This window comes from Primulina huaijiensis, chromosome 3 (assembly GCF_012295235.1).
Source record: "Primulina huaijiensis isolate GDHJ02 chromosome 3, ASM1229523v2, whole genome shotgun sequence".
In the NCBI taxonomy this organism is placed as follows: domain Eukaryota; kingdom Viridiplantae; phylum Streptophyta; class Magnoliopsida; order Lamiales; family Gesneriaceae; genus Primulina; species Primulina huaijiensis.
This window is the reverse complement of record NC_133308.1, coordinates 71,447-123,594: the sequence shown is the minus strand read 5'-3', so window position 1 is coordinate 123,594 and position 52,148 is coordinate 71,447. Positions and strand designations below refer to the sequence as shown.

Sequence of the window (52,148 nt, the reverse complement as noted above, 5' to 3'; positions counted from 1 at the left end):
CACAATTAAAAAATAATTCATTAAAAAAGTAATTTGAGAAAAGTATTGCAAAATTGCAATCACAGAATAATTTTACGTTAAAAAAATATTCTTACAAATAATCTTTAACATATTTCAATATCTACAAAATATACGATGCTTCTTAGTTCATATTTTAAAATCAATTTGTTATAAAAGTGACTTATTTATATGTAAAATAAAAGAAAAGATAAGATATAAATATTAAATATTCATTAGCAACCATGAAGAAATACACTAATTTTAGTAACAAATTTTAGTAGCAACAAAGAAAAATATTGGGTAAATTGATAAATTCAATATGCATTAATATCCAAAGACATTTAAGATAGACAATAAATTATAAAAGAATCCATTAAAAAATTATTATTTTAAAATCAATTTGTTATAAAAGTGACTTATTTATATGTAAAATAAAAGAAAATATAAGATATAAATATGAAATATTCATTAGCAATTATGAAGAAATACACTAATTTTAGTAACAAATTTTAGCAGCAACAAAAAAAAAATCATGGGTAAATTGATAAATTCAACATGCATTAATATCCAAAGACATTTAAGATAGACAATAAATTATAAAAGAATCCATTAAAAATTTATTGATTTAATTTGCTAAATTAAATCAATAATGGTATATTAAAACATTCACAATTAGAAGTGATATATTTATATGTATGTTAGATGCTAGATTTTACTAAGAAATGTAAATAAATAATTTTTCTGGCCTAAAATTTAAAAAAGAAATAGGAATGTGTATTAATGTCCAAATCCATTTAAGATGGACAATGAATTACAAAAAACTCCTAAAAAAACATATTAATTTAATTTGCTAATTTAAATTAACAAGAAAATTTAATTAAATAAATTTTTTTGGCATAGAAGTTAGGAAAGAAAGAGGAATGTGTATTAATGTTCAAATTCATTTAAGATGGACAATGAATTGCAAAAAAAACCTTTAAGATAACCTATTAATTTGTTTGCTAACTTAAATTAAATTAAATAAAATAAATGAACAAGGACAAATAAGAAAATTCACAAATGAAAGTGGTATATTTATATGTATGTTAGATTACTAATGATCCCCTTTGACATAAAAATGTTTGATTTTTTAATTGAAAAATGGTGGCTACCGAGGACTCGAAAGACAATTATCTGATCTGTCAAGTACAAGAATATGACGTTTATTCGGTGAGTCTATGTTATATTGGAGTAAATCTCTAGGTATGTTCGTACGAGTGATCAGTCGATTATCTCATTGAAAAATTAAAAAAAAAATGAGATGTTCGGTCGATCATCTTATACAAAACAAAAACCAGAATACCTACTCTCGACATAGCATATGTTCACCTCCATTTATTAATCTCCAAACATATTAAGTCCGATAATAATTAATATTAAAAAAACAATTGATATTGTTTGGTTAAACATACATGGGTGAGAGTAGTACTGAGATGAATGACCTACTGGAAAGTTATTGTACGTCAAAAAACTGACATTTTCACTTGATCTTGTTAGTTAGATGGACCATAAAAAAGTGAAGTCAGATCTTAACGGATAATACAATCTCTATTGGGAACATGGTCGACGATAGGAAAAAGATAAGACTGATATATAATGGATATAAAACAACACCAATAAATACACACACATATCTCCGAACTCATGTATCTATCAGCTCGATTCATTAACATTGAAATATGTATGTTACGTGCTTTCACAAATATAATAAAATAAATTTACGGTTTAACTAATAACTATAGATTTTGACTTCATAATAAGCCATCTCGCCTAACATATGTACATATACATGTGTGTGTGTTTTGCTACTTTTCCATACGCGTTGAATTTTTATAAGAAAAATGACGCGAACCCGTTAGCATAATTTGACATCGATTTGAAGGTTAATGACACTAATCGAAATTCAATTGAAATAATAAATATTTTGGGCCAATTCACAGTCTTTCTAATTTATTTATTCGTAACATCAACTTGTCTTTTCATAACTGTTCTCTGAACATGGACAGAGCTTTTATGAGCGAGTTGGAACTTCAATATTAATAATAACAACAACATGGACATATGAGCGAGTTGAAATAATAATAATAATAATAATAATAATAATAATAATAATAATAATAATAATAATAAACCTCTCATTTTCATTTGCATTACATATACTTTAATTAAAACGTCATCAGCTAACCACTTTATTACAAAAAAAATTTGAAACATTAAATCAATCTTAATGTTTTTAAAATCAATTAAATCATCATATAATTTTTTTTATTGAAAATAAAATCAATTTTTACCGAATTGACATTAGAAATTTACAATATAATAGTAATAGGAAATACCACCCACCAGCATTACGTCTAAGAATACATTTAACAATACATATGAGTCTACACTTTTTTTCCGTAGATCTCACCTATCAAGTTTTTTTTTTTTTAAAAAATCATTCTTTAAAAAGTAATGTTTGGTCGGACGATGAGATTGGACGATTTATGTCACGTCTCGAGTTCAGATCCGAGCTTGCGTGATTTCACAATGAACTCTTATAACAACTAATTCGTATTCGTCGTCCTCACGTTACGAAAATGATTAACTCAAGTTGTTATAAAAGTCTATTGTAATATATTATAAACTCATTTTAAATATTTAAATTTTATCACATAGAACAAGGTGGATCACAATTTTAATTCAGTGTCATCAAATTTTTTATTACAATTTTATGCTTTGATATTCCATCGTAAATTTCCATCCAATGCAAACAACGTGTTGGAAATGTTTAACCAAGTTACGTCCATTTCATGCCGACAAAAGTAGGCGATATTGATGTGCAGAAGACGATAAATATCACAATAATAAACAAATTTAATTCCAAGGCCATTGTTTTTATTTTCTGAGTATTTTATCACAATTATGTTTTTATTTTATTCTTCATTATGTATTTTATCACAATTATGTTTTTATTTTATCTGTTTCTGCTTAAACTTCTATAATTTTTAGCTAGAAGTTAGATGTAAAATTGAAATCCCTTTTTCTTCTACTATTTTGTTAATTGTTTAAAATTATGATTTGATATTAATTTATAACTAAAAAATATTTTGTAGTTTATATAATTTTCATTTCTAGTTTTTTTATATACATATTTTGTGCATTTGTACATATTTTATAATTTGTTTTTCCATTTTTATTAATCTGATATAAATTTTCAAACATTCGTAATATAACAAGATACATTAATTTTAATACAAAATATTAAAAATATAATAATAATTATATAAGTACATTGTTGATGATATCTATATCCAAATTTAGATAAGCGGAATAGATAAATGTTATATATGTTAATGATATTATCGTCATTTTACAAAAAATTAAGTTTGTGATTAATTTTTCTGCTAACACTCAAAGTTTTAAACTTTAGCTTATATTAACTTTTGAAATTTTATTTTCAAATATTCCATACTTCTGCTTCTCATTTTCACTCCTTGAGATACCACATGCATCCTTATCTATATTCCAAAATATCCATAGCAAGTTTACAAACTCATATCCAAATTCCAAAATATCATGCAAGTTTGTAACAAAAGATTCCTTCTCAAGTTAGAATTATATATGGGGAAGTTTTGATTCGGTTCATGATGTCAAATTTAATCCAGGAGTTAGTTTGTGTCAGAAAACTTAGTTAGAGCTATCTGAACTCACATATTTTTATCATTTATTTTTTTAAGTCCAAATAGATACATAAAGTTGAAATTGTGACATAAATCAATGAGATTCATATATTAATGAATTTTAGTTGGATGTATCATTTATGTCACATATAAGAGAAGAAAAGTTAAACAATAAATATATGTACACATCATTAAAATTATATCACAAATGTACAAATTTTAAGTATTAACTGAATCAAATTATGTATATAATTATAATTTTTAGATGTGCAATGTTAACAATTATTGGGACTATAAGATACATATTGTTGAAAATAAGGTACAAATGTATGCATTTTAGATATCAAGTGACTTAAATTGAGTATCAATAAACTTAAATTAGGTATATGTAATATAATGTTTGGATTTTTAAGTTCAGGGAGTTGAAATGAAAAAAAATGTCAGATCAAATAGTTAAAACTAAATTTTTTGACACTTAGACTTAATCATAACTTATGTTTGGACTTAGAGCCTGAATATCATGATTTAATCATAGAATTAATTAAGAATTCAGAGATGCACACATAGCACAACAGGAAATCCATTTGTCAATTGGTCACTCTTTATTTATATCATTCCAAATAATCTAAAAATAATAATTTGGATATTCAATCTCGAAATTAAAATTAACTGAAAAATAGGAGGATCGTGAAATTTGAAATTGAGAAGTTAATTTTAGCATGCTCGGTCAAAAATAAGTCTATATATATTAAGGAAAATTGAATATTTTGCGATCTATATTTGACGTTTTTACGATTTTGGTATGCTATATTATCAAAATTGAGTTTCAGGCTCCGTCTTTCATTTTTTTTGGGACAATTTTGGCATTTTCTTTTATGTCTATAATATTATTGCTTACGGTTATTTGTTAGTTGGGTTATATTGTTAGTTAAATCTAATCGGTAAATGCTATAATGACGAAAATAAATAAATAAATAAATAAAATTTTATTTCCGTTGTTTTGTTTTGCATACTTCAGGTGCTTGCCAAAAAAAAAAAAACCAATTATGTGGTAGAAAGATAACATTCAATCAAAATTATATAAGATAATTCATAAATAATGAATAGAGAAATATATTAAAAATCTTTCAAAAAAAAAAATAAATATATTAAAAATATTAATTAATAATAAGATCAGTCAAAAATAATAATTTATAAAAAAAGAATGTAATTAATTTTTAATCAAAGAGTTCAAACAATAGATTGGAGGTTTGGGAATTGGAAATAACTTAGCGTGTAATTTTATTTTATTTGCTTATTTATATAGTGATTATAAATATTTGGAGATTATGATTTCAAGGGAATTTTTTTTTAAAAAAATATTTATATTGGTTGATAGTATTGATGATCCAGAACGGTCTAATAATTTTACACCTTTCGTAATCATACCGAGGAAAGAAAATGAATTATTATTTTAACGAAGACTCTTCAGTTCAAAACTCCATAGACATGCTGAAGAGAAATGCGCTATATATCCTCATTCGGACCAAGACAGAACTTTGATGTCATGTTTATTATCATTTATCAGATAATATGTAACTAAACACTAACTTTAAAACAACGATTATATTATATATTGGAACACATTTAGTTTTGGTGGTGTGATTATAAAATAGAACAGAAGAAACACATTTGTAACAATCAAAGTCTTCTAGTAATACATTCTGAAAATAGAAGAAGACGGGACTTATGTCCTTCGATTTTTCAAAAAAATCTTCATGTGTCTACTCTTTGGAACTTAATTACATTCTTGCTATTGTTTCACTGATTTCATAAAATACTTTGATTCATCGAGTTTCTATAAGACTAGCTATTTTCCCACTCATTTTATTAGTTGTCTTTTGCACTCTGAAGATCGATATTATAGCTCATCGTTGTTAACATTATTGTTGAGCATCAAATAGTTTTCAAAAAAGAAAATTTTAATATGTTTATTCACCCTTTCTAAAAAATGTATTCGATTCTAACACTATAATTTTTTGAATAATTAAAATTTTATATTACTGATTTTATAAATTAAAACAATCAAAAGCTCTTTGCGATTTTAGTTATCTATATCTTCACATTTCAATTTTTGCCACGTGCATCCTTCAATTTTTTACATAATTTGAGTATATATTTTTTCTTTAAGAAAATACTAACTCGACACTAATCGCAATGAAAAAAATATCGGTTTTTCCCACAGAGGTTACTAAAACAAAAATTGTACGCAGATTGGTCACCCACAGGCCAGTATGCTCCCTCAGTCCTTAGCTTTAAATTAAGGATACTGTCCAGTCCGCTTAGTCTCTCATAAGTTAATCAATGGTGAGGGTCGGTTTGATTGTAAAATTGAACCAATTATGTACTATGAATTTAAGTGACGGTACCAACACATTAATTTAAAAGCTTTTGTTACTATCCAAAGCTACAACACCTCCACCTAATTCCGCTGAATATATATATTAGCGATGGTCGATGGTTTTTAACACCCATTTGTAAATTTTACGATAATTTGAGGAAACCGTCGCTCAGAATTTGAATAAATCATCGCTAAAATTAGCGACGTTTTTATAAATTTCAGATCTAATTGAGCGTTTTTTTTTTATTTTGTTTGAAAACATAGATGATCAAAATTACAAAGCAAAAAATATATGATTAAAAATGAATATTTTCTAGTATCAAGTATTCAATATTCATAACCTGTGAATTGGAGCATTTGTTGGGAAAAACATCATATTTTGAAATAATATATAGTTGCACTGGTTATTCTCCACGGATTATCGACATATTGATCGGAATTTACATCGAAAATATTATTGTTCTGTTTAGATAAGTATTTTAAAATTATTTAGTGTTTTATTAGTTAAAAAAAATTAAAGTACATCTTTGAATAAGATCTTTAGAAAAGTGTTCTCTAATTATTTTTGACTAAAAAATCGTTTTTTTAATAGCTGTTCAAACTTGTTTTCAACTATAAAAATATTTTTATAGAATAGTTTTCCAAACACATATTTATTTTTAAAATAATTTTTGAAACATTTTATAAAAAAAATTGTAAAATATTCTTTTATAGAAACGTTTAATAAGTACTTGTTCAAATAGAATCTATATGATTTAGAAAACCCTAATTTCACTAAACAGAACTACAGAAGGGATCAACCAATTACTCAAATGGGAACAAAGAAAATTTATACTTTAACAATTTCATAATTAAACTCGAATCATGCATACAAATATTTATTCAATAAAATTTAATGTTTAAGTTCGAATAAAAGAAATCAAGTTTAAATTCGACCTTTAATTAATCTATGTCCAAGCGAGCTTGCTTGAACCTGCAAATTCAAACATAATTTAAAGTATAGTAATATTAATTAATCAACTCAATATTCCATCGTCGCCAATGCATGCTAACCAGAAAGTAGTTTAAATTCTTGTGATATCCCAGCTTTGCTACTCTTGATCATGAAAACATCGTTGTTTTTCTTTTTCATCAACCAATACCTCTCAATCTCTTCGGGTTTTCGACCCGGAACTCTCCCAGCAATCAATGCCCATCTGGAATATGGATCGTTGAACAGTTAATGTCAGAGAAAAGAATCCTAGGTCCATCATAATAAACCCCAGAAATAAGATTTATTTTTATCTGAAGATTATATACATACGTGTCTATGTCTGGTTTATGCCAAAGCAAAAGGACTTAAATCTTTGAATTTCAGAAAGAAGTAGTTGTTTTCTAAATTTACCGGCCGGCCGCATGCTCAAGTCTTGTTTTTTCAATCATGCATGTTCATTTTATAAATTAATAACAGTAACGTTGTCTCATAAGAAACATGCAGTACTTGGGTTCTTACTTGTCTCCCACAAGCCTGTGCATTCTTGAAATGATATCTTCTTCTTGCTCATTCATGTCTATGGATTCATATTCGATACTGCTCACCTCTGCACCAAAAATAGTTCAACAAATAACTCAACACCACTTAAAATTAATGCACCTAAATTTTTAACAGTAGATCTGAAAGATGACCTTCACACCACGCATCATCTTGAATCTTGGGTTGATTTTGCCGACACCTGTCCATATAGGAAGATCAAAGCAAAAAATTAGCTGTAGAAAAAATGGAATCTTCAAGTTGGGAAATTTTCGGTAGATAGGAAGACATTAAACGGGAAATTTTGTTTTATAAAGGCTTCGTGATTTAAAACAATGTACAATTTACATACATATATTTGCTTGTGGGAGGTCCAAGAAATTTAATCGGAGTAAATATGATTGCTATATCTCATAATGATATTTATATTTTAGAAAAACTTTCGAAAAAAATCAATTTGAAGGGACAATTGTAAAGACCCTAAAAATCCACGTACATATATTTATATAGTGGTGCAAAAACGGGGTTTAGTGGCTAATTAAACATGACTTTATGACAAAAAAAGAACGCAGCTTAGTGGCTGAATAAGCATAGAGTAATGACTTATGACATGAGATCATGACATACAGTGGAATGTCATACCAATTCTCTATAAAAACGTACCAATTGCTATACATAAATCACATTTCACAAGCCCGAAATCTCTCATATTCGTGAAACAATATTTCAATAACAAAACACTCGAGCAACATTCTACTCATTTTCAAGCAAAAGTTTCGTCCAAGAAACAAGCCAAGCATCACTGAATTCCGAACAACACTCGACACTTGTTTGAGCCAATTTCTAGGATCAAGGGAATATCATTTCGAGTAGCAATTCATTCACACTTTATTTCGAGAAAAGAACATGTAAATGAGCTTATAAATATGTTTTAAATAATGGTGTTATTGTTTTTTAAAACTCGATCGTACACTACACGTTTCATGACTTTCGATTACGTATATGTTTCGTTCCACATGATCTCTTTGTTATACTATGAAATCTTGAAAATACACTGTTAGGATTCGAATTAAAAGTGGTAAGGAATTTCTGAAACATGACAAGATAAGATAAGACTCTGATGCGGTAATTTATAATCCATGGCTTATTGTTTTACGATTTTAATTGTTAAATAACGTCGATGACGCATCTCGATTTCAGGGCGTGATAACAATTGATTTCGCTGGTCACTAAACTTGAGCAGGTTTATCTTAAATTTTTTTTTATTTAGATTTTATAGAATATTTTAGTAGTTGATTTAGTATCTTATCTATACTTGTCTATCCAGACTTCAGGGACATGATAAAAAATTTTGATAGATAAAAAAATTACTCATATACTTCTTCATTTGATTAAAAAATATAGCATAAAAATCAATTTTTGTTAATTTGTAGTTTATTTATAACTATTATATATCACCAAAATATTCATTTTTCTTTATCAATAATTTTGAATATTAAAATGATCAAATTTTTTAAAAAACTTATCTATTTTAATGTAATATCTAAATGTGTAATACATAAGTATGTCTCTTGTGAGACGATCTCACAAATCTATTTTCATTAGACGGATCAATCCGATTCATACTTAAAATGAAAATTATACTTTTATCATAAAAAAACAATATTTTTCATTAATTATATCAGGGCGGATATTCGTTTGACAAAATTAACCCGTGGAAGCGTATCATAAGAGTTTGTTGTGTTTATACAAATGTTATTTAAACATAAAAAAATTTCAATTTACATGCACGAATTGTGTACCAAGACTCAAGAGTAGCAGGTTTTAATTAAATTTGAGATTTAAAATAGTTGTAAAAATTAACTATCAAAAAGGGAAAAAAAATTGGAAAGAAAAGCAAACCAATTGAGACAAGCAAAAAAAATCAGTTATTTCGATCATTTTAAAAGTTTAAAAATAATTTAAAGATATCTTATAAGGCATTAAAAGCTTCTGATATTCTAAAATTTAATTTTATAAAAGAAAAAAATAGCAAATTTTATAAATTCCAAAATTTATTTTGGGTTAATCGAAATCAAGAGTGACTAAATCGAGAAAATGCCTAAACAACATGGACCGAGTGTTACCCTCAATTGCTACAGGATTTAGCTTCAAGGTTTAAGGTACAATTTAATAGATCACATGAAATTCAAGATTTATTTGCAATGGTTGATCACCGTCGTGTGGTTGCCTGTTAAATCAAATGGGCCAATCCATGCGTTTATTTAGTTGCATTTAAATCATATTGCAGATGATTGCTACGGAGAACATTAATGTATTTGCAGATTTTTGCAAGATTGTTTGGTGAGAAATTATTTACATTCAAGAAATGTGTCGCCTCAAGTTTAGGAAGCGTGTACGTACAGAAAACAGAGTGATGAGAAAATCAGAATTAAAGAAGGAATCACTTTCACGAGCTACATTATCTTTAATTTTTGTTGTATAAGATGCCTCTCATGACCCACTCATTGCAATAATACATGAAAAGCCAAAAAGAATTCTCTTGTCAACGACGTAAAAGCTAACTGTGCATGACATTGCTAATGGTTAGACGCAATTCTACATTGCTTACAAATTTTCAAATAAGCGGGTTATTAGTCAAATCTTGCACAGTAATGTGGTGACATGCTTTCACCATGGCTGCCCTTTACCTCCAATTCGCCGCGCCAACTCAAAATCCTTCTTCACTGAGCAATTCAAAAATGGAAATGAATTGGAGTACTGAGTAAAGAATGATTCAACACGATTCATGCGATGATAAGTTCTTTGAAAAACATCAAACAGTAGAAGATCAATTTATTCAAGCGCTTGAATCTATTAATAGCCTTGAGATTTTGTATGTTGATTTCAGGCAAACTAATTTAGGCCGAATATCAGTGTAAAGTATTTATAACAAGTAAAAGGATGATAACCTACTTATAGTCACACGCTTTGCATGAATTGTACACAACATTGCCTCTTCAAACAGTTGAACCATGTAATCCTCTGCGGCCTACAAGAGCAAGCTAAAAAGGATCACACAATAGCCATGCTAAAAAATACGTAGAAATCAAAAGGTCAAAATTATGCTTGGGCTTTAAAATAGTTTCTGTATCATGACAGAAAATTCTATTCTACACTCTTAAATGTCTGAAATAATGTAGATAAGAGTAAATTTCAAATTCACCATCTTTCAGTTTGTGCTTTTGCATCAATAAATATATACATCCAAATTGGTGAGCCATCTGAAATTCAAACTTCAAATCCTTCTCCAAATCATATCGCACCCACTCTTATCCTTGATCTCAATCCCTACTCAATCAACATCAGGAATGAAGGAGGTAATTTACCAGGAATCAAAATCAAAACCAAAATTATTATTAACAAGTTGCTCTGAGAAGTGAACACATTTTCAGAAGAGCATTTTCGCCTCTTTCTTACTATGTCTACCTGTGCTTGATTTGATTCTGTTGGCTGGATTACTAGAACACTCTCTTAGAATAAATGAAATAGCCTAACAAATTGGACAAAGTCTATGTTATAGAGATTGGTGCCACAAGATGAGTCATCCAAAGAAGCTGTTTTTATTTCTAAAAAGTAAAAACCTGAGTATATCACAAGGATTCAAGCTAGAACGTCTTAAATCAAGTTGCAACACATTACAAGTATTAGTACCTCCTGAAGGGCCACTAACGCTTCTGCTTGCCAGCGAGAGACTTGTGGAGCAAAGAAGGAGGTAATCTCTCTCACCTGTTACACGATGGTCATTTCGGCATTCCAGGATTATTTAAAAAGAAAAAACCAACACACAGGAAATGAAGCTTCAAATCTTGCATTAACATTCCGAATTTCGAGCCAAAACTTGATTTTCAATAATTTTACAAACATTGTCATGAAAACTCATGCTAGTAATGTCATATAATAAAGGCACATATATATGAATAATCCCACAAGTCTGTGTTTATGTGATATATATCTACTGGTTCTATATTATCACAATAAGAAGAATTTCGTTCATAGAAGCAGGGGGGGAAACAAATACGAACATATGTTTCAGTGGAATGTGAATTAACATTGTACAGGACACCAAATTGAGGGAGAAAAAGCTACACCTGAGATATTAAGTCAATCACAAGGCAAGTAAGTTTGAACTTTTTCCATCTGACAAATATAGGACAAATTTCCACAAAAGTCCTGTGGGTCGATTTCAAATCTCATGAAAAACAAATAAAGCTTGCAAAATCATGATTCTTTCGGTGCTTCAGTGCCAAGTAAGCTTACAGTTCAATGTTTTGCTTGATCGACAGAGCCAAATAATCATTACTTTCTGTAGTTAAGTGGTTATCTATACTGTTGTATACCTTCTTGGTACAATATTGCTAACCTCATGACATCCAAAAGAAAAAAAAAAGCATTCCAAATGCTAGTTACTCTGACAAAGTGGTTATCTATCAGATTCAATTTGGGAGTGATTCAATAAAGTGAATATATCTATTGAGTTCCAAAAGCACTCCCATCGGGTCCTCTGTACTAGTTACTCAAAAAAAGACAAGTGTCCTTGAGTATGCTCATTCCAATCACTAGATGCCATATACTCATAAACACCCAGATAAGACCCTAAAAACAAACTCTAACAAAGCAAACCATGCATATTATAGACATCCTGTAGTCCATTTTTTTATCTACCCGGCTGCAAACCAGCCTTCGAAAGAACAGACTTGGAATGATACTACTTATATCATGGCATCAAAAAGATATAAAAAATAGCCAATATAAAATTCAATGAATGAATGTTATGCACGGGTGGCACAAACGGCCCAATCAAATCCATATTGACTATTTTATCTAACACCAGTATCCTCGAGCACTCCTGTTCCGATTCTAACCACATATCCTAAAGAACCACAAGATAAAACTGAAAACATATTATAAGGAAGCATTCACATGATGTTGGATATTACAGTTCTGATGAATGGAGCAGCAGGTATTAGAAGGTTCCAGGACTTCTGATATTTCCGTATCTCTCGCAGAGCCACAGTCCCGGGCTTGTTCCGCCGCTTCTTTTGTGCAGGCCCAGCTCTACTAGCTGAAAAAAGTAAAGAAATCGTATCACACCACAACCCATAAAAATTAAACTAAGACATAAGTTATCCTAGACACCCCCCAGCAACAGCAACACCAAAAAATTAAACTACAAAATAAATTGTACTCAACCTGCCAGCAACGCTATTAAACTTACACAAAAGTAACACGAGTAAAGAAAAACAGACATGCGAACAGAGAGAAACTCACTTGTTGGAGCACTTCCATGACCCCTTGTTCTAGAGGAACGCTAAGGAAATTAAAACCACAGAATTCAATAACATTCAACATAGTTAAAAATCACATTTCTGAAAAATAAGAAGGTCGAATAGAACGAGATTTTCACCAAACCTGAGGAGTTGAAGTTGAAGTACCTCCTGCAGCTGCAGAGAAACCAATAATTAAAAAATTAAAGATGAATAAGGGTTCCTAAAAGTCGCTAGAAATGAAAAGGACAACATTGGAAACGTTTCGCACATAATGATGCTCACCGGCGGGTTTACGGCGGACGGTTCGGCGGACAGCAGGGTGTTTCGTTCTGGCCATGTGTTTTCCCTTTCCTCCAAAATCTAATTAAAAATAAACATAAAATGATTTCTTTTGCTAAATTTTGGATATGCCGTCTAAGTTACCGTTTGAAAGTTCGAACTGAGAGAAAAGAAAAGACGGGGGAATGCCTTCTTTTACCAATATTTTTAATCCAAAATAATACGGATATTGTTTTCAAATTATGTTATTTTTGTGTTATTCGTATCCAATATATTAAAAACTCTACTTTCTCATAAGATATTTTTCACCGTTGCACATTATAAAATTATCATATGAATTCATTTCGACTTCTATTTTTGACTACTTTTGTCATATATCCGAATATCAGATATTAACTCCATCGTTATTTTTTAAATTCTATTGTTGAAGAAAAAAACTCCACACCATTCAAAAGATTACAAACCCGAAATTCAGATATACTAGAAATAAGATACATTCTGGCTGTAACAAAATATATATTGTTAATTAGATCATGAAAAGGATTAAATGTTCTACAACTACAAGAAATCCGACCACAATTAAGTATTTCTACTCTATGGCTGCGAAGGCATAGGAGGAGAAGATGGAGGCTTGTAATCAGGATACTGCATACATCAACAAGAATAGTAAGAATAAGATATTAAAAATATATCGAATTAAAATAATCGAAAAGAACTAGTAAAAACATTTTGTATATTAACTTTCTTACATTAGGATAGAGCCGGAGGAGACACATCTTCAGCTTCTGCTTGTGGGATAGAATTGACCTCTGGAGTTGCTTCTACTTTTGCTGATGCGCTGTTCCCCTCGAGTACGGGCTCAGCTGTCTGGATGGCACTTTCAACAGGAGCAGGCAGAGCCTTGCTAGTCACAGACGAGGGTAGAAGGGCCTTCCCTATTTGCTAAACGATTTCGATATCAAAATCATGTAAGAAATTAATCTCACGATGTGAATTCGAGTTTTTTTTTTTTTTTTTTCTGTGACAACTTGAACCTTCGTCAACAATGTCACATTCATTATGGCAGATACCTGTATGTCACCCACAAGTTCTTTTGGAGCGACTTTTGAGTTCAAAATATCTTCAATTTGCCGTATAGTCTGCTTTCTATCCTGTCGATGAAAATGATCAAACTTTGTTTCAGTATGATAATGTCGAGAAACATCCGATTGATTCACTTATAAACAGTATGATATTTCAGTAACGTATGCTGCTGTATTTGCTTGTCATTGATAAAGTTTTTAATAATCAGATAAATTCACAAGAACTAACATTCAAATATTAACGTTAGAAATAAAAAATCCGCAAGAAGAATCAAGAAACTAATCGACAAACGGACCTCTGCAAAGAGGAGTTTCTTGCTTATAAACTGAATAAGAGCAGCAGAACCCAAAACTTGGAGAAGTACTTCCACCTGTACAATAAATTGAAAAGATGAGTCAATAGTCCCTTAATATCACAAAAATATCAAAATCCCTCCCTCGATGCCGAACCTCTGTAAAAGACAAAATCCCAATACCAGATGCAGCCGCAACACCAAGAATTAGAGGCAAAGCATTAGAAGTATCCTGCAAAAACACTAATTACAGTCTTAGCATTTCTTTGGATAAAATTAAGAACATGGTACATTTGAACTAGAAGAGATATTTAGTTCTTACTTATTATATTCGGTAAATAGCGCAAGTTAAGACATTACACCAATGGTGTCGGTCAAATCGCTGAGGTCAAGGCTCCACGTTTTACTTTGAACTATCCAAGGAAGGCCACTTTTCTGCATAATTTTATCATTTTGTAAGTTTAAGTTTCAAACCATTGTCTCTGACTAATATTGTTGAATTTTGTTTTATGAAATTTCAGAACAAGTGTGCAGGCACCGTCCATCCTCTCGATCCTTCTGCACCATCTCTGATTGCATAAGCAGATTTAAATCCATTTGCCGTAACCAGCTCTGCTACAAGTTCAGAGTCTCCCTCGAACCTGCTTCATCATAATTTAAAAAGCATCAAACTGGGCTGATATTGGGCCATTGTACTTGCAAGTTGCAACTGCGTATCACTTGAGCCCGAAACACCCACAATGTGAAGGTTAAACACTAGTACAAAGTAGTTAATTATTTAATAAAATTCCATTCTTCATCAATGATTTATGATCCACACAAATCAAGAACTTGGCCAATGGCACAAATGGTGTTCGCATTATCTATGAAGAGTCGATCACAATGAGATGATACCAACAAATAACGATGCCTATAGGCTATAAGTGGCAGCAGACTATGAACTTTGTCGAGCAGTATCAAATATGAATTCTTTTGTTTATTTGAGTAGCTAATAGCTAGCCCTACTCGCGCACGCTAGATCATCTCCCGGCATTATAGTCCTATCTTTAAGAATTTAAATACAGCATAACAAAGTATGATAAACAATGGACTGAAAGTTGTGAACTTTCAGATCAAGAACTAAAACACGAAACAGGTCACAGTTCTTACTTATCGAGTATCAACAATGGGGTGCTTTCAGGTTCTTTAAACTTCAAAGACAGCTTTTTCAAGAACCCGGACTTGTCTTGACCTTTATTATACACCACAGCCACCGGCTTCTTCTTGAAACTTCGGATATCCGGGCTCCCCACTTGCTTAATATCCTGCGGTGCTCGTATATCAAGTAATTGAGCCTTATCATCGTCACCCAACTTCGCATAAGCAGTCTTTGCACTCTCCACTCCCCAATTCTTGGATTTGATGAGCAGCTGAGAAACCACCACGGGCAACGCCAGGAACACCACTCCGACGCCAACGATAGTGGGATTCTCAGTGGCAAAATTGGTAACACTGTCAATAACTCCACTGAAATCAATATCGGGGGCCAAACTGCTCACGGATTGCTGAAGAGCTTCATCATATGCCAATGCTCTTGCAATATCAGTACCCATAGCCGAAGATAAAAGTACTAGAACCCCCGCCATACATCTTGAAACAGAGAAGGATTGATTCTTGAATGGGGAAACGATGACCGGCGACAGATTTTTTCTGGGCCCCGATCTTTTAGCAAGAACCGAAATTGGAGTCAAGCCAACTGCATTAAGGGCCTCCATGACACGATCTGAATCACTGTATTTTCAATCCTTTAAGCTCTAGGAACCATGAGAAGCGTAAGATAGACAGTAACAGCTAGTCTGATGTTTTTGGAGTTCATGTGCTGTGCAATCGGATATTTGGCAAGTCGGTGGTGATATTGAGTCGGGGTAAGTTGGTGCAAACGTAGAAGGGAGCTGAGTGTATACAAGTGAGGGATCACACGTTCCACTGTGGATAGAAATATTGGGAGACTGTGTTGCACTCCAATGATTGTGCCAAGGATATTTTGAGCGAGTTGGTTCGGAGAAGTCAGGAACATATTTGGTAAAAAATAAATAAATAAAAAATAAAAGAAACCTGAAATATATTCAAGTACCTTCCTGCCGCGGGAAAGATCAAATGCAGACCTCTCTGGTTTTTTGTTCCTTGTTTTTTATCACATTAAATTCAAACAGACACGTGTTTTCCGATAGTTATATGCTAGCTTTAGAATAGTAGCATGTGTGATATAAGATAAGCTTAGCAGTTTGTGAGCGGCAACTAATTTTTATTAGTTTTATTATTTAATGTGAGACATTTATAATATTATCGATCATTTGAATAATTAATGTCTACGACGCCCAACTCTAGAGAGCTTTTAAACACATTTTAATATTTATTGCTTAATTCAGTATATAATTATGTTTTTTTTAACACAATTATCGATATTGATATGGTGTTAACTATTTTCTAGTCGTGTCTTCAACTACGTCGATTATCAACTAGAGCAACGAATGTTGGGAGGCTAATTCGAGTAAGTCAGACACCTAAAAAGTAAGGGAAGAAGAGAGAATAATTCCAGATTCAAGAGAGATTTTAGTTTTAGTCTGCCTATTTAATGAATAAAAAAAGTTCTCATGTCATGTCATAGAGTGTTCATTCTTTTTATACTGACTAACTGATATAGTGCCTATAGAAGAATACTTAACCAACTCTTTCTTCTCCTTTATTTACTTTTTGTTATATTCATATTCGTCTCAACAGTTGGGGAAAAACTCGATTCGAGTTTCATTTGGTTGAACTCGAGTAGGTAGACTCTTCACTTTAGTCGAGTTCGGGTTTTAATTGATTCGTATGTGTGTGTATATATCAATGATATATAATTTAAAGGTATTTTTGTCTAAATAAATAAAAAAAATTAAACTCTAATACTATGCTACAAATATTTTCGAACTTTTCGTACACGAGCTCGATTAACGCACTAACGTGATATTATCACGAATCGAACTCGAAATTAAAATTGAATACTCGATCAAGTTCAAACTTACAAAAATTCAATCAGTTAATCTCAAGTAGTATGATACTCAAGCTCGGCTCGCATTACGTCTTGTGCACCCCCCTACCCTATTGTTATCTACATATTGTTTTTAAAGACACCGCATGCCAAATAAAATTATTTGTCATTGGATTTTTACTCAGGGCTAAAAATAAGCTAAAATGAATGTGTTTTTCTTCAAAATATTTAATAAATAAATCAATGCACTGTTTCGTTTTTGAAACCATTAATTTCTCCAAAATTCCACGAACTCTTAAAATTGTAGTTTAATTAATGGATAAATATTTCTTTTCAGGTCTTAACAACAAAGTTGGGATGTATATTAGGAATTGGTTGTACGAAATTTTCAAAACTAAGTTTTGGGCCGGTCACGGGTCAATTATTTAGACCGAGCGAAGGTGAAATTAAAGTCGCATTCTATATAAAAGAAGCGCCAGTTTCCAATCTTATCTGTTCTTTTCTTTCACTAGAGTACGTCTACGTCTGAGTTCTAACTCAGAAACACTTAAATATCTTCGGGGAGGGTTTGGGTTTGGTAAACCCAGGCTTCTCGAATTGCTTGTTCCTTGAGGTCAGTCACTTAATTTCGTGAGTTCCATCAATCCCATTTTCCTTCTTGTAGATTATGCATGAATGGTAATTTTTAGTGTGTCTTCTGCTGTATTATGATATATTTCCATTTGATTCCACGAAGAAACTAGAGAGTATTATGGAACCAAAGTTGTTGCTTTCTACCCAGAAAGTTTCATCTTCACTTGGTACTTTTCCATTTTTCCTTTCATATAAGTCAACACCGCTTCAAAAGCCTAAGTTCTGTTTTGATGTCCATTCATTATTTTGTGCCAAACAGGCGGGGAAGACTCCGTTTCTGGGGGAAAAAATAGTCTTTCAGGAAAAGAATGAATTTTTGTGGAGCACAAGGAGAGATGATTTGTCTATTCCTGTAATAAGAGCGGGTGTTGTGAAGAGGAGGAAAGAGCTTCCCTTTGATAACGTGATTCAAAGGGACAAAAAGCTTAAATTAGTTTTGAAAATTAGGAAGATTTTGACGAGTCAGCCAGATAGAATTATGGCACTTCGTCATTTGGGTAGGTTTAGGAAAGCTTTGGGACTGCAAAAAAGGAGGCGGTTTATTTCTTTGTTGAAGAAGTTTCCTGCTGTGTTTGAGATTGTGGAAGAAGGGGTATATTCACTTAGGTTCAAGTTGACACCCGAGGCGGAGAGGCTATACCTCGAGGAGATGAAGGTCAGAAATGAAATGGAGGATTTGTTGGTTGTTAAATTGAGGAAGTTGTTGATGATGTCGATTGATAAACGGATTCTTTTGGAGAAGATCGCACATTTGAAAACTGATTTGGGACTGCCTCTGGAATTTCGTGATACTATTTGTCAGCGGTATCCACAATATTTCAAGGTTGTTACAACTGGTCGAGGGCCAGCTCTTGAGTTGACTCATTGGGATCCTGAGCTTGCTGTATCTGCAGCAGAGCTAGCGGAAGACGAGAATAAGGAAAGGGAGCTGGAAGAGAGAAATTTAATTATTGATCGGACCCCAAAATTTAACCGAGTGAAGCTACCTAGAGGGCTCAACCTTTCCAAAGGTGAGATGAGAAGGATTTGTCAATTTAGAGACATGCCTTACATATCACCTTATTCTGAATTTTCAGGACTGAGGTCTGGTACGCTGGAGAAAGAAAAACATGCATGTGGTGTTGTTCATGAGATCTTGAGCCTCACTGTTGAGAAGAGAACACTTGTAGATCATTTGACCCATTTTCGAGATGAATTTAGATTCTCTCAGCAGCTCAGGGGGATGTTTGTAAGGCATCCGGACATGTTTTACGTATCACTGAAAGGGGATAGAGACTCCGTGTTCCTACGCGAAGCGTACAGAGATTCTCATTTGATAGAAAAGGACAAATTGTTGCTCATCAAGGAGAAACTTCGTGCACTTGTTAATGTTCCAAGATTCCCGAGAAGAAATATTTCAGAGACTGATTCAGATCAAGCAGTAGGGACAGAACCTGAGGGAGGATCAGGTGAAGATGAGGAAGATGAATGGTCCGACATTGACAATTTAGGAATTGACGAGATTGATGATTTTGTTGATGGTGATGATGAGGATGGGGATTCAGAGGATGATTGGAGTGATGACGATGATTTGCCTCCAAAATTCAACAGTGAAGAAGATGATTCGTCATCAATTTTTGAACGGACCAAACCAAATATGAAGCAAGTTAATGGCTCAAGGAAAAGTGATGAAAATGATCCAATTCCAGTGTTTCCAGATGGCAAACCAAGAGAACGTTGGTAAAATGAAATTATCATGGTTACATCCAAATGGCCCGACTCTAGGCTATCGACTCTTTATTCTACACCACTTGGAGTGGACGTTATTCTTTAGAAAAAGAATCGAACATAGGAGCTTGAATCTTTCTTATTGTGGATCTTTGTTGGACACTTAAATCCTAGAGACAACTTAAGAATAGATGAATATTCACTTCTTGTTTTGATCTTCTAAATTTTCCTACGTTTACTCATTCACGATATATTGTAATGCTATGTACTATGTTTCATCTATACAAGATAGTTCTTTCAATTCAAATGCCTAATCTGCTGTCTCTAAACATTAGAGCTCTGAAAATTTTAACCGAGATGTACAAGTGGGTTTTATATGTTTCGTCTTGAAATGTAAAGTAATGCTTTGCTGTTCTTGTCATATGCATTTTGATATCATCCACCTTCTTCCTCCTATATTTCCCTCTTCCAGTATGATAGATATTATAGGATAAATGCGAGGTTCTCTAGTCTCTAATGGATATTGTAAAAACCAGCAGGTTATCTAGCATACCAATGATATGGAATTTTCAAACAGAAGCATGCAACTTGGATTTTGTATTCTAATCAGGTATCTACTTGGTCTATGCTAAGTGAATCCATACCGAGTTGATGTGTTCGAAACATTCCCAAGTTTAATTCAAGGAAATTTGACCACCTCACCAATAGTTGAGGCTTAATTGGAAGACAGATTACCAAGTTAAATGCCTTTGGAGGACTTCAATTGATCTGCTGGAACATTAGCTTATCCTTTTTATTTTTTAAAATAAAATATGCATGTCTGGGGAGGAGGGGTCTTAACCGGATTTCGAACTCGAGATCCTTTCCCATAACCCGACACTGGATGTCATCTCCTTTTCACTTTTTTGTGTACGCTTTTTTCTTGGTAATTGATTAAACATATTCATTGCAAAGCCGATATAAATTTTTTTATTTAACATCTCGTCATTCCTTGTATTTTATTTAAGCACAGGGTCATTGTAAAGCTGACATCGTTTTGTTCTTCATGACTCATGTATCACTGACTTATTTCTTTAACTTGCGAGGAAATTCAAATTTTGGTTTGATTGAGTGAGTGAATATCTCATACCTATTCCCTACTGATGGTAGGAGATGGCATGCCGGGGTGAAGAAGTTGACTCCATATGGAGGGAATGTGGGATTCCTTTTGGGTGGGTTTTCTTGTTTTGGATATCTTTTCTTTGGTTTGGAGGGCATATATTGGCCATCTTAATATGGACGGCCGCTTATATAGATATAAAGTTGAAGAGCAAGGACCAATAATTCAATACTAAATATATTTAGCAAGGGTTTAATCTAGTAAAATTTCTTGGCGGGGACCTCTAAAAGTGGGTAAGATGGTTTTATTTTCTTAACGTGGAAGTCTCAATGAAATATAAAAAGTTTTTGGTGATTTAGTAAAAGAAGATTTGAATATAAAATTTTTTTAAAAATAAGTTTGTTTCATTTCTGTCATGTGGCATTAAGGGTAAATTGCATAAAAACATGTACGTACGTTAACTGAAACAAATTAAAATTAATACCTGAAATCACATGCAGAAATCAATAAGGTAAAATTCATATGTGTATTTAAAATTATAGCTTAAGAGAAAAAAAAAATTGTGACATTTGTTTCTTGAGCGCGTGTGTGCGAAATTATCTTGATATTTAGAGTCCAGAAGTCGAAAGGATCATTAAACATAATTATTTTTATTTTATATCTTGGTTTGGCATAATCTATTTGTAAAAATATACAAAATGTTTGGAGACCTGTAAAACAATAAATTAAAAAGAAAATAATAACTAATTTGCATAACATATATTGTGGTATGTTGTATTTTGCGATATTAATGCATATATTATTTTTTTTAGAAATCACACACACACTTACCATTAAAAAAACATTTACTTCACTGAAAATTGTGGACATAGGTAGAAGTCGTGGCACACACGTTTCTCGCATAGGGTTTCAACTATGACTCTATAAGTTAAAAGGAGGAGGAGAATTGTTGTAAAAATATTTTAACAATCTTAAAATAAAGTCACTGTTTCAGCAAAACATAACTCAAAATATAAGCTAATTTAAAAGATCAAAACACAAATTTGAATACTTAAATAATCAACAGACAAAATAGGCAAACTTAAGATGATTATTTTTACTATTTATCTTATTTTTCGCGTGTTTCAGGTTTCAAGTACAAGTTAAAAGATGAGGGGAATTTGATTCATTAATTATCTTCTTTTTTTTTTAAGAATACTTTAAATATTTTAAAATAAGGTATAATATATTTAGGTACGATTTTAATGAGATTCAATATTCTTGCATCATCTTGCGTTTCAATTAAATTTTACATTAATTTGAGTTACAAAATAATTATGGTCTCTTTATCATCCCATCTCACCAACCAAACAGTTTCTTAATTATGTTATTGATTCTATCAAGACGTTTGTATGTGATATAAAATATTTATATAAAAAAAAACTATTTGATTCCATTTATTAATGAATTAATCACTTTATATATTTTGATTCACCATCTCTTGTTTTTTCTATTTGCCTCTTCCAAAAAGGTGTACGGAATTCTTATAACAATAATAAACCAATGGGCAAACATATTATATATGGCACTTTGAACAAATCTTTTTTTTTTTTTACTTTATCATTGTCAAAAGAAGATTAATAAGATACATACATACTTCCACGGAAAACATGTTATATATTCTTTAATGAACATTATGTGTTTAAATTTGTGAATAGTAATTCTAAAGTATTGCCATCCTTTTTCATTAAAATATATATATATATATACAAGTGCGGGACCTCAAGGTCTACAAAAGGCGCAGAACCTAAACAAAGAAAATCAACAACTTTTTGTCGCTTTATTATGATCTGTGTTAGTGTTGAAATTGTTTGCTGCTACAGGTAAAAATCCAGGAAAAAAAAGAATAAAAAAATATATAATATGAATTAATGATATTAAATTTTATTATAGATATTATATATATACTCATGATGTTGTGTTGCCTATTTTATTTATTTTTACGAAGTTTAGGTCGTTGTGGGTTCCATAGATATATAAGAATTAATAATTCCAGGTCGTTTTCTACAGCAGAACACGGATTTACCTAAAAAAACAGTATAATTTTACCTTATTATTTTATGCACTACGTACGTGAAAATTCTCTTTTATAATGCATGCCACCAACCCCTATATAATATTCCTTTTTCTCAACGGGGTCATCTGTAGCTTTCAGCATTTATCAAAAGCCAAACTTTGCATGAGACGCGGTGCCACTGAAGTGTACAGAACCATCACTCAACTCTGAAGCCAAACTTTCAGCATATATATATATATATATATATATATATATTTTTTTTATCTTTTTTACTTTTGAAATTTAATTTATAGATATATATTCGATAAACAAGAATTCCTGCAGATAGTATGAGGATTCTTGCGGCATATAAGCGCCTGCGTATATATTTTGCGTGCATGTTTGGATTTTGAGATGTATGCGGCCACTTGCTGCACTGCAATCCAATATGTTTCGCAGCACTTGCTTCCTTTATCTATATTATATGTAATACTTGTATATCTCGTTGTAGCGTGGAATATTCGAAATGGGTTGAAATGTACATGAAGATAAAATTATCAAAAGGAATCAAATGTGGGAAATAATTGATTGGGTAAGATGCTATATTCTTGTTTTCGGATGGTTGACTTTTGTCTTTGAGGGGCCCTATATATCTCTGTTTGTTCATACTGGAAGATAAGAAGATACAAGAAAATATGTAGATGCATTTTACAAAATATAGCAAACCTTTATGTTCGATGCATTTTATTCAATACAAACCACTAAATTCATATTCTAGTTTATCTGTATCAAACTTCGAGTTTCCACCAAATTATAAAGTACCAGGAACTTGAAGTAATCGTTTTAGTTTGACATTTCACACCAATTTTTTTCTTCCAATTTTGTCCGAAAAACATATTTAATATGTAGAAGATGAATTGGACTCTTTATCTATTGTTGCACAATATATCGAAATATAGTAAACTTTCGTAAAAACCAGTGAACTAAACGGTGAAGAAAACACAGTAGAGTAAAGCTTAAAGTAAAACAAACCGAGGTCTGTACGAAGTACAGTATACTTAAACCAGATTTGTCTCCTCCTGTATGTGCTTCGAGGATCGTCTTGGACGTCTGTTTCTCATGATACAACAGAACAACCAGCAGTGGCTTAGCACGAGGCACAACTACGGCGAACTGAAAACGTACCTTCACTTTATCACCGAAATTTAACGGAGGCCAAATGGAAAGCTAACAATATGAAATGGAAGAAGAATGCTTGAAAGAGATAAGATTTTCATGTTTTTGAAATAAGAAAATGAACACACTATTTATAAGCCTCAAAATGCACACCAAGAGTCGTGCAAGATTAATTAACTCAATTTATATTCCCATTATCTCAAGAATATGAAGAGCCAAAAGTCTTCAATTAACTCAATAATGCGGAAAGTCAAAAGACACTTCCACAATAATGAGCCACAACTAACCCAAGAATGTTGAGAGCCAAAAGACACTCCCACATTCATGAGACATAATTTTTGTTCAAACTCTAAATTTGATTCAAATTTCCAACATTTATATCTTCTCCGGGAGAAGAAGATGAATTATCAGGAAAGAATGATCCCTGATACCCCTCCATGACCCGGGATATAAGATGGATTCCCAAATCAGGGTCAATTTGCAGGATGGATTCTTCTGAAGCCGGGCAGGTGCAAGTCCGGGCTCTATTCCCCTGGCAACCAGACGCCCGAACTCTTATATAAGCCCCCGATAGGCATTCTAACCGGGCCACCTCGATATAAGCACCGCACTCGAGTACACTAGCAGAATTGGATGTGAGCGACCGTCCTATCTCTGACACTAATCCAAGTGGTTGACAAAGTCAGACAGACGGGATGTGACTAGTGTATGATTTGACATGTCAGAATGTAGCCGTCCTACTATAATTAGTAGGTAGCACGAAGAACGAGGTCATCATTACTTCTCCTGCTATAAATACCAGGTTCTCCCTTTACATTTACATTCATTCATTCACACCAATATCACACAGTCATCAATTGACTACATTGGTTTTATCGCTTGAGTACTCTGCTGACTTAAGCATCGGAGTGGCCACGCCGGACACCCCTCCGACGCCCATTCACGAGTTTCTTTCTTTGTGTGCAGGTTACAGCTGGAATCATATTGCAGAGATATATCTCCTTGCTCTTATTTCCTTCATTATCTTGATAGCAGATCCGGCGGAGCACCGGACCCGGCTCGTCCATTTCGCCCGGATCGCATCATTGGCGCCGTCTGTGGGAATTTGAGCTCAAGACGTAGATAGGGTTTCCATTCAAAAATAAGCCCAACTCTGCTTGGCAAACATACAAGTCCGACCAGCTCGGTACTCAGATCTTATATGTAGATTTCATATGGGCTCAAAGCTCAGCAGCTATCCCGGATTGGCATGAAGAGCATTTGCTATGTACTCAGCAACATACAGCTATATTAGTCACCTAATTTAGCTCAACTAGAGAAGTTTCACTCTATCGGAAATGAATTTAGATTCAGTATTTCCAGGTTAGTGATTTGGTTTTTAATAAAACTAATATAGCAGGAGAAGCAAAAATCTTTTAAAGTCCGGGAGGCACGAGGCCCCGGCACATTATCTTAAGTCCGGGAGATATGAGGCCCCTAAGTCCGGGAGATATGAGGCCCCGGCACCTTATCTTAAGTCCGGGAGGCATGAGGCCCCGGCATCTTATCTTAAGTCCGGGAGACACGAGGTCCCGGCACATTATCTTAAGTCCAGGGCTCCGCACCCTGGCTCGGGGCTCCGCATCTCGACCACTCCAAGACCCAGGGCTCCATACCCTGGCTGCTCATTAAGTCCAGGGACCCGTCCCCTGGCTCGGGGCTCCGCACCTCGACCATTCATGAAGGTCAGGGCTCCACACTTTGGTTATCTATTAAGTTCAAGGACCCGTACCCTGGCCCGGTGACCCGAACCTCGGCCATCTGCTAAGTCCAGGGCTCCGTACCCTGGCCCGAAGATCGAACCTCGGCCATCTGCTAAGTCCAGGGCTCCGTAGCCTGGCCCGGGGACCCGAACCTCGGCCATCTGCTAAGTCCAAGGCTCCACACCTTGGTTATTTATAAGCCCAGGGTTCTCAAACCTTACTCGGGGCTCCGCACCTCGACCATTCCCAAGTCCCGGGACATGTTCCCCGGCCCAAGACTCCGCACCTTGGTTATTCATAAGCCCAGGATTTCAAACCTGGCTCAGGGCTCCGCACCTCGACCATTCCCAAGTTCCGGGACATGTTCCCCGGCCCAAGGCTCCGCACCTTGGTTATTTATAAGCCCAGGGTTCTCAAACCTGGCTCGGGGCCCCGCACCTCGACCATTCATGAAGGCCAGGGCTCCACACCTTGGTTATCTCTTAAGTCCAGGGACCCACACCCTGGCCCGGGGCTCCGCACCTCGACCATTTCGAGTCCGGGAGATACGAGGTCCCGACATCTTATCTCAAGTCCATGAGACACGAGACTCTGGCTCCTCATCCCATATCTAGGAGACATGAAGCCCCCGATGCTTTTATAAAACCATATTGATCATCTCTTTGGGAATCCAAGCATGACTAATCGGGACAGCGAGTATGACTCTAGCCCGACTATTTAAGGGATGTGTGATGATACTCCTGTAAGAGCCCGGGTCATGGATGACCCGGGATATCAGATGGATTCTCAAATCAGGGTCAATCTGCAGGATGGATTCTTCTGAAGCCGGACAGGTGCAAGTCCGGGCTCTATTCCCCGGGCAACCAGACGCCCGGGCTCTTATGTAAGCCCCCGATAGGCATTCTAACCGGGCCACCTCGATATAAGCACCGCACTCTCGAGTACACTAGCAGAATTGGATGTGAGCGACCGTCCTATCTCTGACACTAATCCAAGTGGTTGACAAAGTCAGACAGGCGGGATGTGACTAGTGTATGATTTGACATGTCAGAATATAACCGTCCTACTATAATCAGTAGGTAGCACGAAGAACGAGGTCATCATTACTTCTCCTACTATAAATACCAGGTTCTCCCTTTACATTTACATTCATTCATTCACACCAATATCACACAGTCATCACTTGACTACATTGGTTTTATCGCTTGAGTACCCTGCTGACTTAAGCATCGGCGTGGCCACGCCGGACACCCCTCCGGCGCCCATTCACGAGTTTCTTTCCTTGTGTGCAGGTTACAGCTGGAACCATATTGCAGAGATATATCTCCTTGCTCTTATTTCCTTCATTATCTTGATAGCAGATCCGACGGAGCACCGGACCCGGCTCGCATTAATCCCTGTGTAGAATGGACTAATTTGCTAGTAATTGATTTAAAGACGAGTAGTAATCGACAGAATATGAAGACACATATACATACTAAGTGCATTGGACATGATTCAGGAGTTAAGAGGTACTTTTAAATTTGTTTGATATTTGGGTAAGTTGGTACGATTGAATATTGAACCATTATAAATATAATTTATTTTCATTCGGCATGATTAAATTATTAATGAATAAAATTGGATAAATTAAATGATATGAAATCGAAGCAGACAAAATCCAACGGTTCATTATATATTGGAGGGGAACTCATCATGGATCAAAGTGATCGTCCATTTAAGCCATTCATGTCAAGTTCCCACCTGTGTTTATTATACGTAGGCGAAGTGCTTATAAGATTTGAACAATAAAAGGCCAAATTTATTAGGGTCCCACAAAACACTTTTTCCCAACATTCTCTTGGAAATTTTGCTATAAATAGGGTTTTTACTCGGTTTCAAATGATCAAACCACCAAATTAAAAGTACTCACTCATTCCTACTACAAGAGTCCAGAGGTGTGATTGTTACTCTCCCTCAAGGGCTTCTAGCTTGTTGTATGCTATGATACTTCATCAAATGATGCAAAGTAGGCAGAAATCATGCTACTAATCAATCACTTACATATTTTATTATAAACATGCGCATACGGCAAGCTAGAAGAACTTGGGGGAGAACTAACAAGTTTGCCTTTGCTCCCTGAAGCCAAGTTAAAACGACGTCTTTTCACCTTGGCCGCCTTTGTTCCTCTCCCTTAAAGGTTTCTGGTGCAGCAATATAAATATATATTGTTTAAAAGCCAGAAGCCTTTGAGGGGAGGATCAAAATCTGTCATGGTTTTGTTCTCTGTGGCATTTTACCTATGGCGATTTCATATCCGTTTCCGCCTTCACAGGTTGTCTTTCAAGTATCTGATCCTCTATATATATCACTTATGTATTTAGTTAACAAAACGCGTTCTTTGTGGAAAGTATACATGGAGAAGTTGAGAAAGTGTATTTAATTTCTGCACATAGTAATTTATGTATTCTACTCTAGTATGACAACTAGCCACTATATTACTGTTTGTTTCTTCTCAATCTGTTTTTTTCTGTCTTTCTTCTATCTCTGTGTAGATTATTCCTACTTTTCGAGTTTAACTAGAAATTTATTGAACTCAACTCAAACCATGTTTGGTTTAATTTATAAGGCCTACTCAGACAAATGTATTTTATTTGCATATACGGATCACCCCGCCGGACTCTCAAATAAAAAGAAATTGATGATCATTTTGTCACGAGTTGATTTTTCTAAAATTTCGAAATTATTTTTCTCAACCCTAGCTTTTGATTTTTCTAAAATTCCGAAATTCTTTTTCTCAACCCTAGCATTTATCAGTCCTCCTGCTAGCTTCCCTATGTTTAATTTTTATGTATATATGTAATATATATCACTTCTTTTTCTTGGTGAAAACTTTCTATATGTTGTAATGCATGATTATGATCATTGATGCTAGTACCGATCATTACTCATCGGATGTCGTACTGTTATTTCCCCAAAAGGTGACACGATTCGAGCTCGAGTCATGCCACTGTTTGTTTACATGCTAATTGGTCTCATGCTGACAATTAAGCGCGAGCCCAATCCACCTTTTCTTTCATATGCACCGTGATTGGAAAGTAAGGGCTCAATATTCCCGGAAATGAACCGCTCTATATATGGACTTGAATATCTCTTGACCTACAAAACCACCATTATATTCAAGTAATAACACTTACAAGCCCTCGAATTCGAACTGAAAGAGTAAAACTTTATTTTCGAAAAAATTATACTCAGATAAATAAATAACACTTGTCGGCAACTGTATTTGGTTCTTGAATGTGAATGGGCTTATGAATTCATACTAATAATATAACTGGGCCTTAATTTAAAAAGTCACAGGCCCCTCGGATTGTGAGCGTTTTGTTTTCTCGTCAAGGTTTTTCAATAGGCCGACAACTGATCCATTGCAGACAAGTCGACTCACAGAGTTATTTAAAAAATTTCCCCATATTAAATGGGCCGAGTAACCCGTCAATTTTTTCTTCTTAATTTTGCTGAAAGAATTAAGTGGTTGAAGAAGAATTGCACAGACTATCCGTGTGTCGCGAAGTGTTCTCCTTGATTTCATGCAACCGCACATTTGTCTGCCAAAAGCTGCAGCCTCTGTACCTACCCCCAACCCACTTCCTTTCCGTGCGTGCCCTCCTCTGCGAGATGTCAAATTCCGTGACCAAAATGCCCTCGGCGTGATGATCTAAGTATATATCGGTCAAATGAAACGATAAATGACCAACTGATATGGAGAACTTCGTAATGGCAAAATCAAGAATGAATGTGTGTGTGAGTTTTATATAGCATATATTAATATTCTCCATCTCCGGATCTCATACAAGAACACACACATAAAGAACTGTGTATCTCTGCATGCAAAGATCAAACAAAATACCCCCACTGCACACACACATGCGTAATGACTAATGACGACTTCGTGTTCAAAATCGTGTTTTCTTCATTAATCTTTGAGGCTTTCTTTCAGTTCATTTGATGCAATTATTATATAGATATGACGAACAGCAGACGAGGGGAGGAAGACGACGAACTTCTCCATTTTCTTGATATTAAATTGTTCCATCTGTTTCGACTTTCCAGCCTCCAGGTATAAATTATAAATCATATACTTTCAAATAGTTTCTCTCGCTCTCTTTCTTTGGGTTATTAAATATGACCAAAATATTTTTTCTTAAAGTAAGTTAGCATTAATACTTAATACCTTTTGTAGTACTTATACATAATCTTAATTAATCTCTAACAAGGCGAAGATTTTACATCTTGGATTAAGAATATACTTTTGTTGTTGGGTTTGCACCACCAAAAAGCGTGTTCCAGTACTGAACGTTATTGGGGGCACGTATTAGGATCGCCTCGCCATTTTTAATGCCTCAATGAATTCGATCAGAGCAGATCAAGAAATGGGGGGAGGGCTATATGTGTTGGAGTAGGACAAGTTTAAGATCGTTAATTATATATCAATTTACTAGTATAACGATTGTTTTTTTTTTCTTCCTTTTTTTTTTTGTCATGAAAATAATCCAATGAAGATATTAAAATAATGTGTTGTAGTAATTAAGACGGGTCTCCTGTCTTATCCGACCAATGAAAGGTATTTTAGTTTAAATGGTCAAGCCTCCTCCGCATAGGCCATGGGTTAGTATTTAATTGGGGTTGAGGGACGGATACACAGATAAAGGATCTTAGTTTAGAACGTTAGTTGGAAGGTTAATTTATTCAAATAAAAACAACTATATGTTGTTATTATTATTATTATATATAAGTTTATAATGAAAACGAGGATAGGCTAATATCACGTTAGTATATGTCGAATGAAATCAAACATGGGAAGATTATTTTTAAAAAATACATTTTGTTTTTATTAAAAAAAACATATTAATGTTTCTGTTCAAACCGCTGGGTGTACACATATTTTTAGACATAATTACTTCTGCTTGTAAAATTGGTAATGAAATATTTGGCGAGATTTCTTGCTAGCCGACTATAAAGTTTTTGTCAAACCTAAAAACCAAAATTGCGGTTGGATTAATGAAGGAATTGATACTAACAAAGTTAAAAGGAAGCAGACATGTGACAACCACAAAGCTTTCCAGATCGAGACTGCTATTTTATTTCCATTTATAATCAATAATCTGAATGAAGTTACCAAAAGACCTCTCTCTCACAGATCATATTGTTAATTAGGATGTTCTGGGCATTTTAGTCAAATCACATCCCCTTTACTTCTGTTTCGTAAATAGATAAATTAATGAATTTCTCTCTTCAGCCTCAATTTTTTATTATTATTTTTTTAAATGTCTTTAACGGTTGGGAAATGGTATCTTTTTCAATCTCCTCGTTGCAAACAAGGTGGGATTTTTGTCACTATGTAGCTTCTTTAAAACCATGTACAATTTTGGTCTCAGAAGAAACTCTTTTTTCTCAGTTTTGTAGGTAATTTGGAACACTAGCTACTCGACTCCCTTGTGAGGAAAGAGTCGCAGTCATGGCATGCTCTTTGTCTCCGGTTACAAATCCCACGACAAGAGATGTGAACAACGCAAGCCAAATGCTTTGGCGGTCGTTTTCGAGCAATGAATTGCTTGGAAAAACTGGATTACGAAGATCATATTCCGAAAACCACCTTTGTTGTTCTATCAGCCGGGTGAGGGCGTCAGCTATGGAACCAAAGCTAAAGAATAGTCGATCAGGGTTCTTCAACATCCAGTTATCGAGTGCCATGATTCCGGATTCGTTGAGGTCATTTCTTTTTTATCTAGACACGAATAAAGACATTGATGTCAATGGAGATAATGATCCTGATCATGAGGAGATAGAGGTCGATGGTGGGAAGAAGAGGGCGAACTGGATCGAGAGGCTCATGGAGCTACGGAACAAATGGAAAGAGACACAAGAGAAGGATGAGGAATATGTCGGTGAAGACAATGATGGTTGTGATGAAGAGGGAGGCTGTGAAGTGGAATACGAAGATGATGCAGAAGGAGAGGCTATTACTATCGATAGAGATGTTTTCTCCTCATTGTTGAGGGACATTTCGAGGTCTGATACTAAGCTTTATGCGCAGCTGTCTTTCTTGTGCAACATGGCTTATGTGATCGAAGATATCAAGGTATTGTGTAAATGAGCGAACTTTCTCAACTGAAAGAATTTCTCAGACAACAAGAGCTTCAAAACGAGAAAAAAAAAACATAATGAAAAAAAAAATTGTGCTACCATACCTCAATAATATTGTTCCATATCATGCAGACTGAGGATCTGAAGAGATGTTATGGCCTGGACTTTGTTACATCGTCACTGGAAAAGAAGGCAGAAGCAGCAGCTCTTAAAGATAAAATCGACCAGGATTCCACGAGATTGCTTGTTACAGATCTTCCTGGATCAGAATCAGCAGGAAATTCTACACAGAAACTACACCCTCGATCACCAGCTGCATATCATGATATTGCAGCATCTGCTGCATGTTATGTACAATCTCGAACCAAGGATTCAACAAATATATGGACTGAGTCTGAACTTACAAAAGAGATTTCGTTCTCACCTCATGAAGACGAGTGCCAAATAGAGGAAGATGTGATTTCTTCAACACGAATTTACATGTCGGAGATAGCTGCATGTGTAGCAGCCTCAACAATGACATCAGTGGTTGCTGCCGGGGAGAAGCAAAAGGAGAAGGCGGCAAAAGACCTTCAATCACTTCACTCCTCGCCATGTGAATGGTTCATATGTGATGATTCCAGCATATATACTCGGAGCTTTGTCATCCAGGTAAATTTCTTATCTCAAGATTAAAAAAGCATATCATAGTTGACTTAGAAAAATTATTTGACATGGATGAAGTGGAAAAACGTGACATTCTCAAATTATAAAAGAATTGAATAGTTAGGCATATCAGTAGTATAATTTTGAATGCAAACAAATTTTTTAACTGAATATTTGAATTGCAGGGGTCAGACTCATTGGCATCCTGGCAGGCAAATCTCTTTTTTGAACCAACCATATTTGAGGTGAGTATCGACACCAAATCCCAATTCTTTGAAGTCTATACAGAACATAAATGGATTCATTTGAGAGAAAAAAAAAAATCAATTTTGGCAGGGAATGGATGCTCTAGTTCATAGAGGAATATATGAAGCAGCAAAAGGCATATATGACCAATTCTTGCCGGAGATAAAACAACATCTGAACAGATTTGGTGATAGAGCAAAGTTTCAATTCACAGGACACTCGCTTGGTGGCAGTCTCGCTCTACTGGTCAACTTGATGCTGTTGAGAAGACAGGCAGTGAAGCCATCAGCTCTTCTTCCAGTGGTCACCTTTGGCTCGCCATTTATCTTCTGTGGAGGCCATAAAATTCTTGATGAACTAAATATAGACGAGAACCATGTTCATTTTGTGATGATGCACAGAGATATCGTCCCACGAGCTTTCTCATGCAATTACCCCAACTACGTTGCACAAGTACTCAAGCGCTTAAATAGCACCTTCCGGTTCCACCCTTGTCTAAATAAGAATGTAAGTAATTATTACTCTTTCTATAAATATCTCACTTATTCAGCACATTTGGGCCTCGTGTTGGGCAATGGTTCAAAACACCGTAGTTTTGTAAATCAGACTTGTGTATAATGTACCATGGTTTTTTCTCCGACATATCTAACACATCTTCTTGTTACTTTACACAGAAACTCTTGTACTCTCCAATGGGGAAAATATTCATCCTACAGCCGGATGAGAAGTCATCTCCACCTCACCCTCTACTACCTCAAGGCAGTGCTCTGTATGCCTTAGACAGCACCAACAGTTCCCTAGCCAAGAATGCTTTTCGAGCCTTCCTAAATGCTCCTCACCCCCTCGAAACTCTAAGCGACCCGTCAGCCTATGGCTCTGAGGGTACAATCATATGGGATCATGATTCAAGCAACTACTTGAAGGCCATGAATGAAGTTATACGACAGCATACGAGACTGATAGTCAGGAAAGCAACAAGACAGAGGAACCAGCTATGGCCGCTTTTAACTTCACGATCACCGCATGCATGGAGCCATACATGTGATACGTGGGACAGGCCGGAAATGACAAAAAAGATATCGACCCGTGTGGCTGTGTCTGAGTAATTTCCAACTGATCACACTGTATCTTAAGAGTGGATATGGAAATACATTTGTTTTATACTGTAAATAAATTGAAGAGATTGTTGGTTAACAATATGCATGCTGGTGGATAGCTAACCATATTGATTCTTCAGCTAACCAAGTTGATTCTTCATTATCAGTTAATCACCTTAACTCGTACAAAAAAGAGCGCAAGATTTGGGCTAGAAAAGATAGCTTTACTGCATAATAATGACCTAAATTTCTTGCCATGACTCTCTACTTAAAAACTTCCCTTCCATCCACGTTCGGATACCCCCTTTTCCAAACAGTACTTGTCTCCTAATGTTCAAGAACCTTGTTCCCCCCACTGTCGAAGGTGACTCAATTGAAAGGGATTTCATCGGATAGCATGAACCTCACCTAAGGCATATATCATCATTCATCATACAAATTAAGTACTTGAATTACTTGAGCATAATAATATGTTGAATATATTAATTATTTAACTATAACTAAACTAATTTTTATTCATATCTATTTTGCTTGATTTAAAAGTTTATATTTAGAAAATAATAATCTAACAATACAGCACGCAAAATGCATAATATATCGAGGAATAGTGATCATAACGAATTTATTATTATTGGAGATTGAGGTAATTCATTCTGATGGTACATATTTATGTGCTAACAGCAGTTTTTATGTCATTATTATAATACAACTTAATTTATAGAGAAAAATAAACATAAATAAGCCATACGAGAGAACACCATTCTGGTTCAAAGTACTTGTAAGAAATTAATAAATTTGTATGCATATTACATTTTATGTTGATAAACCATTTTTTTTTTTTGGCTTTCAACTTTGCTTCAAAATAACTTAATTTTATAATTATATCTAAAAACTTTACGAAAAATAAAAATAATAGTTTTAATCAAAAATTTTTTTAACATTTCATATTTGAATTAATTTTCACTTGCCATCGTATTGTGCTTTACGCATTCCTCGCAGTCCCAAAGATGGTTAATATATCATAATGAGTATTTTATATAAAATAAATAAATAAATAAAAAGTAAAGTATCCCATAAAAGTAACTAGTGAATCTAATGTGAGATCGGATCTTAATATGTGAGACGGATCAATCCTACCAATATTCAAAATAAAAAGTAATACTCTTATCATAAAAAATAATATTTTTTTCATGAATAACCCAAATAAAGATATGTCTCACAAAATACGACCTGTGAAAGTGTCTCACACAAATTTTTGCTAAGAGTAAATTAATTTAATTTAATATAGTCATTATAAAATTGTTTGTTATTCTCTATCACTCAGTTGCTGCCTATTGCTATTCCTCAAAATCATTTTACCAATATTATGTTCCTATTTCTGGACACACAGTAAAACACACACATTAAATCAAAATCGAATCAAACCAAATTCCTCAAAATTTCAAACAAAGTTTCAAATTTCCCAGTTTTCTCGAACACCCAATCAGCACCCCGAATTCCCACACAAGAGAGTTGATTTTTGTTATTATTAGCTTCGACAATCAATATTACAAAGGATAAAAACCAACCCCTTATCTGTGTCTTTCTATATCTCGACGATCTTTTATTTTCTTCCCTTGCCTCTGCAGTGTTTTGATTTGTGCAAAAGGCGAATCGAGTGTTTTCTGTTCAAGTATTATATGATTTTGTTTGCAATGCGGTCATTTTTCTGATTAGGGTTTTGTTTCATATTAATTTGTTAGCTGGGGTGTGTTTTAGTTAATATTGTCGAGGACGTAAGAAGTTCTGTATTGAAATCTAGAAAAAATTAGTGTTGACTAGTATTGTTATCCCAATCTTGTGATTGTTTAGAGTAAATTGTTTCGAAGTTGACGACTTTACTGTTGGTTTCCTTCATAGGGATTTTTTTATATGCCCAATTTCCTACATTCTGGGGATTGCAATTTGAGTTTTTATAGGTTGTTCTGAAGAAAGCTGGTTTTCTTCTTCGATTGCAAGAAGGAATATATTTGGTTTTTGGTTTTTTTTATGCTATAAGCTACCGTGTAGAAAAGGTTGTAGTTTATGGGAGAAAATGAGGGATGGTCTGAGACAGGTGGGCCGTTGCCGAATGGCCTTTTGCCTGGTGCAGGCCCAATAATGATGGCACTCGACACTGAACGGTGGCTGAAAGCAGAGGAGAGAACTGCCGAGCTCATTGCATGCATTCAGCCCAATCAACTGTCTGAGGAGCGCCGAAATGCTGTTGCTGATTACGTGCAGCGACTCATTATGAAGTGTTTCCCTTGCCAGGTGTTTGGAATGATTCTAGACGTATTCTTGTAGTATTGCGAGTGGATGGTGCTTTTTAAATGATTGCTTTAAAATGTGGATGCATAAAATGGTGGCTTTTGAATTTTTATAAAGATGGAAACATTTCTATTTCGTATATTGTTTGGATTAGACTTATTAAACTCAGAATTTTTCATGGTAGCTAAACAATATTTATTTATTTGGTGATTTAGTCATTTTGGTTTGAGCCATGAAGGTTGAATATTTTCATATGAGGGCCAAATTATTGTTATACTTGGGGTTCATGATGTAAAATTATTTTTGGTGGAGTTAACATTATGTGCTGCTAAACTAGAATGCACATCTAATGACCCAAACACTACATCAGTAGAAGTGAATCTGTGAAAGTTGCATGAGACACGAAAATTTAATTTGAAGTAGTGATAATACTTAGTGGCTTCTGTGAGATGAGAAAGATAATCCTTTTTTGGTTGAATGGCTGGTTACTTGTATCCAGTATTATGAAGCTCAGAGATGATTACCATTTATCTCTCATTGTAGCTGATTGGTATTGTTTTGTGGAGCCTATGTCCTTATGAACAATGTTTCATTTGAATTGTATTGCTGATAGATCCTCTTAGTCTTGTTGATTTAGTTATTCGACTCTCTTTACTTTGCCACAGGTCTGTACTTTTGGCTCTGTTCCTTTGAAGACTTATCTGCCTGATGGAGACATTGATTTGACTGCTTTTAGCCATGATCAAGTTTTAAAAGATACATGGGCCAATCAGGTGCGTGATATGTTAGAGAATGAGGAGAAAAACGAGAATGCTGAGTTTCATGTGAAGGAGGTTCAATACATCCAAGCAGAAGTATGTCTTCTCACTTATGCCTAGTTTTTTAGAAAAATTGGCCATCTTTAATGCGTCAGCTCCATTTCGTTCAAAATAAATATTTTGCTGTCTTCTCACTGCATTTATAAAAGCACCAACATGAAGCTGCCTACTGCTGGTTCAAAAAGTAAATTTCCAATTCCTGTAGTTTAATGTGTGCCCTTTGTAGTTGTCATATACACTTTTCGTCAGGTGGGATCCTAAGACATTGGTTTTACCAAACTTCTGTAGTTCCTGAATAATTATGCTTTCAAGCTCTCCACATCAAAATTTATAGCTTCTCTTGCCAAATTATCCCATCTTAACACATCTTGCTTCCCTTGTAAAATTATGCTGCGACTTACAGCATTTGTAGCAGTGAGTATATGTGCTATTATTTGTTTCTCAGTTGTCCAAGCATATTATAAACCTTCTTTGCGAATGGACAATTGTTTATCGAATATTTATTATCAATCTTGTTATTGATCATAGTCCATCTTTTACTTTTTAAGTTTGTGACAACTTACCAAATTTGTTGCTTAGAGTCTGTAGATGAGTGGATTGTTGCTTTTTCAACTGCTTCGTTTTCATTTTTTTGTTGTATGATTATATATTTCAGGTGAAGATAATTAAATGTCTTGTTGAAAATATTGTGGTGGATATATCTTTTAATCAAGTTGGTGGGTTATGTACACTGTGCTTTCTCGACGAGGTGAGTGGTTTTGAATCAAGTTGTTATCTGATGAATATGTTTCATCATATGCATTTTGATTATATTTATCAATTTTTGCTGCTAAAAAATAGCTCTCTGAAGAAAACTTGCTGTTTTTATTTACAGGTTGATAACCTGATTAATCAGAATCATCTGTTCAAGCGTAGTATCATACTGATCAAGGCCTGGTGCTATTATGAAAGCCGTATATTGGGTGCTCATCATGGACTTATATCTACTTATGCCCTGGAGACCTTAGTTCTTTACATTTTTCATGTGTTCAACAATTCTTTTCATGGACCTCTTGAGGTTACTTCACTCTTACGTATCTCGCTTTCTTTTTTTTCTTCTTCTTTCGAGTGTTCTTCTGAAGCAAGTTATGTAAACTTGCAGGTTCTTTATCGTTTTCTGGAATTCTTCAGCAACTTTGACTGGGACAGTTTTTGTGTTAGCTTATGGGGGCCTGTAGCAATTAGTTCACTACCTGATGTAACTGGTATTTAGTTCTCTGAATTGTCAGTTTATGCTTTTATCTATGTATGCTAGTGTTTCCTAATTGCCGATAGAATATCCATTATTTTACAGCTGAATCTCCTCGAAAGGACAGCGGAGAATTGCTACTCAGCAAGTTATTTCTTGATGCTTGTAGCTCTGTTTATGCTGTAGTCCCTGGTGGCCAGGAAAATAACGGACAACCATTTGTTTCCAAACATTTTAATGTAGTTGATCCTTTGCGCGTGAACAACAATCTTGGGCGCAGTGTTAGTAAAGGTTGGTATTGTTACAATTGTGTTTCTTCATCTTTGTTTGGTCATACTTACCGACAATCATACTATCTAGTAATTCTATTTGGTTTTCTTACCTTTGTCTGCTGCTATTTCGTAGTTATCTAATGATTCTGAAAGTTTTTGGCATGCAGAGGCATGTTCTTGGTGCTAGAAGTGCTTTAGATTATGTGTGTTGTATGTGGAGTTTGTTTTTCATTTAGCTAATTCATTAATTTTATCCACCTTGAAATCACCCATCTTATTTTGTGTGCTTTCAACTATCGCTAGTTCTCATTGCAATGTGCAAGAATCAGTTTTTTCCAGTATAACATTTGACATGTAATGAGATTTCTTTCTCAGATTTTTCTAGTTGTTATGAATCATGGAATTATCTCTTTTCTTTCTCAGGTAACTCTTTTAGGATAAGAAGTGCATTTGCCTTTGGAGCTAAAAGACTGGCTAGACTAATTGAATGCCCGAAAGAGAACTTAGTTTATGAAGTAAATCAGTTCTTTATGAATACATGGGAAAGACATGGCAGTGGTCATCGGCCTGATGCGCCGGGGGCTGATTCACGGCGCTTGAAATTATCAAATCCAGATGGCTTTCGTGATTTTGATAAGTCTAAGAATGTATTGAGTGGGAAAAGGATTAATGAAAAGTCTTTCCTTGAGACAGAGATGCAGGGAAATGTCAGTGGTGTTTCCCATGAAACTTTAAAAGTTTCGGCCTCAATGGTACCAACAAGTGAGTTTTCTGCAGCTTCTCACACACAAAGCTTAAAAAGTCAATTCAATTTGAACAGCATACAAGGTATTGGAAGAGACCCATCTTTTGATCAGGCTGCAATTAATATTAAAGCTCAAAAAGACCTGAAAGGCAATCATTTGATTAATGACAACCAGGGGCGGTTTCTTTTTGCAAGAACACACTCTAGTCCTGAGCTGACTGATGCATATGGTGATGTCTCGTCTCAATTGCGGTGCAGTGTACAAGCAGAAACTACCAATTCTCGTGACCCTTCTGTTAGGCTTGATAAGAGTAATGGGAGAAAGAATCTTGGATCTGAAAGTTTGGAGAGGCCTAAAAGTTGTTCTTCGAATGATGACACTCTGTCTGTGAGGCATGTTGAACCCCAGCCAATTCTGGAGACTACAGCTGACTACAACAGCAATTCACATAGTCACAACCAAGATTTTGGTTTAGATTCGATGAGCGAGGATTTTTCATCCACCCCCACTGCCCAGATGATGCACCAGGAAGAACAAGATATAGTGAACATGATGGCATCTGCTTCGCTTCAAGGTTTCAACAGACAAGTTCATCTTCCATTAAATTTAACATCACCTCATGTACCTTTCCAAATTCCTCCATCCTTTCTTGGCTCAATGGGATACACTCAACGAAATATACCTGGATTTGCTCCTACCAATTTTCCTTTTATGGATCCATCTTTTGCAAATGTGCAATTTGCTCATGGATTAGTTTCACCCCAAATGACCCCTTATTTTCCTGGTGTTGAACTGACTTTACCTTCTGAAGATTCCGTTGAACAAAGCGTTGAAAATTTTGGTTCGGTAGAAATGAACTCCAGAGAAGCCAATAATGATGCCTGGCACGATCAAGGTATTGGCTCCTCTGGCAATTATGAACCCGAGAGCAAAAATTTTGACACAATCCAATCTGATGATAGACCACCGGAGCTGTCATCTGGTTTAAAATATATCCCTCCATTTCGAGCAAGTGGTGCTACAAGAGTTCAGAATAAGCATGCAAGGGGAAAACGTGGATCAGTGCTGGAAAATAGTGATAGTTTTGTTCATCAGGATATTAGAAATAATGAGGTTTATGCAGAAGAAAGATCAGCAAGTTCTAGGTTCTCGTCAGCAACTCATAGCAATTCTTTGAGAAGTAGAACTTCTTCAGAAAGCTCCTGGGATGGATCATCAGTGAAGACTCCTAAATCCACAAAAGAAAAATGGGGAAAGAAAGTATTCTCTACAGATCAATCTGCCAGCCATGGGAAAGGCAAAAATATGTCTGAGTGTATACCTAATCAGGCTGAGGATGATGACCAGGAATGGGGTACCTTGTTAAATTTGGAGAGTGAAATTGTAGAAAGGAACACAGGATCTGAGCAAGATACTTCTTTGCAGTTTCCAAGGCATCATATGTCTGGCTTGGAAGTTGCTCAAACTAGTGGATCTGACTCGATGATGCCATTTGCTCCAATGCTCATAGGTAACGGGTTGAGGCAGGGAATAAATGATAATTCTGGATTGATTACTTTCTATCCTACTGGGCCACCAATCCCATTTCTAACAATGCTTCCACTGTATAATATTCCCCCCGAGACCGGAACTTCTGATGCATCAAGTGGCCATTTTGGAGGAGATGATACTTTAGATCCGAGCGAATCTGGGCAGAATTGTATTTCTGAGGAATTTGATCATTTAGAGGATTTCAACTCCTGTAGTTCTTTGAGTGGGGTGACTATCACGGGTGCTTCTGACGTGCAAAAGTCTGATATTCTTAATAGCGACTTTGCTAGCCATTGGCAAAATTTACAGGTTGGAAGATTCTGTCAAAATCCAAGGTATCATGCCCCAATGGTCTATCCTTCACCCGTGATGGTCCCTCCTGTCTATCTCCAAGGTCAGTTTCCTTGTGACAACACTGGCAGAACTTATTCAACCAACACAAACATCTTCTCTCAGCTTATGACTAGTTATGGCCACCATCTGGTTCCTATTGCACCACTTCACTCGGTTTCCAGTAGACCTCCCTATGTATACCAACGTTACATGGATGATATGCCAAGATATCGCAGTGGGACTGGAACATACCTACCTAATCCAGTAAGAATGCTTGTGATGTTTGTTCGTTTGTTTTTGTATATTTGTCTATTTGGCAGACTACAGTGAATGATGCAACAGACATAGTTTTATTGTTCTGTAGCTTTGGCATGTCAATGTTAAATAATCAGCACCTTGTGTGCAAGAAATTTGGAAACTATGATCTTGTTAGCTGAAAGTGATTAGAACCTGTCGTTTTACTCAGACATCGAAGTGATGGCATTACAGAGATAGAGGGGATTAACAAACTAACATACTTAGGCTGAGTGCTTGCCATGACATTTGTCCTAGTTTGATTATTGCTTGAAATAGTGGGTGTAATTAACCACATTTTAGGATTTGGATTTACTAGCATAGCATGTCTTGTTCTGAAATTTAGAAGCAATACATGCCCTTGTTTGGCTTTGACTGCAAAGTTACTTCAAAATGATTTTCCAAATATAATTTGACATTTCTTTCATTGCTTCAGAAGCTTTCTGTCAGGGAGCGGCATTCATCTGGTACAAGAAGGGGAAATTATAACCATGACAGGAATGATAATTATGGTGACAGAGAAGGTAACTGGAATGCTAATTCGAAATCACGAGCTGCTACCCGCAGTCACAATCGCAGTCAACCTGATAAATCTAACACGAGAACCGGTCGATTGGCTCCTAGTGAGAGTCGTGCTGAGCGATCATGGAATGCATATAGGCACGAGTCGATCCCTTCTTACCAGTCGCAGAATGGCCCTTCGCGCTCAAATCCTAGTCAGAATGGCCCTCAAAGTTTGGCTTACAGCATGCATCCCATGTCAGCTGCAAATCCCAATGGCGTTTCTAATGGACCTTCTGTTCCACCAATGGTGATGCTGTACCCATTTGATCATAATGCCAGCTACAGTTCTCATGTTGAACCACTTGAGTTTGGTTCTTTGGGTCCGGTAGCTTTTTCTGGTATAAACGATCAATTACAACTAAATGAGGGAAGTCAAACCGGGATGGATAATAGACTTAATGGGGGCCCTGAGCACAGGTCATCACCTGATCAACCATCTTCCCCTCATCATTACAGGTATTGCCATGAACCAAAATCATCATCTGTAGTATGTAGCTGGTTACTTTTTTCGCTTTGAACATTTTGATTTTCAAAAAAATTCCCCATTTTATATGAATGATCTGTGATGAAAGTATTTCTATTTTTTCTAGGAAGATGTGAGAATTTTCTCACAGCAATTGCCCGTGTTAACAGTGTTTGGAAGAATGAAAATTAAGGCTGAACGGACCACTCCCTTTCCCAGTAGAACGGGATATATCTCGTTTTGTGTGTTTCGTGCAAGAATGATCACGCTATTCAGTACATGTCTATATGTAAAATAGCTAAGCCAACCTCCCACCAACATGCACATCTGAAACCTGGAAGCATCAAAGGAGTAGGAGTTATTCGTATTTTTTGCCTTTTATTACCGTCACAGGTCCAACATATTGTAATTCTAACAAACTAGAATTAGATCTTCATATAATTTTGTCACTTAGAATTGCTTTGTGCCGCAGGTAGCACTTGGAATTATGCAATTTCTTTGTATCATTTTCCACGATTCTTATCAAGATGTTGGAAATGCCCCATATTAATTGAGTCACAAAATTTTCGATGACAAATATTGTAATTACGTGCGTTGGCCCCCAATTTTCTGCATAAGTGATCCTGGTTATTTTCTGTATACTTCCACCGCGATTTTCAAGACATGTAGATAATTTAATCGAACCTTCTCTCCCTTGCAAGTGAAACACTGTTTTTTGAAAAATAAAAAAGGGAACAGATTAAAAATCCTTGCTTTCTTAATTAATTAAAGAATTATGCAAATAAACCTACTGGGGACAAAACTTAAACGGGTTGCCATCACGTCTCTCTATTGTATGACATAATTGAGACTATTGTATGACAGAATTTGTAGAGGGCGAAACATGAGATTGTAGACTACTTCGAGCGCAAACCAGGAATATTCTTGAGTCCCATTTTGCCAAGGACCAGCTTAGAAATGGCTGGAGGATTGTCGAGCCCCATGCTTCGACTAAACTCATTTGCTAGCTCTACGAGCCTACATTTGTCTCGACCAACATTTTTGTTTGAGTTGTAATAACCAAGCCACGCTTGATATGCTGCTTCTTTGTTCTTCATCTCTACATGTGCTAATGCACGTTCGACCTGTGAAAACGAGGGACGAGATTTTTCTCTCAAATGAGCTTCTATATTTACTTAAAAAATAAGCATTTATGAAAAGGTAGTCAGTGTTTACCTTTTTTGTGGTGTCTGGATCAACCAATGGTTCAGATGCCTTCGATATTGGCAAGTCCTTAACACCGGACAAAAAGAACTCTTCCCAAGGAGCCAATAACAAAACACCTTCTCCTTCTTTTCCCTTTCGCCCAGTTCGACCTAATCGGTGTATATACTGCTGTCTGTCAGCAGGAACTCCCATCTATAGAAAAAAAACTCACTTTTACACATCTCAAGTGTACAAAAGATCAACTAAAGCTCACTTGTGAAGTTAGGTGGTAATTAATGCACACTGTAAGCACGACATAAGGTCCAGATTATTGAATTCTAAAGAACATGAGGTGATCTTGTTCAGCAAGAGAAAACGGTATTCTTAGTAAACATTAAATGATTGGAAAAAGCAAGATCAAGTTGACCAACCTGTACGACAAGAGTTACATCCGGGTAATCTACTCCACGCGCAGACACGTCAGATGTTACCAAAATAAGGCCCTTCGATTTCCGAAATTCATCAGAGATTCTGGTTCTGTAACTTTGAGGTTTTCGAGAATGGATTTCCCGGACATTCAAGCTAAGCTCACCAAGAAGCTCAGCAACGAGCCTCGTTACCATGGCAGTTGTGCAAAACACAAGAATCTTCGCAAATGAGGAAGCAAGGCAGGATCAACAGACAAAGAAATGATAAGACTAATGAATGGTATGGTGATAAATGAAATGATATTTACAATTCCAGGGGGCGCATAATATAACGGAATAAAAGATTAACACTCATCACGATGAAAATTATTAAAAGCTGATTTTCTTTGTATAATTTTTCCAGCATCATAAATCCTCCCAATCTTCTCTGCTTAGTTTCATTGAGCAAATGTCTGTTATCATTTCTCAATAGTTCAATCTACGGTCATGCAACATTGGCAAATTGTCGAGTCTCCTGAGAATTTGCTGGTTTTATAACTGTCCATAGATTATTTCCTTTTACTCCGAGAAATTTCCCCGCACAAGGAGAAGGGCATTTCTCCCTTTGGCTCGATTAAAAAAATGCCTTGACAACATTTCTAAAGAGTTATAACTAAAATATCCTAGAAATGCTCAATGAAATTGCCATGCAGAATTTATACAAATCTTGTGTACCCAACAGTTTACAAAATCAGGGATGCTCTCTTTCAGAAAAGCATAAATAAAGAAGCAATGAAAGTTCGTCCAGTTCAACGAAATTACCATAAAAAGTTCGTATGAACCATGTATACCTTATAATTTACATCATCGGCCATATGCGCTTTCAGCCAAGCATAAAGAAGTGAAAAATGCTTTTCAAGAGGAGCAACAAGATGCATTTGTCGAACCTGAATGATTTAATATTACGAAGAACGTGACACTCAAGGACTAGTAGCAAGATATAAAAGAAGACAAAGTTAAATAAGTCTACCTGTGCATGTGTATCTTCGCTCCCTTCTTGAACCGTGTTGATAAATTCATGATCTCTTTTTAAAGCAATATGGCATATTTGTCGAACCTGCGTTACTGATGTTTAGAACATACCAACCCTAACCTAGCACCACAGCAAAAAAGTAAAAAAGACAATTACCTCTGGTGGAATAGTAGCAGAAAACAAAAGTGTTTGACGCTGTTTTGGAACAGCAGCTATAATTTTCTCTATTTCTTTGCGGAATCCCATGTCTAACAAATGATCAGCTTCATCGAGAACCAAAACCTTGACACCCATCAGCCGAGTCGCAAACCCAGCGGTATTCTCCACGTGATCTCTAAGCCTTCCAGGTGTAGCCACAAGAATCTGGATTTAAGATATAAAATTTGTATACTGATTACCAACAATAAAATTATTCTGCAATCACAAAATAGCAGGGAAGAATGTCGACAAGTTGCAGAAATTAGTGACTTTATATAAATATATATACAGAATTAGTGACTTTAATTGTTTGTGTATACTATTACTAACAAAATAAATGGTTTTATGTATCCATAAGTAGTACACTCAATTGCAAAATATCTTCACTGATACACTCATATGAGCATGACCAACTAGAGAAATAAATGAGCATCAATAGGACATTGTTGATAATCCATTCACATAGTTTGAATTCTTTAATTAGTTGGTTCAAGTTTCATTTTAGAATAATGTGGACTTTATGATTATTGTTACTGTGAGCTTAGTATTTTTTCATTTCCCACTTAAATTTTTACATTAATTATGTTTCTGTACTTGGTGCCATAATTATATTTTTAAATTCTTTAATTGATTGATAAATATTTGTGATTCATAAACTTTTTATTAATATGTACTAAAAAGGGAAGAATAAGCAAGAACATGTATAGAAAATTTCACGAGAAAAAAGAGAGAATATGATTTTAACAGCATAAAATTGGAAGGTGAGGGTGTATGATTTTATGTTGCAAGAAGTGAAAATGTTACGTTATATGGTAAGACTAGATGGAGTGAATGATCAATTATCATAAAACTGAGGGTGACAAATGGGAGTCAAGTAGATCACATAAATTGCACAATTATTTTACATCAGAATAAGAATTTAAATTCATAAAGTTTGAAGTTTATAATAGAAGTAAAATAAACCTAATAAATTGAACATGATATAATAACGTGAAATTCAATATTAACATATTTTTATAGTTTTCGTAACTAAAAAACAAATTTAGAGATTTTATATGAATAATTATAAATTTTAATACATTTTAAAACAACAAAACACAAGTCTTTATCCTATCAAGGGGGATCAGCTATGTGGATCTCCTACACCATTTTGATCTATCCCCTGTTATAGCATAATCTATATTCAGAATAATACATATCATGGTTAATAATTATTATCCAATTTTTAGTGCGTTATAATTATAATCCAACAAAGATACAAAACTTTTGGAAGATTTTAAATAGTTTGCCATTAGAAGCTCTGAAAAAAATCGAAAAAGTGCAGTAAATCATTTGTAAATTTATATTATCTGACAAATTTGATTGAAATAAATCAAGATGTGATCAACTAAGTTTACTATACTCATTAATTATACAATAGTTATTTAACTATAAAATGTTTGAAAAATTATTTAACTTAAACAACACAATTTGTTATAATCCACCTAACTCTATAATTGTTGAGTTTCTATTAAACATGAGTGAGTGATATAAAAATATCATAACTAATGATTAAAAAGAAAGTCAAATGATTAAAAGATATCAAATAAAGCTCATAGTAGCTCAAAAGTTGGAACATGATTCGTCGGTTAATTCAATTACAGGTAAATTAAAAAACTCAAGTTATATACGACAACTACAAAGTATTAGAAATATTGGAAAAAGTAAAGTATTTGTAAATACAATAAAAATTAAAATATATCAATAAATAAGACGAGGAAAATACAACAAATAACAAATTTAATAAAAATTTATAACCAACAACTTCTATCATAATTTTCGATTTTTTATATATTTTAATTATAAGAGGTTAAATTTTTTAGCAAAAGTCAGCATTAAGTATTATTTAAATAAAAAATAATTTTAATGGTTGTGTTTTAGTATCGATTTGATAATTTCATTAGTTATGATATTTTTATATCACTCACTCGTGATAATTTTAGTTTGATGGTTGATTGTCATTACGTGTGCTCCATCCATGAAAATTATGATTTAAGCATTATTGAAATCCATTATTTTGTAGAATTTTTTTGTTACTTTCCTTTATATGTCGTGTTTCAATTATTTGAGTTTGCTACAACTCTAGAATAGATAAATTTACTTATTTTTGTTTGATTGTAAAAAAAGTTAAAAAGTTAATATTACACACACAAAATTTGATTTCATATGTTTTAATTTTTTTTAGAATATCTTATTTATTAATGTGTGACATATAAAGTACGGATTCGCATGCGAAGCACATGCTAGTAGAAAACAAAGGCATACTGGGCATTGCACCGAGAACACATGCATCACTTCAAGGATTGGGGCTTCCTTACAAAACTCAAGTACAGTAGCAGACTTAAGTAGAAGAATCCATGCAAATAGACTGACTGACACAGATTAGTACTCAAAATACCGAACATTAGATTACCACAGAATACTGACAAACACAGCAGAATGCAGATTAAATTTGCTACACATGATATAGCATTTCCCCATAAGAAGCCAGAAAACCCCCCAAATGGAAGAAGTCTCTAACGAGGTGGAAAATTCCAGTACCTGGCATGGATTGGCTTGCATTCGTTTTTGTTCCAAGGCAAGCCTTGTACCTCCTATGACAACTTGAACACCAATTGAAGGATGATACTTCAATAGGGTGTTGGCCTCCGCAGCAGCCTGACTTGCAAGCTCACGAGTAGGGCATATAATGAGGACGAATATTGGAGGTCGCTTTTGATCACGAGTCATTGATGGTGATTGTAAAACAATTTCAATCGCCGGAAGCTGAAATTAGATACCAAATATAAGGACGCTTACATACTGCATCATCTTCTGATTACATCATAGGCCGATATCTAACTATAATTTCAAAATGCCACAATGAACTTAACGGTGAGGTAGTCAATGCCCATGCATAAAAAGAGCATCATCTTTAACAATTAAATACAGGTGACGAAAAATGGAGATGCAAAAAGCCACATTGTCTAATAATAAGCTCTTAATTATACCATCTTAAGAGGGTAAAGATACACAAAGAAATTCTAATGATTCTCAAAATGTAGCTCCTAGGATCTTCTATTACATCATAGACCGATATCTAACTATAATTTCAAAACGCCAGATTGAACTTAATGGTGAGCCAGTCACTGCCTGTGCATAAAAATAGCATCATGTTCAACAATTAAAAACAGCCGACAAAAAATGGAGATGCAAAAGGCCGCATGGTCTAAGACTCTAACAATAAGCTTTTAATCATACTACCTTGAGATGTTAAAGTTACACAAAGAAATTCTGATGATTCTCAAATGTAGCTCCTGGGAATACTACATTAGAGTTGCGATAAATGATAAATCACAGACACACAAAGGACAAAGCCCGAGCCTTTGAAAAGTCAGAGACTCCGGTAACAAAAGAAGTCATCAAGAAGAGAAAATCATAGCGCAGAAGGCAATGGCTTTTACCAAAAAAGCTACAGTTTTTCCGGTGCCAGTTTTTGCCTTGGCCAGCACATCCTTACCTAGAAAAACACTAATTATGGTAAATTGTCACCAATCAAAATACACAAATAAAAAAATCAACGGCATTCAGACTATAACAAAAACTAAGTTATATGGAAGAAGCTATGCTAATGAGAACAATCAATAAAATCCTAGTACTGAAAAGCAAACTGTTTACAGGCAAAAAATTAAAGGTCGTATACATCACATTTTCTATCTTCCATCCACTCCTGTGACATAAATCCACCGTATAAAACTGCCTCTTTCATAGGAATATAGTTCTAATTTTACCAAACCATCATAAACAACTTAACAGTCCCAAAGAAGAAATAAATATAAAGAGAACAGTGACGTCACCCTTTGAGCATAAAAACTACTTATAAACAGTAAATAGTGCTTACACGTACCATGGGTTCATTAATCCAATCACAGAGTACTCCAAAGAGCTTCTAAGCATACCTTTCAGAATTACAGGAAGTGTTGCCTCCTGCACCAGAGTCATATTTTCAAATCCTGCATCTTTAATTCCTTTAAGGGATAAAGGCGAGATGGAGCATTGATCAAACCTGCGTGACATACATGTAAGTAGGCAGTTGAAGAATTCAATAAAATAACAGAAGTTCACATGGCATAAAAAAATCCATCAAACATAAAATTAACAAATCCTTCAAGCGCTGAAAACACAAACTTCCCAACTTTGGACAGAATGCTTCATGATAGGTACAGTACAGGAGGCAGAGATCCTTAATTCATGTGAATGCAAGGTGGAAGCTTTAAAATTACCTGCTTTCACTTAGATATGTATCACTTCTTCTAGGTGAGTTAGGCTGCAACTCAGAAAAATCACTTGCTTTGTCAAATAACCCATTATCTTCTTCTTCTTCCTCTTCCTCAGCCAAGTCCATGCCATCCTCCTCCTCCTCCTCCTCCTCCTCCTCCTCCTCATCATCATCATCCACTCCATCACTATCAAGCAATTCCTTGAAACTTCTATGGCCTTTCTCTTCTTCTTTTTCTTCCTCTTCATCCTTGTCATCCATAATAGCCATGCCCCTTCTTCCAGCCCTTCCCCCTTCTGTCCTTACTGCAAAATTCCCACGATCACCACCTCCGTTCCCTTCTCTCCTCATTGAGAAATTCCCACGATCACCACCTCGACCCCCTTCTCTCCTCATTGAGAAATTCCCACGATCAGCACCTCCACTCCCTTCTCTCCTCGTTCCAAAATTCCCACGATCACCACCTCCACTCCCTTCTCTCCTCATTGCAAAATTCTCACGATCACCACCTCCACTCCTTCCATTCCATTTACCTTGCACTCTCCCTTCACTCCTCGTTGCAAAATTCCCACGAACACCACCTCCACTCCTTCCATTCCATGTATCTTGCACTCTTCTGTCCTCATTACTCCTAGGACTTTGTCTCGCTTTTGAATCCCTTCCCCTGCCAAACAGACTATCACTATCTTTACTTTTCTCATCGAACGGCCCCCTAAACCTCCCTCCCCCCCTCCCATTTCGCATTTCTGGACTTTTCTCTCTGAACCCCTCATTTGTCCTCCATCTGTCGCTTGAACCTAAATCATCTCCCCTGTTAAAAAAACGATCGTCCCTCTTATTCTTCTCATCCAACCTCCCCCCAGACTTCGCTCCCTTACTTGACAGGAATTTGTTAGAATCACGACCTTTACCTCCCCCGGCAAACAAACTGTCAGTGTAGTTCCTCTCGTTCCTGCCCTCTCGGTCAACGTTTTTATCAAATCCACTCTCACTCCCTCGTCTCTTCCCACCCCTTTCTCTACTCCTGTAACCTTCACTTTTTACATTATTATCCTCGTCGTTTTCACTATCACTGTACACTCGAGTCTTCTTAAACGAGTTCGAGCTCAACCCACTAACCCAGTCGCTGAGCTCGCTCTCATCCTCGATCAAACTCTTTGATGCCTTCATCCCCTGACCCGCACGGGTCGAGAACTTGCTGACGCCAAATTGACCTCCATATGAAACCTGGATTTGCGAGAGGCAAGTTTTTATATTAGGGGGCCCGGAAATGTAATGCTTCGGCATGTGAAGGAATACTCGGGAGAAAACGGGTATGGAGTGTCTCAGAACAACCAGGTCTGATTTCATGGCTCCGGGCAAGAGACGCAGGTGGAGTGGGAAAATCTTGACAGGCATTATATGCACAAATATGGGCGACAGAGTAAAGGTCCCGAGTGTCTTCCCAGTTCCCACTATCACTATGGATTCCTGTTGATGAGGTGAGGGTTTAACCCAAGACAGGAAATGCAACTGTTAAACCCTATCTATCCGACAAGACGACGCCGTTTTATGTTGGCTCTCCGATTATTTGGTTTAATTAAAAAAAACGCATCAATTTCTCTCTTAAGATGACAACAGTGTTCTTAAAATCAGACTCGACTCATCAACTCAATACTGTTTAATCCGAAAAAAAATCAAGTTGAGTTTGAGTTTGACGTTTTCGAGTTCGGATCAAATCGAGTTGGACCCCGATAGCTGACCCGAAAAAAAATGATCAGGTTGGGTCAAGTTCGAGTTGACCCGAAAATTTTAACTTCTTTTAAAAAAATTTAATTAATAATATTACATATATTTTTATATATTGTATATCTGAAAAATATTTATTATATATTTATATCATAATTGATAATATTACATAATTTAATATTTATTTTGTATATTTTTTATTTGTTAAACAATTGTATATTTAATATAGCATTTTATTTTTCTACAATTAGATTTTTAAATTTAAATTATATATATAAAAGAGATTTTGTTATTATGTTTTTAAATTAAAATATTATTTTATTTAATTTTAAAAAAATTAAAAAAAATGGGTTAGTCGGATTCGTGTTTGGGTTGGGAGTTTTCGGGTCGGGTCGTGTTTGGGTCAATCAATTTTTAAATAGTACTATGCACCAATCCGACCCACCCGAATTGACACACATAAATGACAATACATCGAATCTAAACGCGATCTCGTATTACATCCTATCTATTTTGAAATTTTAACCATCTTCTCCTCTCATTCTTCCATTACAGTTTACGTCTCCGATTATCTTTGAATGTTGGAATGCCCCTGAAAAAAGAATGAAAACTAATGACACGTGGAATGTCTATAGATGACCCAACTTCAAGCACTTAGAACTCTCACTTTATAATTTTTTTCTTGTGGATTTCTTG

General features: G+C 34.9%; 7 protein-coding genes across 11 annotated transcripts; 3 read left to right on the top strand and 4 right to left on the bottom strand.

Annotated features, from left to right (window-relative positions):
* Nucleotides 1–6,911: 6,911 nt before the first annotated feature.
* LOC140971999 (MYB-like transcription factor ETC3) lies at nucleotides 6,912–7,962 on the bottom strand. The gene is made up of 3 exons (XM_073434469.1): nucleotides 7,747–7,962; nucleotides 7,574–7,661; nucleotides 6,912–7,277 (listed from the first exon to the last, which is right to left on the bottom strand). Exons 1-3 carry the CDS (start codon nucleotides 7,799–7,801, stop codon nucleotides 7,130–7,132), a joined length of 291 nt encoding a protein of 96 aa, XP_073290570.1. The 5' UTR covers nucleotides 7,802–7,962; the 3' UTR covers nucleotides 6,912–7,129.
* A 2,050-nt stretch (nucleotides 7,963–10,012) lies between these two features.
* On the bottom strand, nucleotides 10,013–13,254 carry LOC140972706 (histone H3-like centromeric protein CENH3). The gene is made up of 7 exons (XM_073435079.1): nucleotides 13,183–13,254; nucleotides 13,043–13,074; nucleotides 12,902–12,941; nucleotides 12,571–12,695; nucleotides 11,285–11,359; nucleotides 10,547–10,622; nucleotides 10,013–10,317 (listed from the first exon to the last, which is right to left on the bottom strand). The coding sequence occupies exons 1-7, from the start codon at nucleotides 13,235–13,237 to the stop codon at nucleotides 10,262–10,264; spliced, it is 459 nt and encodes a 152-aa protein (XP_073291180.1). The 5' UTR covers nucleotides 13,238–13,254; the 3' UTR covers nucleotides 10,013–10,261.
* A 403-nt stretch (nucleotides 13,255–13,657) lies between these two features.
* LOC140972705 (rhodanese-like domain-containing protein 4, chloroplastic) lies at nucleotides 13,658–16,599 on the bottom strand. Its single transcript, XM_073435078.1, has 8 exons — nucleotides 15,704–16,599; nucleotides 15,093–15,195; nucleotides 14,915–14,989; nucleotides 14,712–14,786; nucleotides 14,558–14,632; nucleotides 14,250–14,330; nucleotides 13,929–14,121; nucleotides 13,658–13,824 (listed from the first exon to the last, which is right to left on the bottom strand). Exons 1-7 carry the CDS (start codon nucleotides 16,306–16,308, stop codon nucleotides 13,930–13,932), a joined length of 1,206 nt encoding a protein of 401 aa, XP_073291179.1. The 5' UTR covers nucleotides 16,309–16,599; the 3' UTR covers nucleotides 13,658–13,824; nucleotide 13,929.
* Nucleotides 16,600–18,110: 1,511 nt separating this feature from the next.
* On the top strand, nucleotides 18,111–20,205 carry LOC140972704 (protein WHAT'S THIS FACTOR 1 homolog, chloroplastic-like). Of its 2 annotated transcripts, XM_073435077.1 has the most exons (2): nucleotides 18,111–19,207; nucleotides 19,274–20,205. In XM_073435077.1, the coding sequence occupies exons 1-2, from the start codon at nucleotides 18,316–18,318 to the stop codon at nucleotides 19,918–19,920; spliced, it is 1,539 nt and encodes a 512-aa protein (XP_073291178.1). In that variant the 5' UTR covers nucleotides 18,111–18,315; the 3' UTR covers nucleotides 19,921–20,205. The 2 variants fall into 2 exon arrangements, with proteins under 2 accessions (XP_073291178.1, XP_073291177.1); XM_073435076.1 differs by having other exon boundaries at nucleotides 18,112–20,205.
* Nucleotides 20,206–29,702: 9,497 nt separating this feature from the next.
* LOC140972703 (phospholipase A1 PLIP1, chloroplastic-like) lies at nucleotides 29,703–34,198 on the top strand. 2 transcript variants are annotated; one of them, XM_073435074.1, is made up of 6 exons: nucleotides 29,703–30,052; nucleotides 31,391–32,074; nucleotides 32,212–32,730; nucleotides 32,910–32,969; nucleotides 33,061–33,477; nucleotides 33,645–34,198. In XM_073435074.1, the coding sequence occupies exons 2-6, from the start codon at nucleotides 31,451–31,453 to the stop codon at nucleotides 34,074–34,076; spliced, it is 2,052 nt and encodes a 683-aa protein (XP_073291175.1). In that variant the 5' UTR covers nucleotides 29,703–30,052; nucleotides 31,391–31,450; the 3' UTR covers nucleotides 34,077–34,198. The 2 variants fall into 2 exon arrangements, with proteins under 2 accessions (XP_073291175.1, XP_073291176.1); XM_073435075.1 differs by lacking the exon at nucleotides 29,703–30,052 and adding an exon at nucleotides 31,256–31,314 and having other exon boundaries at nucleotides 31,399–32,074.
* A 1,191-nt stretch (nucleotides 34,199–35,389) lies between these two features.
* LOC140972701 (uncharacterized) lies at nucleotides 35,390–43,209 on the top strand. 3 transcript variants are annotated; one of them, XM_073435071.1, is made up of 9 exons: nucleotides 35,390–36,359; nucleotides 37,022–37,210; nucleotides 37,830–37,922; nucleotides 38,049–38,231; nucleotides 38,316–38,418; nucleotides 38,508–38,693; nucleotides 39,098–41,547; nucleotides 42,017–42,597; nucleotides 42,736–43,209. In XM_073435071.1, exons 1-9 carry the CDS (start codon nucleotides 36,132–36,134, stop codon nucleotides 42,794–42,796), a joined length of 4,074 nt encoding a protein of 1,357 aa, XP_073291172.1. In that variant the 5' UTR covers nucleotides 35,390–36,131; the 3' UTR covers nucleotides 42,797–43,209. The 3 variants fall into 3 exon arrangements, with proteins under 3 accessions (XP_073291172.1, XP_073291171.1, XP_073291173.1); XM_073435070.1 differs by having other exon boundaries at nucleotides 35,391–36,359; nucleotides 42,014–42,597; XM_073435072.1 differs by having other exon boundaries at nucleotides 35,391–36,359; nucleotides 42,014–42,597; nucleotides 42,732–43,209.
* Nucleotides 43,210–43,341: 132 nt separating this feature from the next.
* LOC140972702 (DEAD-box ATP-dependent RNA helicase 31-like) lies at nucleotides 43,342–51,267 on the bottom strand. Its single transcript, XM_073435073.1, has 10 exons — nucleotides 49,729–51,267; nucleotides 49,405–49,511; nucleotides 48,910–48,965; nucleotides 48,008–48,232; nucleotides 45,386–45,592; nucleotides 45,227–45,313; nucleotides 45,048–45,143; nucleotides 44,221–44,436; nucleotides 43,820–44,002; nucleotides 43,342–43,728 (listed from the first exon to the last, which is right to left on the bottom strand). The coding sequence occupies exons 1-10, from the start codon at nucleotides 51,120–51,122 to the stop codon at nucleotides 43,501–43,503; spliced, it is 2,799 nt and encodes a 932-aa protein (XP_073291174.1). The 5' UTR covers nucleotides 51,123–51,267; the 3' UTR covers nucleotides 43,342–43,500.
* Between the last annotated feature and the right edge of the window lie 881 nt (nucleotides 51,268–52,148).

Bases quoted from the DNA above. Each gene is read 5' to 3' on its own strand.
- LOC140971999 (XM_073434469.1), bottom strand. From the start codon at position 7,801: ATGGACAGGTGTCGGCAAAATCAACCCAAGATTCAAGATGATGCGTGG. The intron at 7,662-7,746 runs GTCATCTTTCAG...TTTTTGGTGCAG, and splicing joins AGATGATGCGTGGTGTGAAG to AGGTGAGCAGTATCGAATAT. The intron at 7,278-7,573 runs GTAAGAACCCAA...TCCATATTCCAG, and splicing joins CACAGGCTTGTGGGAGACAA to ATGGGCATTGATTGCTGGGA.
- LOC140972706 (XM_073435079.1), bottom strand. From the start codon at position 13,237: ATGGCCAGAACGAAACACCCTGCTGTCCGCCGAACCGTCCGCCGTAAA. The intron at 12,696-12,901 runs GTGAGTTTCTCT...TACTTTTTTCAG, and splicing joins TCATGGAAGTGCTCCAACAA to CTAGTAGAGCTGGGCCTGCA. The intron at 10,623-11,284 runs GTACTAATACTT...TTGCTCTTGTAG, and splicing joins CGTTAGTGGCCCTTCAGGAG to GCCGCAGAGGATTACATGGT.
- LOC140972705 (XM_073435078.1), bottom strand. From the start codon at position 16,308: ATGGAGGCCCTTAATGCAGTTGGCTTGACTCCAATTTCGGTTCTTGCT. The intron at 14,990-15,092 runs GTGCCTGCACAC...AAAATTATGCAG, and splicing joins AAGGATCGAGAGGATGGACG to AAAAGTGGCCTTCCTTGGAT. The intron at 14,787-14,914 runs GTAATGTCTTAA...GTGTTTTTGCAG, and splicing joins ATTTGACCGACACCATTGGT to GATACTTCTAATGCTTTGCC.
- LOC140972704 (XM_073435076.1), top strand. From the start codon at position 18,316: ATGGAACCAAAGTTGTTGCTTTCTACCCAGAAAGTTTCATCTTCACTT.
- LOC140972703 (XM_073435074.1), top strand. From the start codon at position 31,451: ATGGCATGCTCTTTGTCTCCGGTTACAAATCCCACGACAAGAGATGTG. The intron at 32,731-32,909 runs GTAAATTTCTTA...TTTGAATTGCAG, and splicing joins CTCGGAGCTTTGTCATCCAG to GGGTCAGACTCATTGGCATC. The intron at 32,970-33,060 runs GTGAGTATCGAC...CAATTTTGGCAG, and splicing joins TTGAACCAACCATATTTGAG to GGAATGGATGCTCTAGTTCA.
- LOC140972701 (XM_073435070.1), top strand. From the start codon at position 36,132: ATGGGAGAAAATGAGGGATGGTCTGAGACAGGTGGGCCGTTGCCGAAT. The intron at 38,419-38,507 runs GTATTTAGTTCT...ATTATTTTACAG, and splicing joins TTCACTACCTGATGTAACTG to CTGAATCTCCTCGAAAGGAC. The intron at 42,598-42,735 runs GTATTGCCATGA...TTTTCTAGGAAG, and splicing joins TCTTCCCCTCATCATTACAG to ATGTGAGAATTTTCTCACAG.
- LOC140972702 (XM_073435073.1), bottom strand. From the start codon at position 51,122: ATGCCTGTCAAGATTTTCCCACTCCACCTGCGTCTCTTGCCCGGAGCC. The intron at 49,512-49,728 runs GTAATTTTAAAG...TATGTCACGCAG, and splicing joins ACATATCTAAGTGAAAGCAG to GTTTGATCAATGCTCCATCT. The intron at 43,729-43,819 runs GTAAACACTGAC...TCGTTTTCACAG, and splicing joins ATCCAGACACCACAAAAAAG to GTCGAACGTGCATTAGCACA.